The following is a 72,089-nucleotide window of genomic DNA, read 5'->3' on the forward strand; positions in this document are numbered from 1 at the left end:
CTGGCTGTGACGTCAGGAGCAGGAGGAGAGAGAGAGAGAGGAGTACGATGGAAACCCCCAGGACAGCAGGTAAAAGTATTGAATAAATGATATCAGTGTTATGGGCACAGAGGCAGCATTTGATGGGCACAGTGTTAGTATTTGATGGGCACAGTGTTAGTATTTGATGGGGCACAGTGGCTGCGTTTGATGGGGCACAGTGGCTGCGTTTGATGGGGCACAGTGGCTGCGTTTGATGGGGCACAGTGGCTGCGTTTGATGGGGCACAGTGGCTGCGTTTGATGGGGCACGGCTCACCCCTGCGTCCCTGTCCACGGCTCACCCCTGCGTCCCTGTCCACGGCTCACCCCTGCGTCCCTGTCCACGGCTCACCCCTGCGTCCCTGTCCACGGCTCACCCCTGCGTCCCTGTCCACGGCTCACCCCTGCGTCCCTGTCCACGGCTCACCCCTGCGTCCCTGTCCACGGCTCACCCCTGCGTCCCTGTCCACAGCTCTACTATGTGTCCCAGTCCACAGCTCAACTCTGCCTCCCTGTCCAGGACTGACTTCTGCATCCCTTTCTACAGGTCACCTTTTCATCCCCATTCACAGCTCACGTTCAACTCCCCTGTCCACAGCTCAGCTCTGGGTCCCTGTCCACAGATGACTTCTGCATCCCTTTCCACAAGTCATATTTGCATCCCCTGTCCACAGCTCATCTTGGCATTCCTGTCCATAGCTTACCTCTGTGTCCCTGTCCACAGCCCACATCTGCGTCCCAGTCTACAGTTCTACTCTGTGTCCCTGTCTGCAGCTCACCTCTGCCATCCTGTCCGCAGCTCACCTCTATGTCCCAGTACACAGTTCAACACTGCATCCCTGTCCACAGCTGACTTCTGCATCTCTTTCCATAGGTCACCTTTGCATCCCCTGTTCACAGCTCAACTTTCATCTTCCCTGTCCACAGCTCACTCTGCGTCCCTGTCCACAGCTCACCTCTGCATTCCTGTCCACAGCTTAACTCTGCATCCCAGTCCACAGCTCAACTCTGCATCCTAGTCAACAGCTCACCTCTACATCCCAGTCCACAATCTCTTTTTATCTCCCCCTCCTCCCATCTTTCTTTCTCCCTCTATCTCAACCCTCTTTCTATCTCTCATATTCTTTTTCTCTGTATCTCTCGCTCTCTCTCTCTCTATTTCTGCCTTCCTCTCTGTTTCAGTAGAAGAAGAGATGTAAATGAAGCCCTCAGTGACAGTAGTGGAGTTGTAGTGGCAAGGGAGATAAATGAGTAAACAGTAGTATCTGATCCTGGTGGGTGCTCATAGTAGTGGGGCACTTACTGTAGAGTGCAGCGCCCAGTCCGTGAGCTGTGCTGTGTGACCCCAGGGGTTAGGCTAGGCCTTGGGTTTGTCCCCCAGCTTAGGCACAACATCTTTCCCCTGCCACATAGCATAGTCCTGAGTTAGGCAGAGAAAGAAAAAGCAGGCAAGGGAGCAAAGTCCAGACTGGGCTGACAATCCCCAGACACAGCGGAGGACAGTGGGTGGGCTCCCTCCTCATCATTGTACCCCTCATCTGTGGAGGAGCTGTGCACCTTGTGTGTGTACACAGCTCTCCTTTCTGGCCCAGTCCACAGCTCAACTCTGCCGCCCAGTCCACAGCTCAACTCTGCCGCCCAGTCCACAGCTCAACTCTGCCGCCCAGTCCACAGCTCAACTCTGCCGCCCAGTCCACAGCTCAACTCTGCCGCCCAGTCCACAGCTCAACTCTGCCTCCCAGTCCACAGCTCAACTCTGCCTCCCAGTCCACAGCTCACCTCTGCCTCCCAGTCCACAGCTCACCTCTGCCTCCCAGTCCACAGCTCACCTCTGCCTCCCAGTCCACAGCTCACCTCTGCCTCCCAGTCCACAGCTCACCTCTGCCTCCCAGTCCACAGCTCACCTCTGCCTCCCAGTCCACAGCTCACCTCTGCCTCCCAGTCCACAGCTCACCTCTGCCTCCCAGTCCACAGCTCACCTCTGCCTCCCAGTCCACAGCTCACCTCTGCCTCCCAGTCCACAGCTCACCTCTGCCTCCCAGTCCACAGCTCACCTCTGCCTCCCAGTCCACAGCTCACCTCTGCCTCCCAGTCCACAGCTCACCTCTGCCTCCCAGTCCACAGCTCACCTCTGCCTCCCAGTCCACAGCTCACCTCTGCCTCCCAGTCCACAGCTCACCTCTGCCTCCCAGTCCACAGCTCACCTCTGCCTCCCAGTCCACAGCTCACCTCTGCCTCCCAGTCCACAGCTCACCTCTGCCTCCCTGTCCACAGCTCACCTCTGCCTCCCTGTCCACAGCTCACCTCTGCCTCCCTGTCCACAGCTCACCTCTGCCTCCCTGTCCACAGCTCACCTCTGCCTCCCTGTCCACAGCTCACCTCTGCCTCCCTGTCCACAGCTCACCTCTGCCTCCCTGTCCACAGCTCACCTCTGCCTCCCTGTCCACAGCTCACCTCTGCCTCCCTGTCCACAGCTCACCTCTGCCTCCCTGTCCACAGCTCACCTCTGCCTCCCTGTCCACAGCTCACCTCTGCCTCCCTGTCCACAGCTCACCTCTGCCTCCCTGTCCACAGCTCACCTCTGCCTCCCTGTCCACAGCTCACCTCTGCCTCCCTGTCCACAGCTCACCTCTGCCTCCCTGTCCACAGCTCACCTCTGCCTCCCTGTCCACAGCTCACCTCTGCCTCCCTGTCCACAGCTCACCTCTGCGTCCCTGTCCACAGCTCACCTCTGCGTCCCTGTCCACAGCTCACCTCTGCGTCCCTGTCCACAGCTCACCTCTGCGTCCCTGTCCACAGCTCACCTCTGCGTCCCTGTCCACAGCTCACCTCTGCGTCCCTGTCCACAGCTGAACTCTGCATCCCTGTCCACAGCTCAACTCTGCATCCCTGTCCACAGTTTTACTCTGCGTCCCAGTCCACAGCTCACTTTCACCGCCCCTGTCCATAGCTCACCTTTTCATCCCTGTCCACAGCTCACCTCTGTGTCCCATTCCATAGCTCAACTCTGCGTACTAGTACACAGCTCTCACTTTTGCACCTAGCAACCCCTCTTCCTTCACATCTATCATCTCTACACCTAGCTCTCACCCACCCATAACTGTCACCTCTGCACCTAGAATCATCCTAATACACAGCTGTCACATTTGCACCCAGCCCCCGACCGTCTACAGTTTAGAGGCAGCTGAGACACCAAATATCATAAAATCATAACATTTTATTAATACAACTTTGTTAAAACAACAGGCATATAACACATCTGCCAAAGGTTAAAAAACAATGCGCATAAACAGTCATACGATCATAGTAATGATGCAATAAAGCATGATGCTTCCAAGCAATGAGTGATTTAGCAAATCCCTTGTATTCTGTGTATCGACACACTTCACTTTCGCTTCCTCGGGGCACACAGCAAAGAGCACAAGGTTCACTATGTAAATACAAGAACATAAATTACGAACATATAAATACATCATGTACCTAATTTTTATATCAAATATATATCTAACAGAGCATTCACCTTGCCCAAAAATTCAGAACATAGGATAGGAACAACACCTCAGGTGTGGCACTGGGGCATCCAAAGGGGTCTTGCTCCTATCTTATGTTCTGCATTTGTTCTGCCTCTCTCACATAGCAGCAGTATGCAAGGTAACATGGCCAACAGGTGGCATTGGCTCACGGGGCACAAGTTTGGCACATGTTCTGGGTGCCGACACTTGCAGGTCCCCTACCCTGTATCTCAGCGGAGCTCTGCAGTGAGGTTCATTGGCAAGATGAAGGAGCGTTAAGAGCACTTAAAACCGCACAACATCTTTAGCAACCTAGGGGGCGCCACTGAGATCCGGTGCAGTAAACAACAGAAAAAAAATTGTCTGAAAATATTGCAAAAAATCATGCAGTAATCTGTTGAGTCCAATTTACAAATGATACAGGAACTAAAAAAAAGTTGTTATATTTAACACCATCCTTTTGGTGGCGGTAATCAGTGTGGTACCAGAAAGAGGGGCTGATTCAACCCACCGAGAGCCTAATTCAACCCACAGAAGACCCACAGAAAGGGGCCTGATTCCACCCACAGAAAGGGGTGCAATACTACCCGCAGAGAGGGTCTAATTCCACTCACAGAGGACCCACAGAAAGTTGACACTATTCCACCAGCAGTGGACACAAAAAATTGTGGCATTATGCATCCTGAGTATATATATATATATATATATATATATATATATATATATATATATATATATATATATATATATATATTAAATCAAAAAGGTATGATGTGCAGTGCAAATTGAATGCAAACATCGTCTGAAATTTAGCATCAAGAACTTAAAAAAAAAAAATTTATATATATATATATACACATACACACACACACACACATACACAGTGGGAACGGAAAGTATTCAGACCCCCTTAAATTTTTCACTCTTTGTTATATTGCAGCCATTTGCTAAAATCATTTAAGTTAATTTTTTTTCCTCATTAATGTACACACAGCGCCCCATATTGACAGAAAAACACAGAATTGTTGACAGTTTTGCAGATTTATTAAAAAAAAAAACTGAAATATCACATGGTCCTAAGTATTCAGACCCTTTGCTTTGACACTCATATTTAACTCAGGTGCTGTCCATTTCTTCTGATCATCTGTCATGAACAAGTGTGACCAGATTGTGTGGACTGCAAAGAGGAAACCAAAACGCATGTAAGGTGAATAAGAATAATGTTTTTATAAGATAAGTGATATAAATAAACACCCCAAATACAAATAGTGCTCAACTAACCAACAGAAGCCAACAGATAATATATACAGCTAAAGGGAAGTACCAAAATCAAACACGTTAGCCAGGCCAGGGTCATACACAGGGGATCAGAAACTGAAAAAGGGCAGGAAAGGAGAGGGAGATAATGGATGGGATCAGGCTTACAAGGGAACTGGAACACAGGAGGCACAGGATCAGGATGGGATCGGGTACAGGTTCAGGTGCAGGTTCAGATACAGGATACAGGTAGCAGGTACAGGTCAGGGCGCAAAGAAGAAAGATACCAAGGCAAACATGTGATGGCTTGCCGGGTATTTATGGGACTGGCAGTGATTGTCCTCATGTAACACCTGAGGGCAGGGAGTGTTGTCTGCTCCATACTGCCAGGATCCATCCACTGGTGGACGTCAGTACTGCGGCCCAATGATGACATAACACCAGCAGGGAAAGACTCTCCTGACAGTTCCAATCTGCCAGGAGACACCTGCTGGTGGACCTCAGTACTGCACGCCAAATGATAGATCTTACCAGCGGACGGACCCTTTCCTGACAGTACCCCCACCTTAAAGGAGCAGCCTCCGGATACTCCAACTAGTTTTAATTGTCCATAGTTTATGGCATCGAGCAGAACGGTGGAAGAGAGTACTTCAGGCTGGTCATCAGGCACATCTGGGCAGACAGTGGGCACCTCCGGGCAGACAGCAGAAGGCGGGCACGAGACATCAGGCTGGAAGGCGGTCACCGAGACATCAGGCTGGAAGGCAGGCACCGAGACATCAGGCTGGAAGGCAGGCACCGAGACATCAGGCTGAAAGGTAAGCTTCGACACATCAAACTGGAAAGCGGGCACATCAGACTGGAAGGCGGGCACATCAGACTGGAAGGCGGGCACATCAGACTGGAAGGCGGGCACATCAGACTGGAAGTCGGGCACATCAGACTGGAAGTCGGGCACATCAGACTGGAAGTCGGGCACATCAGTCTGGACAGCGGGCAACATATAGGGGAAATAGCAATACCAATTCTGTCGGCGGCAGAAATAGAGGAGATGGATAAAGAATTTTCTGTAGTTGAATTGCAAAATGCAATGGATTCACTAGTACCGGGCAAAAGCCCAGGTCCAGACAGTTTTACCCTGTGTTTCTATTGGACACTTAAGGAATTGTCGATTCCTGATATGAATAGGACCTCCAATTTGGTTTCTGCCTCACGACCCTTTGCCCCACAAGTTATAGAAGCATATATCTTGGTCATTCCAAAGACAGATGTAGCAATGACCCCCGAAGGAGATGCTGATATTTGATTGGGCCTGTACTCTGCTATTCCACCCCCAATAAATTGGCTCAACCCACTTGACACAGCTGTGGAACAGTTTTAATGTGAAACTGAATAATAAAGGACAATCCTACAATAACAATGTACCAATGGTGTACCTTTACCTGGGTATCCGTTTCTCCACCTGTAGGGTAGGGATGAGCCGAACACCCCCCGGTTCGGTTCGCACCAGAACCCGCGAACGGACCGAAAGTTCGCACGAACGTTAGAACCCCATTGACGTCTATGGGACTCGAACGTTTGAAATCAAAAGTGCTCATTTTAAAGGCTAATTTGCATGGTATTGTCCTAAAAAGGGTTTGGGGACCCGGGTCCTACCCCAGGGGACATGTATCAATGCAAAAAAAACTTTTAAAAACGGCCGTTTTTTCGGGAGCAGTGATTTTAATGATGCTTAAAGTAAAAAAAAAAAAGTGAAATATTCCTTTAAATATCGTACCTGGGGGGTGTCTATAGTATGCCTGTAAAGTGACGCGTGTTTCCCATGTTTAGAACAGTCCCTGCACCAAATGTCATTTTTAAAGGAAAAAATCTCATTTAAAACTGCTTGCGGGTTTAATGTCATGTCGGGTCATGGCAATATGGATGAAAATCAGTGAGACAAACGGCATGGGTACCCCCCAGTCCATTACCAGGCCCTTTGGGTCTTGTATGGATATTAAGGGGAACCCCGCACCCAAATTAAAATAAGGAAAGGAGTGGGGCCACCAGGCCCTATATACTCTGAACAGCAGTGCAAACAAGACAGGGACTGTAGGTTTGTTGTTAAGTAGAATCTGTTTGTAATTTTGAACATTTTTAACGTGTTTAGCTCCAGCCAAAATTTTTTCTAAGCTTTTTGGAAAACATAGGGAAGGGTTATCACCCCTGTGACATTTGTTTTGCTGTCTTTCCTCCTCTTCAGAAGATTTCACCTCACTTTTTTGTCCCAATGAAAAATGTTTTTTGAAAATTTGGGTTTTTTTGTGGAACAAGGATTGGAAAGCATCAGTGGAAAGGAGAAATTGTTTTCCCATATTAACTCTTACAGGAGAGAATTTCCCTTCCTAGGGGTAGATTTCATCTCACTTCCTGTTGTCTCCTTCCGTTTGCAAGTAGGAGTCGTTTGTAAGTTAGATGTTTGAAAGTAGGGTCCTGCCCTATATACTCAGCAGAAATTTGGGCCTTAGGTATTGCTGTGGCCACAACACTGTAAGCCCTCACAGGGCCCTGCTGTGAAATATTAGATCAAGAATTGTAATTACATGCCCCTGTTGAACAGGAGCTGAAAAATTAGGCCTTAGACACTGGTGCCACAACACTGCAACCCCTCACAGACACTCTAGTTGGAACGCAGGAACGAGCCCTGCTGCAAAGTATTGCATCAAAAATTGTAATTACACGCCCCCGTTAGACAGGGGCAGAAAAATTGGGCCTTAGGCACTGGTGCTGGTGCCACAACACTGCAACCCCTCACAGACACTCTAGTTGGAACGCAGGAACGAGCCCTGCTGCAAAGTATTGCATCAAAAATTGCAATTACACGCCCCTGTTAGACAGGGGCAGAAAAATTGGGCCTTAGGCACTGGTGCTGGTGCCACAACACTGCAACCCCTCACAGACACTCTAGTTGGAACGCAGGAACGAGCCCTGCTGCAAAGTATTGCATCAAAAATTGTAATTACACGCCCCTGTTAGACAGGGGCAGAAAAATTGGGCCTTAGGCACTGGTGCTGGTGCCACAACACTGCAACCCCTCACAGACACTCTAGTTGGAACGCAGGAACGAGCCCTGCTGCAAAGTATTGCATCAAAAATTGTAATTACACGCCCCTGTTAGACAGGGGCAGAAAAATTGGGCCTTAGGCACTGGTGCTGGTGCCACAACACTGCAACCCCTCACAGACACTCTAGTTGGAACGCAGGAACGAGCCCTGCTGCAAAGTATTACATGAAAAATTGTAATTACACGCCCCTGTTAAACAGGGGCTGAAAAATTGTGCCTTAGGCACTGGTGATGGCGCCCAGAACCAAAAATGTTCTTACAAGCTATCAGCGTGATGATTGAGGAGGAAGAGGATAATTACTCAGGGATAGTCACTCAGCATCAGCATAGGCAGTCTTTGAAGGGATCTGAGATTTCAAAAAAAATTCGGTTACATCAGCATCAGGTGCTTGGTAGCTGGTGGTGATCCAAGACTCATTCATTTTTATGAAGGTCAGCCGATCGACCGAGTCGGTGGACAGACGCACCCTGTGATCGGTTACCACGCCTCCAGCAGCACTGAATGTGCGTTCCGAAAGAACGCTGGATGCAGGACAGGCCAGTAGCTCAATTGCATACTGTGCAAGCTCTGGCCAGTGATCCATCCTCAAGACCCAGTAACCCAGAGGATTTTCGGTGGGAAAGGTGTCCAAGTCTGATCTTGCCCCTAGGTATTCCTGCACCATGTAAAACAGACGCTGGCGATGGTTGCTGGAACCGATCATACCTTGGGGCTGCGGACCAAAAAATTGTCTGAACGCATCGGTCAGACGGCCACCTTCTCCACCGCTCCTTCTTTGACTGACCGAAGCCTCAGCAACACGTTGTCCAGAAACAGGAGTTTGTAACCTCCCAGTCTCTGGGAACGCGTTGCACAGACCTTTCTGCAAGGCCTCCCGAAGATGTTTCATCCTCTGCTCCCTCTGCGATGGCAAGATAAGGTCCGCAACCTTACCCTTGTAACGTGGATCAAGGAGGGTTGCCAGCCAGTATTGGTCCTTCTCCTTGATACCACGAATACGAGGATCCTTACGCAGGCTTTGCAGGATCAGGGAGGCCATGCAGCGTAGGTTTGCTGAGGCATTCGGTCCGGAGTCCTCTGGGTCACTAAGAACGACATGGTCCGCAGCCACCTCCTCCCAGCCACGTACAAGTCCATGTGTTTCTTGGGACTGATCCCTTAAAGACTGCTGCTGATGCTGAGTGCCAGGCTCCACCTCCATACTGACACAATCTTCCTCCTCCTCCTCTTCCTCCTCGTCCTCTTCCTGTGTGATCGGCGGGCACGCAGGAACACTGTCTGGATAAAGGGGGCCTTGAGAGCTAAGGAAGTCCTCCTCTTCCTGCCTCTGTTCTGCCTCAAGTGCCCTGTCCATTATTCCACGCAGCGTGTGCTCCAACAGGTGGACAAGGGGGACAGTGTCACTGATGCATGCACTGTCACTGCTCACCATCCTCGTGGCCTCCTCGAATGGTGACAGGACAGTGCATGCATCCCTGATCATGGTCCACTGGCGTGGGGAAAAAAAACCAAGCTCCCCTGACCCTGTCCTGGTGCCATAGTCGCACAGGTACTCATTGATGGCCCTCTGCTGCGTGTGCAGCCGCTGCAGCATGGCCAACGTTGAGTTCCACCTGGTGGGCATGTCACAGATTAGGCGGTTCTTGGGCAGGTTAAACTCCTTTTGGAGGTCCGTCAGCCGAGCACTGGCATTATATGACCGGCGGAAATGCACACAGACTTTCCTGGCCTGCCTCAGGACATCCTGTAAGCCCGGGTACCTGCCCAAGAACCGCTGCACCACCAAGTTAAGGACGTGAGCCAAACAGGGCACATGGGTCATTTGTCCCTGTCGGAGGGCAGAGAGGAGGTTGGTGCCATTGTCGCAAACCACCATTCCTGCCTTAAGTTGGCGTGGCGTCAACCACCTCTGAACCTGCCCCTGCAGAGCTGACAAAACCTCTGGCCCAGTGTGGCTCCTGTCCCCCAAGCACACCAGCTCAAGCACCGCATGGCATCTTTTGGCCTGCGTACTTGCGTAGCCCCTTGAACGACTACGGAGCACCGCTGGTTCCGAGGAAGAGGCCATGGAGGAAGAAGAAGAGGAGGGGGTGGAGGAGAGAGGTGTGTCACAATCAGCATTTTGGAGGCGTGGTGGCGGAACAACCTCCAACACTACTGCACCTTGTCCTGCATCCTTCCCAGCTGCCAGCAGAGTCACCCAATGCGCCGTGAAACTTAGGTAACGTCCCTGTCCATGCCTGCTGGACCATGAGTCAGCGGTAATATGCACCTTACCGCTGACCGCCCTGTCCAGCGAGGCATGGACATTGCCTTCCACATGCCGGTAGAGAGCCGGAATCGCCTTCCGTGAGAAAAAGTGGCGTTTGGGTACCTGCCACTGAGGAACCGCACATTCCACAAACTCACGGAAGGGGGCAGAGTCTACCAACTGAAAAGGCAGCAGTTGAAGTGCTAGCAATTTTGCCAAGCTAGCATTCAACCGCTGGGCATGTGGATGGCTGGGAGCAAACTTCTTTCGGCGGTGCAGCAGCTGGGGCAGGGAAATTTGCCTGGTACAATCTGACGTCGGTGTACCAAAAGCAGATTGCCCACAAGTACTTGGCTGTGACACACCTAATTCTACACCTTCATTCCTCTCACTGCAGGTCTCAGAGAGGACTGAAGGTCTAGTGGGGTTGGAAATCTCAGCTGATGAGGAGCAAGGAGAGATCCTCTTTGTTCTTTGGTGTGGGTCTTTTAGATACGCTTGCCAACGAACTGCATGGCAGGTCAACATATGTCTGGTCAAGCATGTGGTACCCAAGCGGGAGATGTTTTGGCCACGCGAGATACGCTTGAGACATATGTTGCAAATAGCAGCGGTGCGATCTGATGCACTCGTCTCAAAAAAGGCCCACACCAAAGAACTTTTTGAATAACGCGCAGCGACTGCAGCGCCCTGCACATGTGGAGCTTTGGGGTGAGATGCAGTCAATGTGCTGCCCTTAGCCTGGCCCCTGGAGGGCATCCTGCCTCGTTGGTGATGTGCCGCCGCCTCCTCCTCCTCCTCCTCCTCCTCCTCTCTCCTATCAGGCACCCACGTTGAGTCAGTGACCTCATCATCCCCTCCCTCCTCATCACTGGAGCAAACCTGGCAGTATGCTGCAGCAGGGGGAGCATGACTGCCAGATTGCTGTCCTTCTTGGGCACCCCCTCTGTCCGTGCTCATGTTACTGCCTTCATCGAGCTCAGTATCGTCATCAGAGCCTTCCAAACGCTGGGCATCCTCCTGGAGCATGTACCCAACACTGTGGTCAAACAGTTCGAGGGAATCCTCAGGAGGACATGGTGGAGCTAGGGAAGGAGTCACTGATGACATTGAGCTGAGGGAAGAGGCCGCTGCTTTGCCAGACAAAGCACCCTGGGCATGGGTGAGAGAGGATGAGGAGGATGAGGACGGCTTGGTCATCCACTCGACCAAGTCTTCCGCATGTTGCGGCTCAACACGGCCAGCTGCCGAAAAAAAGGCCAAGCGTGTCCCATGGCCACGTGCTGATGAGGATGCACCGTCTCCACGACCAGCACTAGACACAGAGCCTGCTTGCCCTCTCTTATTGGCTTGTGACTGTCTGCCTCTCCTTCTTGGCCTTCCAGACATACTAATGGCCTGTAGCTGCACTAAGCTGGGATAGAACACCTGTAATTTTCTTCAAGTAGCTTTATATACTGTAACCAGACAAGCCTGCCTGTCAGTAGGAAGATAACAGGAACGGATCTAGCTGAACACTGTGAGCAGGACGCACTGTACTAAATGTAAATAGTCTAGCTGCCTGACCATGGTACTAATAGGATCAAATAGAACACCTGTAATTTTCTTCAGGTAGCTTTATATACTGTAACCAGACAAGCCTGCCTGTCAGTAGGAAGATAACAGGAACGGATCTAGCTGAACACTGTGAGCAGGACGCACTGTACTAAATGTAAATAGTCTAGCTGCCTGACCGTGGTACTAATAAGATCAAATAGAACACCTGTAATTTTCTTCAGGTAGCTTTATATACTGTAACCAGACAAGCCTACCTGTCAGTAGGAAGATAACAGGAACGGATCTAGCTGAACACTGTGAGCAGGACGCACTGTACTAAATGTAAATAGTCTAGCTGCCTGACCGTGGTACTAATAGGATCAAATAGAACACCTGTAATTTTCTTCAGGTAGCTTTATATACTGTAACCAGACAAGCCTGCCTGTCAGTAGGAAGATAACAGGAACAGATCTAGCTGAACACTGTGAGCAGGACGCACTGTACTAAATGTAAATAGTCTAGCTGCCTGACCGTGGTACTAATAGGATCAAATAGAACACCTGTAATTTTCTTCAGGTAGCTTTATATACTGTAACCAGACAAGCCTGCCTGTCAGTAGGAAGATAACAGGAACGGATCTAGCTGTACACTGTGAGCAGGACGCACTGTACTAAATGTAAATAGTCTAGCTGCCTGACCGTGGTACTAATAGGATCAAATAGAACACCTGTAATTTTCTTCAGGTAGCTTTATATACTGTAACCAGACAAGCCTGCCTGTCAGTAGGAAGATAACAGGAACGGATCTAGCTGAACACTGTGAGCAGGACGCACTGTACTAAATGTAAATAGTCTAGCTGCCTGACCGTGGTACTAATAGGATCAAATAGAACACCTGTAATTTTCTTCAGGTAGCTTTATATACTGTAACCAGACAAGCCTGCCTGTCAGTAGGAAGATAACAGGAACGGATCTAGCTGTACACTGTGAGCAGGACGCACTGTACTAAATGTAAATAGTCTAGCTGCCTGACCGTGGTACTAATAGGATCAAATAGAACACCTGTAATTTTCTTCAGGTAGCTTTATATACTGTAACCAGACAAGCCTGCCTGTCAGTAGGAAGATAACAGGAACGGATCTAGCTGAACACTGTGAGCAGGACGCACTGTACTAAATGTAAATAGTCTAGCTGCCTGACCGTGGTACTAATAGGATCAAATAGAACACCTGTAATTTTCTTCAGGTAGCTTTATATACTGTAACCAGACAAGCCTGCCTGTCAGTAGGAATTTAACAGGAACGGATCTAGCTGAACACTGTGAGCAGGACGCACTGCACTAAATGTAAATAGTCTAGAAGATAACAGGAACGGATCTAGCTGAACACTGTGAGCAGGACGCATTGCACTAAATGTAAATAGCAGGAACGGATCTAGCTGAACACTGTGAGCAGGACGCACTGCACTAAATGTAAATAGCAGGAACGGATCTAGCTGAACACTGTGAGCAGGACGCACTGCACTAAATGTAAATAGCAGGAACGGATCTAACTGAACACTGTGAGCAGGACGCACTGCACTAAATGTAAATAACAGGAACGGATCTAGCTGAACACTGTGAGCAGGACGCACTGCACTAAATGTAAATAGCAGGAACGGATCTAGCTGAACACTGTGAGCAGGACGCACTGCACTAAATGTAAATTGCAGGAACGGATCTAGCTGAACAATGTGAGCAGGACGCACTGCCTTAAATGTAAATAGTCTAGATAGAAGATAACAGGAACGGATCTAGCTAAACTGAATACAGTGTATATATATATATGCAACACCTGGGATGCATATATATACACAATACACTGTAAGTGCAGCTAACTGACTGACTGTTCTGCCTAATCTATCTAACTCAAATCAAATGACACTGTCTCTCTCTATCTCTATCTCTCAGCACACCGGAACACACACTACACAGGGCCGCCGTGCAGGCGGCCTTATATAGTGTGGGGTGTGTACTAAATCCCCTGAGCCATAATTGGCCAAAGCCACCCTGGCTTTGGCCAATTACAGCTCTCTCTACTGACGGCGCTGTGATTGGCCAAGCATGCGGGTCATAGTGCATGCTTGGCCAATCATCAGCCAGCAATGCACTGCGATGCCGCAGTGAATTATGGGCCGTGACGCGCCACACGAATTTAGCGCGAACGGCCCATAACGTTCGCAATTCGGCGAACGATCGAACAGCCGATGTTCGAGTCGAACATGGGTTCGACTCGAACACGCAGCTCATCCCTAGTGATCACCAGCAAAGTTTCAGTGTTGGTGTGTCCGTATCTGGCAGGCCCCCTTTTGTGCCCTCACTCACCAGAAAGCCCTACCCCTGCAGGGGTAAAGGGCATGAATCAATCCTGTGGCCGGAATGCTGGAGTCCAGGGATCCCCCTCTCAGGTACAACAAGCCCCTTCCCACCTCAATTCCTGTTCCAGTAAAACCTCAAAATTTCAGATTCACCTTTAATTCCAGCTCTTGAGACAATGGTCACCAGGTCAAATATTGGGGTGAATCTTGCAAACGGGGAATAGACATCAAAGAAACAACCCGGGATTGTTCATAACTCTTCCTTATTCTTATTGAGCAGTAGCTGTGAGTATCTGTTGGAGATGACACTCTGCAGGGTTTTATTTCTTCTTTTACTATCTCAGACGCTTTCCTTCGGAAGTGGCTCCATAGTAAAACTTACCAATGGAGGAAAGGAAAGGAAAGCGTCTGAGATAGTAAAAGAAGAAATAAAACCCTGCAGAGTGTCATCTCCAACAGATACTCACAGCTACTACTCAATAAGAATAAGGAAGAGTTATGAACAATCCCGGGTTGTTTCTTTGATGTCTATTCCCCGTTTGAAAGATTCACCCCAATATTTGACCTGGTGACCATTGTCTCAAGAGCTGGAATTAAAGGTGAATCTGAAATTTTGAGGTTTTACTGGAACAGGAATTGAGGTGGGAAGGGGCTTGTTGTACCTGAGAGGGGGATCCCTGGACTCCAGCATTCCGGCCACAGGATTGATTCATGCCCTTTACCCCTGCAGGGGTAAGGCTTTCTGGTGAGTGAGGGCACAAAAGGGGGCCTGCCAGATACGGACACACTAACACTGAAACTTTGCTGGTGATCACACACCTGTCGGATATATTTTCATTGGACAATTCATATTGGACATTTTTGAGTGTATTATTTACTCATTTACACATCTGTTTGATGGCACATATTTATTAATTAATATACTCATTTTTTCCATTCACCTTCCACATACATTTCCACAAATTTTGGATGATCACAGATGTTTATTTGAATCACTTATATGTTATTTTATGTATTGTGGAAGATATTTGGCACATGAGTGGGAATTTCAATGTTGTTATCACTTTTTATGTCAATTTTTTTTTTTGTCATTTTTTCTACTTTGTACTAGGTACGGTTTTGGTTTTTTACTTGTTAGTGATTTGCTATTTACACTTTCTGTCATTTTACCCAAGGGATTAACTCATAGCATTTTAGTTAGAATTTTCACACACTTTGGTGTACCCCGTACATCCATTGCTTACCACTTTCATATTCATATTTTTATTTTTTATTCATACATATATTCATTAATTTTTTACTTAAATTTCAATTTTTTTCCCATTTTCTGGTGGGTTGGGGTTGTGTCTTTCTGTTTTTTCCACTATCTGTGAACAGCGCCATTCCCCTATTAGAACACTATGGGGATACCACATGTGTGGGACTTTTTGGGAGCCTAGCCGCGCACGGGACCCCGAAAACCAAGCACCGCCTTCAGCCTTTCTAAGGGCGTAAATTTTTGATTTCACTCTTCACTGCCTATCACAGTTTCGGAGGCCATGGAATGCCCAGGTGGCAAACCCCCCCCCCCCCAAATGACCCCATTTTGGAAAGTAGACACCCCAAGCTATTTGCTGAGAGGTATGGTGAGTATTTTGCAGACCTCACTTTTTGTCACAAAGTTTTGAAAATTGAAAAAAAAGAAAAAAAAAAAAAAACATTTTCTTGTCTTTCTTCATTTTCAAAAACAAATGAGAGCTGCAAAATACTCACCATGCCTCTCAGCAAATAGCTTGGGGTGTCTACTTTCCAAAATGGGGTCATTTGGGGGGGGTTTGTGCCACCTGGGCATTCCATGGCCTCCGAAACTGTGATAGGCAGTGAAGAGTGTAATCAAAAATTTACACCCTTAGAAATCCTGAAGGCGGTGATTGGTTTTCAGGGCCCCGTACGCAGCTAGGCTCCTAAAAAGTCCCACACATGTGGTATCCCCATACTCAGGAGAAGCAGCTAAATGTATTTTGGGGTGCAATTCCACATATGCCCATGGCCTGTGTGAGCAATATATCATTTAGTGACAACTTTTTGTAATTTTTTTTTTTTTTTGTCATTATTCACTTGGGACAAAAAAAATGAATATTCAATGGGCTCAACATGCCTCTCAGCAATTTCCTTGGGGTGTCTACTTTCCAAAATGGGGTCATTTGTGGGGGTTTTGTACTGCCCTGCCATTTTATCACCTCAAGAAACGACATTCATAAATTAAAGGCTGTGTAAATTCCAGAAAATGTACCCTAGTTTGTAGGCGCTATAACTTTTGCGCAAACCAATAAATATACACTTATTGACATTTTTTTTTTACCAAAGACATGTGGCCAAATACATTTTGGCCTAAATGTATGACTAAAATTGAGTTGATTAGATTTTTTTTAGAACAAAAAGTAGAAAATATCTTTTTTTTTCTAAATTTTCGGTCTTTTTCCGTGTATAGCGCAAAAAATAAAAAACGGCAGAGGTGATCAAATACCATCAAAAGAAAGCTCTATTTGTGGGAAGAAAAGGACACAAATTTCTTTTTCGTACAGCATTGCATGACCGCTCAATTAGCAGTTAAAGCGACGCAGTGCCAAAATTGTAAAAAGTGCTCTGGTCAGGAAGGGGGTAAATCCTTCCGGGGCTGAAGTGGTTAAATGGCAAAAGGTAGCCAATAAATATCTAGGAACACACATTTCTAGAGACTTAACTAAACTTCAAGAACTTAAATATCTTCCAATAATACAAAATATAATAAAGATGCTTCAAAAGTATGACAGAACATTTTTTTTCCTGGATGGGAAGGATTAATATTGTAAAAATGGACATATTGCCAAAGGTGTTATATATATTTCAGACAATTCCAATATTCTTTTCAACAAATCTATTAGATCAATTGCGTAAAGCTGTAGGGAGATTCATATGGTCACATAAATCACCTTGAATTAGAAGAGATATACTTATTAGAGCAAAGAAAAATGGAGGCTTGGCTTTCCCAAGTTTTTTAATATATCTACGTTCTGTATTTATGTCCAGGATACTGGATTAGTTCCATAACGCAAAATGTAAGCTACGGGTGAAATTGGAGGAAGATGCCAGAGCCATGAAATTGAAATCATTATCATGGATAACCAGGGATTTCCGATCTCCTAAGAGAGAAATGCAATCTTTGGTATCCTCAACACTGAAAGTGTGGGATGCACTATCGAAGAGAGAGACCTGGTCTACCCAGATGGGGCGAATGACACCTTTATTTTGCAACCCTGAATTTCCACCAGCAATGGAAGCTTTGACCTTCTTAAAATGGCACACACACGAGGATGTGAGGGTGGTCCAGACCTTGGGGGAGAACAGATTCCCTCCCTTGGATTCTTTAGGCCCAGAATGTAGGACCAAGTGGATGCAATATCAACAACTTCAAACATATATTCAATCTTTGACAAAAAAAAACTTAAATAGATAGACCATTAACAGAATTTGAGCAACTACTACTACAAGAGCAAAGACCAACTCACGTCTTATCCATAATATATAAATATTCGCTCCCAAAAAATAAAGAGCAAGAGTCAACATATTTAAAGAGGAGTTCCACCCAGGGGGTCCATTAAAAAAAAAAATAAATAAAAGTCAGCAGCTACAAATACTGCAGCTGCTGACTTTTAATTGGACACTTACCTGTCCCTGGGTCCAGCGATGCGGGGGATTGAAGCCCCGCTCGTCCCCCCCCCCGCTCGTCGGTGCCGGCATTTCAACTGTGAGCGCCGGGCTGTGGCTTCACAACCTGGCACCCACTGTGCATGCGCGATGATTTTTTTTTTTAGAATTTTTCAGGTATTTTTGTTTTTTTGGGTGGAACCCCACTTTAACTAGGTGGTTAGAAGAGCTGGAGATGACCATCCCTAGACTAAAATGGGAAAGATTGTTTCTAATAACACATAAATTATCTTTATCAAGTAGACATTAGGAAAGGAATTATAAAATCTTAGCAAGATGGTATAGATGCCCAGTAGATATGCATAAAATTAATAAGGAAAACAAAGAGATATGTTGGAGATGTCAAAATGCAAGAGGTACAATGTCACACATATGGTACTACTGCCCGAGGGTTCTGTTATTTTGGTCAAAGATTTACAATATATATCAGAAAATTACAGGACTAAATGCACAACCAGATGTGTTAGTCTCTGTATTGTCAGTAATTCCAGGCTCCATAAAAAAATTATATTTTAAGACACATGCTAACAGCAGAACGCACAGTTATAGCTCGAAATTGGAGGAAGGCGGTAGATCCCACAATCGGGGAATGGGTGTGTGAGATGAGCTAGATGCAGTCCCTGGTGCTGATGATAATGACAGAAGAAGGTCTAAGGGAACAAACCTTAAAGATATGGCAACAATGGGAGGAGTTCAGAACCTCTGCAACTCTATCAAATTATATTTAGAGCAACAATACAGGGCCTTCCTGTTTCCCTTCCCCTCCCTGTTCTCTTTCCATTCTATTCCCCCCTCCCTTTTTCTTTGGGTTTTCTACCTTTTTTTGGGGGGGTAGTAGCGGGTAAGGTTTGTTTGAGTTAATGCTCGTCATTTATGAACAAGTTTGGATAAAAATAATTGTAGGACTTTGGATTGCTATATTGATTGGGAAAACAAAAGATGCAAGCATGGACCTATATAATGGATAGAGAATTACGAATCAATTGTATGGTTGTACTTATAATATATCCAAGTAATTATTTTTTTATTTGTGTATATGTTGTGTAAAATGAAAAATTTATAAAAAAAGATTGTATATATAAAATCCTCTCTCACCCATGCTCAGGGTACTTTGTCTGGCAAAGCAGCTGCCAACGCGGCCTCTTCCCTCAGCTCAATGGAATCAGTCACTCTTTCCCTAGCCCCACCATGTCCTCCTGGGGAGTCCCCGAACTGTTTGACCACAGTGTTGGATACATGCTCCAGGAAGATGCCCAGCGTTTTGAGGGCTCCGATGATGGTATTCAGCTAGAGGAAGGCACTAACGTGAGCCCAGACAGAGGGGGTGCCCAAGAAGGACAGCAATCTGGCAGTCATGTTGCCCCTGCTGCAGCATACTGCCAGGTTTGCTCCAGTGATGAGGAGGGAGGGGATGATGAGGTCACTGACTCCACATGGGTGCCTGATAGGAGAGAGGAGGAGGAGGCACATCACCAACGAGGCAGGATGCCCTCCAGGGGCCAGCTTGAGGGCAGCATGTGCAGGACAACATTGAACAAAGATCAGCCTTGGAAAAAATCCAAACATTAAAACAAAAAAAAGGCTGAAAATCCAAAAAAAAAAAAAAAAATAAAAAAAATATAAAACTGTCAGATGTGACAACTAATAACAAAATATTCAGGGAATCCCACTAAAAAAAAAACACAAATAAAACTTTGTGAGAAGTGTGTGTGTGAATATGAGCATCAAAACTACTTAACCACTTGCCGACCGCCTCACGCCTATATACGTGAGCAGAGCGGCACGGGCAGGCAAAATCACGTACCTGGTACGTGATTGCCTTCCCGCGGGCGGGGGGTCCGATCGGACCCCCCCCAGCGCCATCGGCGGTCGGCATTTGGTTGGAAGTGATGAGAGACGAGGGGGAGACCATCCGATCGTGGCCCCCCCTCGCGATCGCTCCCAGCCAATGAGAAACATCCCCTGCCTCTGTATAGTACACAGAGGCAGAGGATGTAATGTCATCTCTCCTCGGCTGGGCAGTTTCCGTTCCAGCGCCGAGGAGAGAAGACATGTAAGTGCACCAACACTCACACACAACACAGTAGAACATGCCAGGCACACTAAACACCCCGATCCCCCCCAATCACCTCCCCCCCAGTCACAAACTGACACCAAGCAGGTTTTTTTTTTTTTCCTGATTACTGCATAGTGTCAGTTTGTGACAGTTAGAAGTGTTAGGGCAGTTAGTATTAGCCCCCTGTAGGTCTAGGGTACCCCCCTAACCAAGTTTTAACCCCTTGATCACCCCCTGTCGCCAGTGTCGCTAAGCGATCATTTTTCTGATCGCTGTATTAGTGTCACTGGTGACGCTAGTTAGGAACGTAAATATTTAGGTTCGCTGTCAGCGTTTTATAGCGACAGGGACCCCCATATACTATCTAATAAATGTTTTAACCCCTTGATTGCCCCCTAGTTAACCCTTTCACCACTGATCACCGTATAACCGTTACGGGTGACGCTGGTTAGTTCGTTTATTTTTTATAGTGTCAGGGCACCCGCTGTTTATTACCGAATAAAGGTTTAGCCCCCTGATCGCCCGGCGGTGATATGCGTCGCCCCAGGCAGCATCAGATTAGCGCCAGTACCGCGAACACCCACGCACGCACCGTACACGCACCGTACACCTCCCTTAGTGGTATAGTATCTGAACGCATCAATATCTGATCCGATCAGATCTATACTAGCGTCCCCAGCAGTTCAGGGTTCCCAAAAACGCAGTGTTAGCGGGTTCAGCCCAGATACCTGCTAGCACCTGCGTTTTTCCCCTCCGCCCGGCCCAGCCCACCCAAGTGCAGTATCGATCGATCACTGTCACTTACAAAACACTAAACGCATAACTGCAGCGTTCGCAGAGTCAGGCCTGATCCCTGCGATCGCTAACGGTTTTTTTGGTAGCATTTTTGGTGAACTGGCAAGCACCAGCCCCAGGCAGCGTCAGGTTAGCGCCAGTACCGCTAACACCCACGCACGCACTGTACACCTCCCTTAGTGGTATAGTATCTGATCGGATCAATATCTGATCCGATCAGATCTATACTAGCGTCCCCAGCAGTTTAGGGTTCCCAAAAACGCAGTGTTAGTGGGATCAGCCCAGATACCTGCTAGCACCTACGTTTCTGACCACACCAAGATCGGTGTGATAAAATGCTTCCCCAATTTCCCAATGGCGCTGTTTACATCCGGCAAAATCTAAGTCATAAAACACGGAAGACGGTGGGGGGGGGGCATTCCCTCCCACTGCTTGTAAAAGCAGTCTAGAGGCTAATTAGCAATAAAGCACAGTAAACGGTAAAGTATAAAAAATTGCATACCAGAAAAGCAAACATGATAAAACATAATAACAATAAAACATTGCAGAATATAATATAGTAAAAAAGAGCAGAACAATAGAGAGAGAGAGAGAGAGAACAATGAAACAACAACTATTTTTTTTTAGTTTTGTTTGTGTGTTTTTTTTTGTTTTTTTTTTTTTACACTTTTTTTTGTAACTGTAACTTTTATAACTGTAACCGGTTCCAGGTTCGGGTCTCTCAAAATGCGATGGCATCTTGGGAGACCCTGTGAAAGTGTGCCTAATCTGTGCAATGCTGTACCCTACGCTAATACTCAACTAGTGAATGGTAGCGTTCAAAACATTCACCAATGCAAAGACCAGGATTATCAGGACAGGAGGGACAATAATAGCGGGTGTCACGCCTATATCCGCGCTTGCTGCAGACACAACATCTTTTTTGGGGGGGTTCGTTGGGTAGGGGTACTCGGGAGGACATATAAATGCCTCTCATGCAGCCGACTGCATTTGGTTGGGGATGTGAATGGGGGAAGTACGGGCGCTGCAGAAGCGGTGGGTTCCCAATTAGGATTGGCGAATGCAGCAGGAAGGGCATTATGGGCACGACAGGCCTATGTTTGTCTTTTTGGTGGCAGCGGGACACTACTTGTGCTTGCCACCTCACCAGCTTGAACTGCACTTATGGGACTCGCCACGTCACCAAGTGTTACTGCAGTGCTGGTATGACTACGACCGGGGTGTACTAGGCCGCTGGTGCTTGCCAGTTCACCAAAACGCTACAAAAAAAAGTAACAGTGATCGATCGATACTGCACTTGGGTGGGCTGGGCTGGGCCGGGCGGAGAGGCAAAACGCAGGTGCTAGCAGGTATCTGGGCTGATCCCGCTAACACTGCGTTTTTGGGAACCCTAAACTGCTGGGGACGCTAGTATAGATCTGATTGGATCAGATATCGATCTGTTCAGATACTATACCACTAAGGGAGGTGTATGGTGTGTGTGTGGGTGTTAGCGGTACTGGCGCTAACCTGGCGCGACACAGACCCTATCTGACCCTAAAACCAAGTTATATCAATCAGGGGGTTAAACCTTTATTAGGTAATAAACGGCAGGTGCCCTGACACTATAAAAAATAAACTAACTAACCAGCGTCACCCGTAACAGTTATACGGTGATCACTGGTGAAGGGGTTAACTAGGGGGCAATCAGGGGGTTAAAACATTTATTAGATAGTATATGGGGGTCCCCGACGCTATAAAACACTGACGGCGAACCTAAATATTTATTTCCCTAACTAGCGTCACCAGTGACACTAATACAGCGATCAGAAAAACGATCGCTTAGTGACACTGGCGATGTGGGGTGATCACGGGGTTAAAACTTTATTAGGGGGGGTTAGGGGGGTACCCTAGACCTAAAGTGGGCCTAACACTAACTGCCACAAACTGACACCAATGCAGTAATCAGAAAAAACAAAACAAAAACTGCTTGGTGTCAGTGTGACGGAGGGGGGTGATCAGGGGGGGATCGGGGGGTGATGGGGGGTGTACAGTATGCCTGGCGTGTTCTACTGTGTGTGTAGTGTTTGTGCACTCACTCGGATGTCTTCTCTTCTCGGTGCCGGAATGGAAAATACAGAGCCGAGGAGCGATGACATCACTTCCTCTGCTTCTGTTTACTATACAGAAGCCGGGGAAGCATTTCATTCGCCAGGAGCGATCGCGAGGGGGGAGCCACGAATGAGTGGCCTCCCCCTCACTTTTGATCGCCCCTGACAAATCCGACCGCCGGAGGCACCAGGTGGGTCCTATCGGACCCCCCACCCGCGGGCAGGCAAGGATGTACAGGTAAGTCCTTATGCCTGCCCGTGCCATTCTGCCGATGTACATCGTCGTGTGGCGGTTGGCAACTGGTTAAAAATTTAATTTTGTGCAGGGACTGTTCTAAGCACGGGAAACATGCGCTACTTTACAGGCATACTATAGACACCCCCCAGGTATGATATTTAAAAGGAATATTTCACTTTTTTTTTTTCACTTTAACCACTTGACGACCGCCGCACGATGATGTACGTCGGCAGAGTGGCACGGGCAGGCAAAAGGACTTACAGGTACGTCCTTGCCTGCCCACGGGTGGGGGGTCTGATCGGGCCCCCCACCCCCCCGGTGCCTGCGGCGCTCGGCAAATCCTCCCCGGCGATCGGTGGTGAGGGGGAGGCCATCCATTCGTGGCCCCCCCTCGCAATCGCTCCTGGCCAATGGGATAATTTCCCTGCCTCTGTATTGTACACAGAGGCAGAGGAAATGATTTTCCGTTCCGGCGCCAAGGAGAGAAGACTGGAATGTGAGTTACACAAACACACACATACAGTAGAACATGCCAGGCATACATTACACCCCCGATTTCCCCCCCCCCCTCGATTACCCCCCGATCCCCCCCCCCGATCACCCCTCCCACTGACACCAAGCAGTTTTTTTTTTTTTCTGATTACTGCATGGTGTCAGTTTGTGACAGTTAGTGTGGTGGGACAGTTACTGTTAGCCCCCTTTAGGTCTAGGATACACCTTAACCCCCCAATAAAGTTTTAACCCCTTGATCACCCCCCCCGTCGCCAGTGTCGCTAAGCGATCATTTTTCTGATCGCTGTATTAGTGTCGCTGGTGATGCTAGTTAGGGAGGCAAATATTTAGGTTCGCCGTCAGCGTTTTATAGCGACAGGGACCCCCATATACTTCCTAATAAAGGTTTTAACCCCTTGATTTCCCCCTAGTTAACCCTTTCACCACTAATCACCGTATAACTGTTACGGGTGACGCTGGTTAGTTTGTTTATTTTTTATAGTGTCAGGGCATCCGCCATTTATTACCGAATAAAGGTTTAGCCCCCTGATCGCCCGGCGGCGATATGCGTCGCCCAGGCAGCGTCAGATTATCGCCAGTACCGCTAACACCCACGCACGCAGCATACGCCTCCCTTAGTGGTATAGTATCTGAACGGATCAATATCTGATCAGATCTGTACTAGCGTCCCCAGTGGAATGCCCAGGTGGCACAAACCCCCCCAAATGACCCTATTTTGGAAAGTAGACACCCCAAGCTATTTGCTGAGAGGTATAGTGAGTATTTTGCCAACCTCACTTTTTGTCAAAAAGTTTTGAAAATTTTAAAATTGAAAAAAAGAAAAAAAAAAATGTTTTTTCTTGTCTTTCTTCATTTTCAAAAACAAATGAGAGCTGCAAAATACTCACCATGCCTCTCAGCAAATAGCTTGGGGTGTCTACTTTCCAAAATGGGGTCATTTGGGGGGGGGGGGGTTGTGCCACCTGGGCATTCCATGGCCTCCGAATCTGTGATAGGCAGTGAAGAGTGAAATCAAAAATTTACACCCTTAGAAATCCTGAAGGCAGAGATTTGTTTTCGGGGCCCCGTACACGGCTAGGCTCCCAAAAAGTCCCACACATGTGGTATCCCCGTACTCAGGAGAAGCAGCTAAATGTATTTTGGGGTGTAATTCCACATATGCCCATGGCCTGTGTGAGCAATATATCATTTAGTGACAACTTTTTGTAATTTTTTTTTTGTCATTATTCAATCACTTGGGACAAAAAAAATTTATATTCAATGAGCTCAACATGCCTCTCAGCAATTTCCTTGGGGTGCCTACTTTCCAAAATGGGGTCATTTGGGGGGGTTTGTACTGCTCTGCCATTTTAGCACCTCAAGAAATGACAGTCATAAACTAAAAGCTGTGTAAATTCCAGAAAATGTACCCTAGCTTGTAGACGCTATAACTTTTGCGCAAACCAATAAATATACACTTATTGACATTTTTTTTACTAAAGACATGTGGCGGAATACATTTTGGCCTAAATGTATGACTAAAATTGAGTTTATTGGATTTTTTTTTTATAACAAAAAGTAGAAAATATCATTCTTTCAAAAATTTTCGGTCTTTTACCGTTTATAGCGCAAAAAATAAAAAACTGCAGAGGTGATCAAATACCATCAAAAGAAAGCTCTATTTGTGGGAAGAAAAGGACGCAAATTTTGTTTGGGTACAGCATTGCATGACCGCGCAATTAGCAGTTAAAGCGACGCAGTGCCAAATTGGAAAAAGTCCTCTGGTCCTTAGGCAGCATAATGGTCCGGGGCTGAAGTGGTTAAGCATCATTAAAATCACTGCTCCTGAAAAAACGGACGTTTTTAAAACTTTTTTTTGCATTGATACATGTTCCCTGGGGCAGGACCCGGGTCCCCAAACCCTTTTTAGGACAATGCCATGCAAATTAGCCTTTAAAATAAGCACTTTTGATTTTGAACGTTCAAGTCCCATAGACTTCAATGGGGTTCTAACGTTCGTGCGAATTTTCAGTCCATTCGTGGGTTCTGGTGTGAACCGAACTGGGGGGTGTTCGGCTCATCCCTAGTTATCAATGGCTAAGACTGAGAAGGGTTTGTGTACCTTAGTCACTTGAATCTGTAGACGGTGTGCTAGGTCCCTATCAATGAAATTGCTAGCAGCACCAGAATCTATGAAAGCTGAGAGGTGATGAGAAAACTTGTCAAAACTAAGTTGTGCAGGAACAAATAATTTATCTCTGAGGGAAACAGACACAGTATGATCTATAGAAGCAGACCCCACCTGCACTAGACTCTTGGCATTTCTCGGATTATTAGGACAGCCAGCGACAAAGTGGCCGTGGCTGCCACAATATAAGCAGAGTCCCTGAGATCTCCTTCTAGCCTTTTCCCCAGGGGTTAAATGAGTAGCACCAATTTGCAATGGCTCATCCTCCCGGGGAGGTTGAGAGGGCTCAGGAACTGAAGAAGAGGTGGGCAGTGTACTGGGGGCAAAGAAACAAACCTCTCTGTATGCCTTTCCCGTAAACGCCTGTCTATACGGATGGCTACTTGTATGGCTTCATTCAATGACTTTGGTTCAGGGTAGTGTACTAAGGAGTCTTTGATGGAGTCTGATGAGCCTAACCTCAACTGACTTCTTAGAGCTGGGTCATTCCACCCAGAGTCAGGTGCCCAGCGGCGGAAATCAGAACAGTATTGTTCAGCAGTGCGTTTATCCTGACGTAATCACCTAAGGTTGACTTCAGCTGAATGGGCACGGTCAGGATCATCATATAGTAAACCTAATGCCGCGTACACATGACCGGAATTTCCAGCAAAATAGGTCTGACGGAATCAGTCTGTCGGACAATCCGATCGTGTGTGGGCTAATCCGATCATTTTTCATTTAAAAAAAATCAGATGGACCTAGAAATAGAACATGTTTCAAATCTGTCCGACGGACTCAATTCCTAACGGGAAAACCGTATGCTGGTCCGACGGACCAAATACAACGCAAGGACAGCTATTGGCTATTGAACTTCCTTTTTTAGTCCAGTCGTACGTCATCACGTTCAAAACAAATGGGAAGACCATCGGACCTAGTCTGCCGGAAAGTCTGGTCATGTGTACGCAGCATTAGGCTTTGAAAAAGGCTTCAACTGACCCTCTGACTGGGTCAGCTGTGGGGAGACTAAATGCCCAAGTCTGGGGATCCCCTGCAACCATGTAATAATCAGGCTGACCTGCTGTGCTTCAGAACCAGAGGAGTGTGGCTTAAGCTTAAAGTAAAGCATACAACTATTTTTAAAGTTGGAAAACATATGGGGGTCACCAAAAAAACGATCAGGAGGGTTAACTTTGGGCTCCTGTGTTATTGATGAGGGTACGTTTACACGCACAGACAGTTCCTGGACTTGGCGTGTCAGTTTTCAAATTTCCTCAGCAAATAAGCGAGCCTATGTAGAGTCCATCTTGACAGAAATTTGTGTTAAAGGCTTGTGATAATGTCAGGAATGTCACGTCTATCTCAATGCAGGTGGTCAGACACTATAGCTAGCTACCAGGGATGAGCTACGAGTTCGAGTCGAACTCATGTTCGACTCGAACATCGGCTGTCCGCCAGTTTGCCGAACAGCGAACAATTTGGAGTGTTCATGGCAAATTCGAAAGCCGCGGAACACCCTTTAAAAGTCTATGGGAGAAATCAAAAGTGCTCATTTTAAAGGCTTATATGCATGGTATTGTCATAAAAAGTGTTTGGAGACCTGTGTCCTGCCCCAGGGGACATGGATCAATGCGTCAAAGGCATTTTTTCAGGAGCATTGATTTTAATAATGCTTAAAGTGAAACAATAAAAGTGTAATAATCCTTTAAATTTCGTACCTGGGGGGGTGTCTATAGTATGCCTGTAAAGGGGCGCATGTTTCCTGTGTTTAGAACAGTCTGACAGCAAAATGACATTTCAAAGGAAAAAAAGTCATTTAAAACTACTCGTGGCTATTAATGAATTGCCGGTCCGACAATACAAATAAAAGTTCATTGATAAAAGCGGCATGGGAATTCCCCACAGGGGAACTCCGAACCAAAATAATAAAAAAAAAAAAATGATGTGGGGTCCCCCTAAATTCCATACCAGGCCCTTCAGGTCTGGTATGGATTTTAGGGGGAACCCTGCGCCAAAATTTAAAAAAAAAAATGGCGTGGGGTCCCCCCAAAAATCCATACCAGACCCTTATCTGAGCACGCAACCTGGCAGGCCACAGGAAAAGAGGGGGGGACGAGAGAACACCCCCCCTCCTGAACTGTACCAGGCCACATGCCCTCAACATTGGGAGGGTGCTTTGGGGTAGCAGAAAAAAACTGTCAAAAATGACAAGAGATAATTCCTTTATTTAAATGCTTCTTCTTTCTTCTATCTTCTATCTTCCTTCGGTTTCTTCCTCCATCTTCTTCTGGTTCTTCTGGTTCTTCCTCCGGTGTTCTCGTCCGGCATTCTTCCCTTCTCCTCGGGCCGCTCCGCATACATGATGGGAGGCTCCCGCTGTGTAACGTTTCTCCTCTTCTGACGGTTCTTAAATAATGGGGGCGGGGCCACCTGGTGACCCCGCCCCCTCTGACACACGGGGACTTGACAGGGGCTTCCCTGTGGCATTCCCCGTGATGTCAGAAGGGGCGGGGTTACGTAACAGGTGACCCTGCCCCCTCTGACATTAAGGGGAATGCCACAGGGAAGTCCCCGTCAAGTCCCTGTACATCAGAGGGGGGCGGGGTCACCGGGTGGCCCCGCCATCCCTTTATTTAAGAACAGCCAGAAGAGGAGAAGCGTCACACAGCGGGAGCCTCCCATCATGCCATCATGTATGCGGAGCGGCCCGAAGAGAAGAAGGGAAGGAGTCATGACACCAAAACTGCAGTGTTTATCCTCATGACATAACACAGGAAGCACCTCCATGGTTAACATGGGACAGAATTAAAATTAGACTTGAGAAATTTAACATTAATAAATCACTGGGACCAGATGGCTTGCATCCGAGGGTACTTAGGGAACTCAGTCAAGTGATTGCCAGACCGTTGTTCCTAATTTTTACAGACAGTCTATTGACTGGAATGGTACCAGCTGATTGGAGAAAAGCCAATGTAGCACCAATATTTAAAAGGGGCCCAAAATACATCCCTGGGAATTACAGACCAGTTAGCCTAACATCAATAGTATGTAAACTCTTGGAGGGGATGATAAGGGACTATATACAAGATTTTAGTAATAAGAACGATATTATTAGCAGTAATCAGCATGGATTCATGAAGAATCGTTCTTGCCAAACCAATCTATTAACCTTCTATGAGGTGGTGAGTTGCCATCTAGATAAAAGGAAGGCAAAAGCATTTGACACAGTTCCCCATAAACGTTTACTTAACAAAATAAGGTCCGTTGGCATGGACCATAGGGTGAGTACATGGATTGAAAACTGGCTACAAGGGCGAGTTCAGAGGGTGGGGATAAATGGGGAGTACTCAGAATGGTCAGGGGTGGGTAGTGGGGTTCCCCAGGGTTCTGTGCTGGAACCAATCCTATTTAATTTGTTTATAAACGACCTGGAGGATGGGATAAACAGTTCAATCTCTGTATTTGCAGACGATACTAAGCTAAGCAGGGCAATAACTTCTCCACAGGATGTGGAAACCTTGCAAAAAGACCTGAACAAATTAATGGGGTGGGCGACTACATGGCAAATGGGGTTCAATGTAGAAAAATGTAAAATAATGCATTTGGGTGGCAAAAATATGAATGCAATTTTTACACTGGGGGGGAGAACCTCTGGGGAATCTAGGATGGAAAAGGACCTGGGGGTCCTAGTAGATGATAGGCTCAGCAATGGCATGCAATGCCAAGCTGCTGCTAATAAAGCAAACAGAATATTGGCATGCATTAAAAGGGGGATCAACGCAAAGGATAAAACGATAATTCTCCCACTCTACAAGGCTCTGGTTCGGCCGCACCTAGAGTATGCTGTCCAGTTCTGGGCACCAGTCCTTAGGAAGGATGTACTGGAAATGGAGCGAGTACAAAGAAGGGCAACAAAGCTAATAAAGGGTCTTGAGGATCTGAGTTATGAGGAAAGGTTGCAAGCACTGAACTTATTCTTTCTGGAGAAGAGACGCTTGAGAGGGGATATGATTTCAATTTACAAATACTGTACTGGTGACCCCACAATAGGGATAAAACTTTTTCGCAGAAGAGAGTTTAATAAGACTCGTGGCCACTCATTACAATTAGAAGAAAAGAGGTTTAGCCTTAAACTACGTAGAGGGTTCTTTACTGTAAGAGCGGCAAGGATGTGGAATTCCCTTCCACAGGCAGTGGTCTCAGCGGGGAGCATTGATAGCTTCAAGAAACTATTAGATAATCACCTGAATAACCGCAACATACAGGGATATATAATGTAATACTGACACATAATCACACACATAGATTGGACTTGATGGACTTGTGTCTTTTTTCAACCTCACCTACTAAGTAACTATGTAACTATGAGACGCCGCAAGGAAGATACCGGACGAGGACACCGGAGGTAGAACCAGAAGAACCAGAAGAAGAAGATGGAGGAAGAAACTGAAGGAAGATAGAAGATAGAAGATAGAAGATAGAAGAAGCATTTAAATAAAGGAATTGTCAAAAACTGTCTCTTGTCATTTTTAACATTTTTGACAGTTTTTTTGTGAAATGGTAGGCCCTTACCATTTCACACAGGGGGGAGGGCTGGGATCTGGGGTCCCCTTGTTAAAGGGGGCTTCCAGATTCTGATAAGCCCCCCACCCGTAGACCCCCACAACCACTGGGCAAGGGTTGTGCGGATGAGGCCCTTGTCCCCATCAACATGGGGACAAGGTATTTTGGGGGGCTACCCCAAAGCACCCTCCCAATGTTGAGGGCATGTGGCCTGGTATGGTTCAGGAGGGGGGGTGCTCTCTCTTGTCCCCCCTCTTTTCCTGCGGCCTGCCAGGTTGCGTGCTCGGATAAGGGTCTGGTATGGATTTTTAGGGGGACCCCACGTCATTTTTTTGTTAATTTTTGGCTGGGGTTCCCCCTAAATATCCATACCAGACTTGGAGGGTCTGGTATAGATTTGGAGGGGGACCCCACGCCATTTTTTTTTAAAATTTTGTCTGGGGTTCCCCTTAATATCCATACCAGACCTGAAGGGTCTGGTATGGAATTTAGGGGGACCCCCCACATCATTTTTTTTTTTTAATTTTGGTTCGGGGTTCCCCTGTGGGGAATTCCCATGCCATTTTTATCAATGAACTTTTATGTGTATTGTCGGACCGGCAATTCATTAATAGTAGTTTTAAATGACTTTTTTTCCTTTGAAATGTAATTTTGCTGTCAGACTGTTCTAAACACGGGAAACATGCGCCCCTTTAAAGGCACACTATAGACACCCCCCAGGCATGAAATTTAAAAGGAATATTACACTTTTATTGTTTCACTTTAAGCATTATTAAAATCACTGCTCCCAAAAAAACGTCAGTTTTTAAAACTTTTTTTTTGCATTAAACCATGTCCCCTGGGGCAGGACCCAGATCCCCAAACACTTTTTATGACAATAACTTGCATATAAGCCTTTAAAATTAGCACTTTTGATTATTCATGTTCGTGTCCCATAGACGTTAACAGTGTTTTTTGCCTGTTTGCAAGTTCTGGTGCGAACCGAACAGGGGGGGTATTCGGCTCATCCCTACTAGCTATTGTGTGCTTAACCTACAGAAGCTCACTTTCCCTTAAGACAAGTAGGCCTACTGGTACTTGGTTGCCCCCATGACTTATACACAATGCTATAGTGCCTGGCCACCATGCCAAGGCAGATGCGAACTGAGTAAAGCAAACAGATACTTGCAGTTTAGCAGACAGATAGCGTGGCACTATGACAGTCCAGGTAAAAAGCAGGCTGAGTTCAGGGAATAGTCCAATATCTGATCCAATAACAGTCCAGGTAAAAGGCAGGTGGAGTTCAGGAAAAAGTCCAATATCCGATCAGGGTCATACACAGGGAAATCCAGACTAGCAAAGCAGGGGAGACAAATGGGAGGCTTGAACAGGAACAATGCAGGTATACTGTCTCTATCAAAAGCAAGGGATAGAGTGTTCTGTTTGCTTATAACAGGTGACTGACCATATCAATCAACTTGCAGGTGGACACAAACAGGGAGAATGCAACAGCCAACACTCGGATGCTGGAATGGGGGAGAAGGAGCACAAAAGAGATCCTGACACAGAATTTATCCAAAAAATCTCAAATTTTGTTCACAGTGCTCTACATTGTGGCCTCATCATACAGACTGGCTCCCCAAGCCGTTGCTTACAAAATAAAGAAAGCTTGCAGGGAAAAATGTTTTTTCTTGGCTTTATAAATGCAATTATTGCTGCAGCAGATTCTATACACTGTACAGATGTGCCACTTTACAGGTAGACTAAGGGGGGCCCCAGGCATTACATTGAAATTCATTTTTTCATTTTTATGCTTTTACTGCAAGCATCAATAAATCACTGCTCATTTAAAAATGATGTCTTTTACAAACTTTTTTCTTTAATACAGTGTCTTTAAAAAGTATTCCCTTGAAATTTTCCACATTTTGTTATGTTACAATCAAAAACGTAAATGTATTTTATTGGGATTGTATGTGATAGATCAACACAAAGTGGCACACATGTTTAAAGTGGAAGGAAAATGATAAATGGTTTTCAAAATATGTTAAAAGCGTGGTGTGCATTTATATTTAGCCTCCCTGAGACAATACTTTGTAGAACCACCTTTCGCTGCAATTACAGCTGCAAGTCTTTTTGGGGATGTCTACCAGCTTTGCACATCTAGAGAGAGACATTTTTGCCCATTCTTCTTTGAAAATTAGCTCAAGCTCTGTCAGATTTGATGGAGAGCATCTGTGAACAGCAATTTTCAAGTCTTGCCACAGATTCTCAATTGGATTTAGGTCTGGACTTTGACTGGGCCATTCTAACACATGAATATGCATTGATCGAAACCATTCCATTGTAGCTCTGGTTGTATGTTTAGGGTCCTTGTCCTGCTGGAAGGCGAACCTCCGACTCAGTCTCAAGTCTTTTGCAGACTCTAACAAGTTTTCTTCTAAGATTGCCCTGTATTTGATTCCATACATCTTCCCATCAACTCTGATCAGCTTCCCTGTCCCTGCTAAAGAAAAGCATCCCCACAACATGATGCTGCCACCACCATGTTTCACGGTGGGGATGGTGTGTTCAGGGTGATGTACAGTGTTAGTTGCCACACATAGTGTTTTGCTTTTAGGCCAAATAGTTAACTTTTGGTCTCATCTGACCAGAGCACCTTCTTCCACATGTTTTCTGTGTCCCCCACATGGCTTCTCGCTAACTGCAAATGGGACTTCTTTCCATAAAGGTCAGATTTGTGGAGTGCACGACTAATAGTTGTCCTGTGGACAGATTCTCCCACCTGAGCTCCAGAGTTGCCATGGGCCTCTTGGCTGCTTCTTATTGTGAATTTGCCCAAAATGCCATGACTGTGTGGAATTTGCTGAAAATTCATAGAAAATTCATCATCAGGCAAATTCTAATTCCATGTCTACCATGGGGTTTTTAAATCCAATATATGTAAATGATAGAAATAAATAAAGTTTTTAACCAGTTCACTACCACCCTATAACAGATTTTCTGCTACAGGGAGGCTGTTATGTTCAGAATCACATTCAGTATCTCAAAAAGTGAGTAGATCCCTCACATTTTTGTAAATATTTTATTCTATGTTTTCATGTGACAACACTGAAGAAATGACACTTTGCTACAATGTAAAGTAGTGATTGTACAGCTTTTATAACAGTTATAACAGTGTAAATTTGCTGTCCCCTCAAAATCAGGGCAGTTTTTTCCACTGGGCATGCTGGGCAGTTGCCCGGGGGCCCCACTTGCCTGGAGGGCCCCATCCAGGGCCGATCCTCAGTGCTGCAATCTGCTGCTTAAGTTGACTAACTGCACTGGTTGCTCACTTGCTAGAATCGCCGGCCGCCCGGCATCTAGCTAGCAACCAGTGACGTCAGTCAGAGGCCGCGGCCCCCCCAGCTTTCATAGTGCACCGTGGCTGCCCCTAGCGGCTAGTGAACAAGCTCCGCCAAACTCTGCCATGTTTTTCAGACAGAGTGGAGAGGGAGCAGAGTGGAAAGATGGCCCTGATTGATAGCTGGCGCTGCCTTGCTGCTGTGAGTGACACACTGTAATGCACCAGGCCGGCGGCCTCAAGTAAGTCTAACACTGTCTACTTAAGTAAGTTCAAGTTGTGCATCAAACACAGCCACTGTCTGTGCCCCTCAAAAGCTGCCACTGTGCCCATCAAACACAGCCACTGTGCCCATCAAAGCTGCCACTGTGCACAAACACAGCCACTGTGCCCATAAAAGCTGCCACTGTGCCCATCAAACACAGCCACTGTGCCCAAACACAGCCACTGTGCCCATCAAAGCTGCCACTGTGCCCATCAAACGCAGCCACTGTGCCCATCAAACCTTGCCACTGTGCCCATCAAAAGTTATATTGTCCAAACATTGTTTTAATGTTTAAACACTGATTTTGTTGGAAGTACCAATAAATATAGCCTTATTGATAATTTGCATTTTTATTCTCGTGTGTGATTGTGTAGACAGGGCCCCAGTGCACTGTATTGCCCGGGGGCCTATAATGCTCTTAAGATGGCCCTGCTCAAAATAACTCAACACGCAGCCATTAATGTCTAAGATGCTGGCAATGAAAGTGAATACACCCATAAGTTAAAATGTCCAAATTGGGCCCATTTAGCCATTTTCCCTCCCCGGTGTCATGTGACTCGTTATTGTTACAAGGTCTCAGGTGTGAATGGGGAGCAGGTGTGTTAAATTTGTTGTTATCGTTCTTAGTCTCCCATACTGGTCACTGGAAGTTCAACATGGCACCTCATGGCAAAAAATTTTTGCTCTACATAAAGATGGCCTAGGCTATAAGTAGATTGCCAAGACCCTGAAACTGAGCTTCAGCACAGTGGCCAAGACCATACAGTGGTTTAACAGGACAGGTTCCAGTCAGAACAGGCCTCGCCATAGTCAACCAAAAAGTTGAGTGCACATGCTCAGCGTCATATCCAGAGGTTGTCTTTAGGAAATAGAGTATGAGTGCTTCCAGCATTGCTGCAGAGGTTTAAGGGGTGGGGGGTCAGCCTGTCAGTGCTCAGACCATTCCCCGCATACTGCATCAAATTGGTCTGCATGGCTGTCATCCCAGAAGGAAGCCTCTTCTAAAGATGATGCACAAGAAAGCCCACAAACAGTTTGCTGAAGACAAGCAGACAAAGGACGTGGCTTACTGGAACCATGTCCTGTGGTCTGATGAGACCAAGATAAACGTATTTGATTCAGATGGAGTCAAGCGTGTGTGGCGGCAACCAGGTGAGGAGTACAAAGACAAGTGTGTCTTGCCTACAGTCAAGCATGGTGGTGGGAGTGTCATGGTCTAGGGCTGAATGAGTGTTGCCGACACTGGGGAGCTACAGTTCATTGAGGGAACCATGAATGCCAACATGTACTGTGTTATACTGAAGAAGAGCACGATCCCCTCCCTTCATAGACTGGACCGCAGGGCAGTAATCCATGATACATGATAACAACCCCAAACACTCCTCCAGGACGACCACTGCCTTGCTAAAGAAGATGAGGGTAAAGGTGATGAACTGGCCAACCATGTCTCCAGACCTAAACCCTATTGAGCATTTGTGGGGTATCCTCAAACGGAAGGTGAAGGAGTGCAAGGTCTCTAACATCTACCAGCTCTGTGGTGTCATCATGGAGGAGTGGAAGAGGATTCCAGTTGCAACCTGTGAAGCTCTGGTGAACTCCATGCCCAAGAGGGTTAAGGCAGTGCTGGAAACCCACCCAAAATATTGACACTTTGGGCCCAATTTGGACATTTTCACTTAGGGGTGTAGTCACTTTTGTTGCCAGCAGTTTAGACATTAATGGCTGTGTATTGAGTTATTTTGAGGGGGCAACAAATTTACACTGTTATACAAGCTGTACACTCACTACTTTACATTGTAGCAAAGTGTAATTTCTTCATTGTTGTCACATGAAAAGATATAATAAAATTTTTACAAAAATGTACTCACTGTATTTATGTGATCTGCACTTCCACATAGGGAGCACTTGCACATGCTGCTGGCGCACTGCTTCTGCTGTGATTAGTCACAGCAGATCCCAATCAGTGGGTGCCAGCCAATGGATGTCCGCCAACATCCTCTGATCAGTGAGGAGAGACACAGGACGGAGCTCTACATATGTAAACAATGCAGAGCTCTGTTCTGTCTGCAGGGATGTGGTGGATTTTGTTTCCCTGCAAAGCAGAGGAAAAAATCCAGCACATCCCTTAATAAAAACACCACACTGTGTACACATACACGCTGGCTAGATACACATTTAACCCTTTAATCGCCCTAGATATTTAACCCCTTCCCAGCCATTGTCGTTAGTACAGTGACAGTGTATATTTTTATCACTGCATTAGTGTCACTGGTTCCCACAAAGTGTCAAAAATGTCATATTGTCCATCACAATATTTCAGTCCTGCTATAAGGCACTGATCACCACCAATACAAGTATAAAAAAAGGTATTAATTTGAATTCCAGTATATACAACAGTTTGTAGAAGCTATAACTTTTGCCCAAACCAATCAATATACGCTTACTGGGATTTATTTTTACCAAAAATATGTTGCAGAAAACATATTGGCCTAAATTCATGAAGAAAATTGATTTTTTTTTTTTTTATTGGATATGTTTTATAAGAGAAAGTAAAAAATATTGGGGGTTTTTTTGCAAAATTTTTGGCCTTTTTTGTTTATAGTGCAAAAAATAAAAAACCTAGTGGTGATCAAATATCACCAAAAGAAAGCTCTATTTGTGAAGAAAAAATGACAAATTTCATTTATGGACAGCATTGTATGACCACGCAATTAAAGTAACACAGTGCTGTATAGCAAAAAATGGTCTGGTCATGAAGGGTGGTAAATCTTCCGGAGGTCAAATGGTTAATATAACTAATAAATATTAAATAAGTATAAACAATTATATGTCTAGACTTTAGTCAGATTTGTCAATTCATCTTACCTTTTAGAAATATTTCCGAATATTGTCCACAAACATTGAAAATAATGACTGTTTTTCTGTTTTGAAGATCAGTTATGGAGCTACGGACTATTCTCTAACAAATAGGCTTCTCTATCCTCATGTATTCCGGACAATTCAGAATGACCATGTTCATTATATGGCTGTTATTAAGTTGTTGAAACATTTTAGCTGGACGTGGGTTGGAATATTTGCATCACAAGATGATGCCGGAGAAAAAGATAAGGAGATATTAATAAAGTACATGAAAAGTAATGGTATTTGTGTTGAATATTCAGTTTCATTTTCGTCTAGTTTGAATGCTAACATTATTGTAGAACAAATTTTAAATAATGTAAATTTTGTTCTTAAAAACTCCAGTGCTAAAGTAATTGTATTATGTGGATCTTTTATCAGTTACAATGTATTTCTTGATTTTTTCTATGATAATAATGCCATTTATGATAAAACATTTATTGTTCCTCCTCTGAGATCTCTCAGCTCTACAAGATATAATCCATATGAATTATTTAATGGTAGCTTGGTTCTGGATTTATACCCTTTATTCATTCCAAATAAAGAACACTTTTTTAATAGAATTGACAAGACTTATACCTTAAATAATGCATCAGGTTCCATCTATTTTTTATCAATTGCAAAGTGTATGTCTGAAAACAAAGAAAATAGAAACAATACCATATTATGTCTACTTAACTATTTTGGGTCTCTGAAAGAAGATAAGTATCCAAATTTATTTAATATTCTGGATCAAGGACACTCTCCACGAATTTATTATGCGGTAGAAGCTATGGCCAAAGCACTGCATGATATCAATCTGTTCTATAAAGGAAAATTGTATAATAAGCATCCTCATTATTACAGACATAAGGTACAGTATACAACCTTTTCAAGGACTTTCAGTAAATTAAAAAAATATACTTTTCTGGTATTGGTGATCATTTGAAATGTAGCCTAAAAATTGATACAGTAAAATACTAAATCTCCAAAACCCCGCCCTTCTCTAAAAAAATATAGTTTGGCCTGATGGACAAACACAACCAATTGACCCTTTAATCAGGGGTGGTGTCAGGTTGGTGCACCTCCAAAATTTCCCCTATCACCCCCATAGCACCCCATTAGCAGCCATCTTGGGTGCCTTGGGAAGAGATTCACAGTTTAGAGTCCGGGGGTCTCCTTCTTGTCATGATGACTGCAGGGAGACCCGGCTGCTGATACTATCAGCACTGTCAGCCCCCCTATGTACACACAGCAGGGTTTCTCCTATCTTTCAGAACATTAGTCAGATGCAAGACAATGTAATTCTAGTGCCTCGGCCAGCATAGGGAGGAATCTATGGAATCATTTACTAAGTCATAACCAATCATCATCCATCCATGTTGCAACCTCTCCCTCTTCCCCGCCACCAGATTTTGACTTCAGGCAGTTCCAGAGCGAAAGGAAGAAGCTACAGAGCAGCTACAAAGCCACACCCATTTACTTGACTGGGTTGTGTTTGGAGGGCGCTAGCACCTGACAAAAGCATTGGGGTGTATAATTCCTGCTGTGAAGCAAAGCATCATGACTGCAGCCACCCCCCCCCCCCCGCCCCAGCCACTGCCTATACAAAGGGGTAGCAGGTGGGGTTGTTAAAAACCCTGCTTAACTGCATGGTTTTACCACCCTCTAACCAGTAGTGTGAATGAGCCCTAACATTGTGGGTGTTTCACAATAAATCTCACTAAAGCAAAAAATGAGCTTTCCTTCTAACCACGCCCTCCCTCTTGTTACTGTGAAGTTTATTTTTCTAACCTGATAAAAATATATGCCACCAATCAATGTAAGGGCTCATTTACATTTGCAATAAGGGAGCTACACTAACAGGGATTTTACTGCCACCCTCCAACCAACACCACCCTGCAACCATGTGTAATGCATACAGTGCAGTGCTGAAGGCTTTAAAGGGTTAAAAGAGAAATGTGGTTAAAAAAAAACATTTATACTTACCTATGTGGTGATGTGGTGGTCATATCCTGCAGCTGTCTTCCACCACCTCTCACATGACTGCTGAGCACTCAGTTCTTGGTCTTCAGTGAGCAGAGTGATGACTGTCAGTCACCAGCTCTCTGCTATTCCCTCCAGTGCTCACTGGAGTGTTGGGCTGTGGAGGGGGTGGGAGTGGCTGGCTCAGTCTGTCAGTGGCACAATGAAAGTCTGAACCAGCTGCTGATTAGGCATCTAGGCAGATCCTAACCATATTGTTGGGATCTGTCCAGAGCATGGACGGGCTATGTGGTGTCAGCTGACATCAGCCTTTAGCCCGCTGTCTGCTGAATCTGACTCACGGGAGTGCAGAACAAAGTGCAGTCCTGTGACCCACATGAGAAATATGGCCGACATAACTTTGGCCATACTTCTCCTTTAACCTCCCTAGCAGTAATCCTGAGTGTGGCTCGGGGGGGGGGGGATTTTCATTAACAAAAGCGGTAACCCCGAGCCACACTCAGGATTCCATCGCAGGATCCAGGCAAAGTTACTTACCTTGTCCCCAGGATCCTGCAACGTCTCCCCCCCCCCACTGTGTGTGTGGGCTGTGTCCTCCGCTCAATCTATCACTGTGCCAGGCTCCGTTCCCTGCGAGTGTCGTAACGCATTGGGCGGAGCCCAGCGCCAGATTCAGAAAGTGAAAAAAGCATAATACATACACTACACTGTAATCTTACAGATTACATTACTGTAATAAATCATTTCACATCCCTTTTGTCCGTAATGCTTTGTCCAGTGCCCTGCATGCAATTTTATATTATATATATATATATATATATATATATACACTCCATGGCATCCAAAAAGTGTCCCTTTACATCACAAGCGGTTTTAGACCAGCTGGAAAATAGTGATGGTAAATTAGAATCACTTGCAGAATTGAGCGATAGTGATTTGTGGGGAAATTCATCGACACTAAAAGTAACAACAGTGACAATTCTGCAACTGAGCAAATTTCTGTGTTTTTGATTTGATTACATTATTGAATACATTTTATTATTATTATATTATTATTTGTTATAATTACCGTATTTATCGGCGTATAACATGCACCGGCGTATAACACGCACCCCAATTTAGGAGGGAATTTTAAGGGAAAAAAAACTTTTAGGAGGGAAGTTGAAGGGAAAAAAAACCTTACATTTAAATGCCCATCATTGCAGCCTTCTCAGTGCAGCCTTGCCCCAGTGCAGCCATGTCAGTGCAGCCTTGTCAGTGCAGCCATGTCAGTGCAGCCTTCCCCAGTGCAGCCTTCCCCAGTGCAGCCTTCCCCAGTGCAGCCTTCCCCAGTGCAGCCTTGTCAGTGCAGCCTTCCCCAGTGTAGCCTTGTTAGTGCAGCCTTCCCCAGTGCAGCCTTGTCAGTGCAGCCTTCCCCAGTGGAGCCTTGTCAGTGCAGCCTTCCCCAGTGGAGCCTTGTCAGTGCAGCCTTCCCCAGTGGAGCCTTGTCAGTGCAGCCTTCCCCAGTGGAGCCTTGTCAGTGCAGCCTTGCCCCAGTGCAGCCTTCGATCCTCTATCCCTGCCATCCTGGGCTTCAAAATCGCAGACCGCGATTTGAAAATGGCGCCACCGGCGCCGAAATACACAGAGCCGGTCCTCGGCTCTTCCCGGCGGCTCTCGTTCACTTTCGGCTCCACTCGTAGTCCCGAGCGGAGCTATCCGAACCTAGCCGAGTAGGGGATCAGCGTATAAAATGCACCTGCGATTTTCCCCTGATTTTAAGGGGAAAAAAGTGCGTGTTATACGCCAATAAATACGGTATTTATAGTTATTTATTATAATATAATTTATGATTTTGTGTTTCAAACGTTATCATACCCGGGATGTCTACTAGACTTTTGTTTGGACAGATTTAAGTATAAAATGCTAAATTTACATGCAAAACAATGTACCGCTTTGAGACGCAAAAATCTGACAATCATACTGCCAGGGACGTTAAAACAGGCAGTGAGGAGGCAGCATATCGCCTCTCAGTCACCTTTCAAGTGTCTATGAAAAGCAATCCTCCGAGAATAGTATTTCCCAGGAATGACATTGGCAGCTAAAAATGTAAACAAGTCCCAACAGAGCAATTTTCACTGACCGCCAATATAACTGGGCATTACACTAGCCAAAATGTCACTGGGGGCATTGTTGCTCAATGACATTACCTAGATCAGTGTTTCTTAACACCAGCCCTCAAGGCGCCCCAACAGGTCATGTTTTCAGGCTTTCCATTTTTTTGCACAGATGATTTTATTAGTTTCACTGCCTTAGTAATTACCACAGCTGTTTCATCCGATTAGAATCCTGAAAACATGACCTGTTGGTGCACCTTGAGGACTGGAGTTGAGAAACAATGATCTAGATGATCAGTGGAAATTAGACACATGCTATTCGTTCTGGTCCGAATACAAATTCTGACAAATTTTGGGTTATTCAGAGATTGGGATGTATCCCAATCTCTGAATGAAATAGTAACAAATAGTAACAAATTTAATTTAAATAAGTTAAAATTTGTTCTGCTTATTCTTTTTCGAAATAATTGCACATTTTCAGAATAATTAGAATTCGGATTGGTTGAAAAATGATCGACCGATTAGAATTCTGTGTGAAGAATAGCTGGTTGTTATGCAGCGGGCCGGGAAGCCGGGCGTCACGTCCTTAACAACCATTGACTCATCAGCTGCATAGATGTGAACCTAGGGTAAAGATTAGATTCACTGGTCAGAAAAGTGCATCTTGCAAGATGAGCAATTAATGACTGGATCCTCTGATCTAAAGGCCGATATCAGATTGGACGCAAACCACAAAATTCCATACCTCAAAAAAAAGCAGCTCCAGATGATATCCTTCCTGTCCTGCAAAGACTCACCTGGTCACCTAGAAATTATATTTTTCTTCTGGCTTTAATGACTGGAAGCATCATTTATCTCATTTACCGTGAGCCCAGGGTGGCAAGGCATCCCTGCCCTTGACTGAAAGGAGAATGCAGATGAGTTCAGCACCAAGTCTTTACATGACACTCCTCTCTGCGGAATTAAGGTTCAACCCAAGTGGAGGATGGGACCAGAGGGGGGATATCAGGAGTGAGTTGGACTTTAAATATACATTTTTATTTGACAAATTTCTTTTCCTTATTTAACATACTTTTCTCTTTCTATTTTCATGTTGAAGTTGTATCACTATTTAAAAGAAATTAAATATGCGTTTGGCTTAAATGAGCCAGCACCTTTTTTTAATGAATACGGAGAATTTGTTTATCACTACAAAATAACAAATTTGATATATAAGGATAATATCCCTGCGATTTATAATGATGTGGGGAATTTTACATCCTGGGCTCCAGAAGATCAACAATTTCAAATTAATACTGAAGCCATAACATGGAGGCTCGGCAGTGAGGTAGGCTGTATTTGGTCAATGATGTCACCACTATCGCTGCCTCTTCCCTTATATAACTGATGGCAGCTCAGCCCGGTCATCGCATATCATTTGGTGGTGGGCATTGTGACTGATTTACAACAAGGGACATTTTTGGGGAGTTTTTTATTTTGTTTTTATTAAAGCGGAGCTCCGCCAAAATGTTTTTTTTTAAAAGTCAGCAGCTACAAATACTGCAGCTGCTGACTTTTAAAACATGGACACTTACCTGTCCAGGGCGCCCGCCATGTCGGCACCCGAGGCCGAACCGTCTCTCGGTCCTCGGGTGCTGCCGCCTCCATCTTCGGTAAGGGAATCAGGAAGTGAAGCCGTGCGGCTTCACTTCCCGGTTCCCTACTGCGCATGCGCGAGTCGCGCAGCGCAATACGGATGGTCCCTGCTGTCTCTGGGACCCGTGTGTTTCCCAGCAGACAGCGGGGAAGGAGCAGGAAGTGGCGTAAATAACCGCAGATTCTGCGGCTATCTATGCCAGAAGTGGGTACAGATACCTGTAATATACAGGTATCTGCACCCCCTCCACTCTGAAAGGTGTCAACTGTGACACCGGAGGGGGGAGGAATCCGATGAGTGGAAGTTCCACTTTTGGGTGGAACTCCACTTTAAGAACTTGTCAAATGTCTGGGTGTCTATTTCTAAGTTACATTTTTTTTTTGTAAATGAGTAGGGGTACTATGTACCCCATACTCATTCACATGGGGGCAGTATCTGGACGCCCCCTAAATTTTAAATGGGGCTTCCAGATTCTGATAAACCTCCTACCTGCAGACTCCCACAAACCACTAGGCAAGGGTTTAAGTGAAGAGGCCCTTGTCTTTATCAACATGGAGACAAGGTTCTTTGTCTAAGGGGTTCCCTCTAGAAAGGCATTTTCCTCATGTCCCCCCCCCCACCTTTTTCCTAGCCAGCCAGGCTAAATGCTCAGGTTAAGGGTGTGGAATGAATTTTTAGTGGGACCTCACATGATATTTTTAAAACCTGTACCAGACTCAAAGGGTTTGATATTTATGGGGGGAGGGCAGGGTACTACACTTTTTTCATTCTTGCTGTAGAAAAAAAAACTGTGTAAATTGGCAGCTAATTACATTCAGTGCAACCTCATGTTTTGTTTTTGTTTTTTTACACCCCCCCTTTTATCTACTAGACAAGAAAATGGGTATTTTTAATTTGACAGATCTGTTTCTATTGATTTTTATGGGGTTTGGGTTTGGGTTTGGCATCCAAACTCTTTTCGGCTGGGTTCACACTATTGCTGCATGCGGCTCACAGCAGGGGTCCGATGTGTCCCCGTTCACCGTTTCAGGTCCAATTTCAGCCTGAATTTTTGGGCTGAATTCAAACCTGAAATGGACCAAAAGACACACAGGACCCCTGTGCAAATTTGCACAGCGAAGATATGTAAACCAGCTCCATAGAGAGCCGGTCACAATTTCCTACCAGGCAAATTAGATGCAGGGAAACCGCATGCAATTCCCATAGGTGTGAACCCAGCCTTAAGGATCACAGAACCCCTGCCTAACAGAACCCAGAGCAGTTCAGCTCATCACTACTTCTTATGAACCAAAGCAATGTCACTATTTCTTCTGTGGGCCTGTTTATTCAGTGATAACTTTGCATTATTTCAGAGAACAAAATAATACATGAATTGGGATGATTTACTAAAACTGGAGAATGCAAAATCTAGTGCAGCTGTACATGGTAGCCAATCAGCTTCTAACTTCAACTTGTTCAATTAGGCGTTGACAAAAAAACAAAAACAAACTGGAAGCTGATTGGTTTCTATGCACAGTTGCACTAGATTTTGCACTCTCCAGTTTTAACCCCTTGCCAACCACTGCACAATGGCAATGCTGGGCAAATGGGCGTACCCGTACGTCCCTCCGTTGAAGTCAGGCAGCGGGTCAGCACATGCCAGCGGCGGAGGGTGCGCGTGCCTCAGGAGAGCACCCGTGGGTCTCACTGACTCAATGTCTGCCGGTGGCCTGCGATCACGGTGAGGAGAGGCAGAACAGGAAAATGTAAACAAGGCATTTCCCTGTTCACCTAGTGACATGACAGAGATCTTCTGTTCCCAGTCATCGGGAACAGTGATCTCTGTCATGTTCTACTGAGCACACCCCCCTTACAGTTAGAACACACCTAGGAAACACACAGTTAACCCCTAGTGTTAACCCCTTCCCTGCCAGTGACATTTATACAGGAATCAGTGGCTATTTTTAGCTCTGATCGCTGTAAAAAAGTCAATGGTCCCAAAATTGTGTCAAAAGTGTCTGATCTGTCCGCCGCAATGTTTCAGTCCCGATAAAAATCGCATATCACTGGCATTAGTAGTAAATAAAAAATTAATAACAAAAATGGCATAAATCTATCCCCTATTTTGGAGATGCTATAATTTTTGTGCCTATTGTGATTTTTTTTACCAAAAATATGTAAAAGAATATATATATCGGCCTAAACTGAGGAAGAATTTTTTTTTTATATATTTTTTGGGGATATTTATTATAGCAAAAAGTAAAAAATATAGTTTTTTCCAAAATTGTCGTTCTTTTTTTGTTTAAAGCGCAAAAAATAAAAACCGCAGAGGTGATAAAATACCACCAAAAGTAAGCTCTATTTGTGGGAGAAAAAGGACATAAATTTTGTTTGGGTACAACGTCGCATGACTGATTCATGTTTTATCTGAAAGGCCCGTACACATGATCAGGCTTTTTGACAACAAACATGCAAATTAGCTGTTTTAAGGCAACATCAAACCGTGTGTATGCTCCATCGGACAAACTTTTTCGGTTTTCATCTGACTTTTGTTGGCTGTGCGAACAGACAAACTTTCCAGCAACAAAAGTCCGATGGAGCAAAGTCCGATCGTGTGTACACAAAACCATCAGACTTTTGTACAAACTACAAACATGCATGCTCAGAACTAGGCATGAGCTTCGTGTTCGAGTCGAACCCAGGTTCGACTCGAACATCGTCTGTTCGCCGAATTGCGAACGATATGGGCCGTTCGTGCCAAATTCGCGTGGCGCGTCTCGGCCCATAATTCACTGCGGCATCGCAGTGCATTGCTGGCTGATGATTGGCCAAGCATGCACTATGACCCGCATGCTTGGCCAATCACAGTGCCGTCTGAACAGAGAGCCGTAATTGGCCAAAGCCAAGGAGGCTTTGGCCAATTATGGCTCAGGGGATTTAGTAAACGCCTCACACTATATAAGGCTGCCTGCACGGCGGCCCTGTGTAGTGCGTGTTCCGGCGTTGAAAGCGATAGACAGAGAGACAGTGTCATTTGATTTAAGTTAGATAGATTAGGCAGGACAGTCAGTGAGTTAGCTGCACTTACAGTGTATTGTGTATATATATGCATTCCAAGTGTTGTATATATATATATATATATATATATATATATATATATACACACATATACACACTGTATTCAGTTTAGCTAGATCCGTTCCTGTTATCTTGCTGCTGACAGGCAGGCTTGTCTTGTTACAGTACTTACAGCTACCTGAAGAAAATTCCTGGTGTTCTTTTGATCCTATTAGTACCACAGTCAGGCAGCTAAACTATTTACAGTTAGTGTAGTGCGCCCTCCTCACAGTGTTCAGTTAAAGCTACAAGTTAGTTTAGTGTGACCTCTGCACAGTGTTCATCTAAAACTACAAGTTAGTGTAGTGCGACCTCTGCACAGTGTTCAGTTAAAGCTACAAGTTAGTGTAATGCGTCCTCCTCACGGTGTTCAGCTAAAACTACAAGTTAGTGTAGTGTGACCTCTGCACAGTGTTCAGCTAAAGCTACAAGTTAGTGTAGTGCGTCCTCCTCACAGTGTTCAGCTAAAACTACAAGTTAGTGTAGTGCGTCCTCCTCACAGTGTTCAGCTAAAACTACAAGTTAGTGTAGTGCGACCTCTGCACAGTGTTCAGTTAAAGCTACAAGTTAGTGTAATGCGTCCTCCTCACGGTGTTCAGCTAAAACTACAAGTTAGTGTAGTGCGACCTCTGCACAGTGTTCAGCTAAAGCTACAAGTTAGTGTAGTGCGTCCTCCTCACAGTGTTCAGCTAAAACTACAAGTTAGTGTAGTGTGACCTCTGCACAGTGTTCAGCTAAAGCTACAAGTTAGTGTAGTGCGTCCTCCTCACAGTGTTCAGCTAAAACTACAAGTTAGTGTAGTGTGAGCTCTGCACAGTGTTCAGCTAAAGCTACCTGTAGAAGGTTGATGGTGTTTTCCTGATCCTATCACTACCGCAGGCAGCTAAATAAGCTACAAGTTAGTTTTTTGCGAGCTCTGCACAGTGTTCACCTAAAGCTACCTGTAGAAGGTTGGTGGTGTTTTCCTGATCCTATCACTACCGCAGACAGCTGAATAAGCTACAAGTTTTTTTTTTGCAAGCTCTGCACAGTGCTCACCTAAAGCTACCTGTAGAAGGTTGGTGGTGTTTTCCTGATCCTATCACTACCGCAGGCAGCTAAATAAGCTACAAGTTAGTGTAATGCGTCCTCCTCACAGTGTTCAGCTAAAGCTACAAGTTAGTGTAGTGCTTCCTCCTCACAGTGTTCAGCTAAAACTACAAGTTAGTGTAGTGCGTCCTCTGAACAGTGTTCAGCTAAAACTACAAGTTAGTGTAGTGCGACCTCTGCGCAGTGTTCAGCTAAAACTACAAGTTAGTGTAGTGCGTCCTCTGAACAGTGTTCAGCTAAAACTACAAGTTAGTGTAGTGCGTCCTCCTCATATTGTTCAGTTAAAACTACAAGTTTGTGTAATGCGACCTCTGCACTGTCACGTACCTGGTAGGTTGTGAGCCTGAAGTGCAGGAAAAGACCTCCCTTACAGCTCCCACTCCCATTCCCCTGGAATGGAGACAGAGGGCCAGGAGTGAAGAGTGGTATGGGTGCCTGGCAGGATCAACAGTTGCTGAAAGTCCAGTAGTGGTGACATCCTCTGGAATCAGGAACCTGAAGAGTAGGCTGAGGACAGAGACTGGAATGCAGGACTGGAGCCAGGAACAACAGCAGGTAATAGCCGACTGGAAGCTGGACTGGAACCAGGAACAACAGCAGGTAATAGCCTGAAACGCTGGACTGGAACAGCAGCAGAAGATAGCCTGGAACGCTGGACTGGAACCAGGAACAACAGCAGGTAATAGCAGACTGGAAGTTGGACTGGAACCGGGAACAACATCAGGTAATAGCAGACTGGAAGCTGGACTGGAACCAGGAACAACAGCAGGTAATAGCAGACTGGAAGCTGGACTGGAACACAGCAGAAGATAGCCTGGAACGCTGGACTGGAACACAGCAGAAGATAGCCTGGAACGCTGGACTGGAACACAGCAGAAGATAGCCTGGAACGCTGGGCTGGAACCAGGAACAACAGCAGGTAATAGCAGACTGGAAGCTGGTGTACACAGCGGAGGGTCAACAAGCCGGTGGTCAGTAACGGTCAGACAGCAGAGGTACCAGGGGTAATGCAGAGGGATGGTCAGGCAAGCCAAGAGGGTCTGGTGCAGGCAGATAGCAGGATCGTCAAACAGGAAGCCGGGTCAGATAACAGGATACAGAGGTCAGATCAGGTAACACTCACAGAACGATGTAGAGCAGACAGCGGGTATGGAGTGTGACAGGCAGGTTTAAATAACCCGCCTGACACCAGCGGGAGTGCGCGCGCACGTGCCCGTGCGTGACCGCACTAGTGAACGCGCGCGCATGCGCAATGGGACCCGTGGCCGTGCGCCTGGGACGCCGGTTACTGGCAGGATCTTCATGACATTGCCCCCCCCAAGGGGCAGCCTCAGGATGCCCCTTTGAAAAAATTTCTCTGGATGAGCTGTTTTAAAGGCTTGTAACAGGTCTTTAGCATGAATATTATCCTCTGGTTCCCAAGAATTCTCCTCTGGGCCAAACCCCTTCCACTTTATTAAGAATTGATTTTGGTTACCTCTTTTCCTGTGGTCCATGATAGCCTCCACCTCGAATTCCTCCTCCCCATCTACCATGATTCGATCAGGATGACCCGTACTTCGACCTGGAAATGGGTTGGTAATAGATGGTTTAAGCAAGGACACATGAAAAACTGGATGTACCTTTAGTGAATCCGGGAGTTCAAGTTCATATGCAACTTCATTAATTCTCCGTTTAACAGGGAACGGTCCAAGAAATTTGGGGCCCAATTTCTTGGAAGGGCAGGCCAACCTGAGGTTTATGGTGGACAACCATACCTGATCCCCAGGTGCAAGTAAGAGCTCACCTCGCCTTTTTTATCGAAGGTTGCTTTGTTGTACTCCTGGGTTCTGGTCATGGTGTCCTGTAAAACTTGGTTGTTAGAGGTAAAGAAATCCAATTTCTCCTGGACTGCGGGTACTGTGCATTCTGGAAGAGAATTAGGTAAAAATGAGGGGTGGAAACCATAATTCGCGAAAAACGGAGTCTGCTTGATAGCAGAATGAATAGAATTGTTATAAGCGAATTCGGCCAATAGTAAAACAGAGATCCAATTATCTTGGGCGAAGGAAGAAAAACAGCGCAAATATAGTTCAAGGGTCTGGTTTGTTCTTTCTGTTTGCCCATTAGTCTGTGGGTGATAAGCCGATGAAAATGAGAGTTCAATGTCCAAGGTTTTACACAAAGCCCTCCAGAATCGAGAGGTAAATTGTACCCCTCGATCTGAAACGATATTAACTGGTACCCCATGGAGCCTGATGACCTCTTTAATGAATGCTTGGGCTGTTTCTGTAGCTGAAGGGGTGCCCTTCATTGGGACAAAGTGCGCCATCTTCGACAACCGGTCCACTATGACAAAGATTGAAGTGAAGCCCCCGGCCGGGGGTAGTTCTACAATAAAATCTATAGAGAGCATTTTCCAGGGTCTATCTGGGACAGGCAAGGGTTTTAGTAGACCCCATGCCTTTGTTTTGTGCCCTTTGTTCCTAAGGCAGGTGGTACAGGATTCTACAAACTCTTTACAATCTTTGCGCAGCTGAGGCCACCAGAAGGTGCGCTGAACCAAATCAGTGGTCTTGGCCACACCGAAATGCCCAGCCAGCGCATGATCGTGACAAAGCTCTAGTACTGGAACTCGTAGTGTTTCAGGTATAAAGATCCTACTCTCATGCCACAATAACGCATCTTTAACCTGGAGCTCTGCTTTAATGGAAGATTCCATTCCTGCGGAGGCCTGTTTAATCTGGGAAAGCAGGTTTCCCTGAAGTAGAAGAAAATTCCCCGGAGACAAAATGGTGTCTGGAGGGGAAATCTCTTGAGATTTGTGAAACATCCTAGACAAGGCGTCAGGTTTGGTATTCTTGGAACCAGGACGGTAAGTGACATGAAAGGAGAACCTGGAGAAAAAGAGAGCCCACCTGGCCTGACGTGGTTTCAACCTTTTTGCAGACCTCAAATACTCCAGGTTCTTATGATCTGTAAAGATTAAGACTGGATGAGCGGCACCCTCCAACAGATAGCGCCACTCCTCCAATGCTGACTTGATTGCCAACTACTCTCTGTCACCTACATCATAATTTCTCTCTGCCGTGGATAATTTACAAGAAAAGAAGGCCACAGGATGCAGCAGGGCCTTGGTTCCCTGTCTTTGGGATAATACTGCTCCTACAGCAATTTCTTTTTTTTAACAAAAACAGTAGTGCTTTATTGTTGTAATAGATAATCACTTACAGAATACCATTCAACAGAGTACAATACATTACATACGTAGATTACATATTTGAGGATAGGGAAATTAATATGCAAAACCCGCAAACAATACGTAAGGTTAATAGTACCATTCTCAACAAGTACTGTCCACCCTCCAAAGCCCTTCCCTATTGGGGCAAATAAACGTAGTGAACTGAATGTTTCTCTACGAGGCCATCCACGGAGCCCAAACTTTTTCGAATTTCCACGGACAGCCACGGTTTATATATGTCATTTTATACATGGGGATTACTGCCTCAATCTGTGCCTCCCAGGCTGAAAAGGATGGAGGGGAAGAATCTATCCACTTCATGAGTATTTCTTTTTTGGCATAGAAAAGAAGGAAGGAAATCAGTAATTTAAGATGATATGGCCTTTGCTCATCATCATGTATCCCCAGCAACGCCATGGCCGGCAAGAGCGGAATAGAGGTCTGCAATCTGGAGTTGATTTCACCTATAATCTTAGTCCAAAACAGTGCAACAACTGGGCACTCCCAGAACATATGTATAAATGTGCCTATATGGACTTTGCATTTAGGACACATGGGGTCTCTCTCAGGAAATATGCGATGGAGTCTCTGCGGGGTATAGTAGACCCTGTGTATAAATTTAACTTGAATCAGTTTGTCCTTGGATGCTATCACTAATTTCGGGCCATACTCTAGACAGTCCTCCCATCCCTCCCTATCCAGCGACGGGATATCAGCCCGCCATCTTTCCCATAATTCATTAATCTTAGGGGAATCTCTTCCCAGCAACGCATTATATAGAGAGGATAGGGGTTTAGACAGGTCTCCAGGAGATAGGAGATCTTCGATGGGGTCCGTCTGTAACAGGGGAGTTTGCGGGAATTGAGCCCTGGCCGCATGTCTCAGCTGTAGGTACCTGAACCCCATCCAACGGGGCAGTCCAAATTTAGCCATAAGCTCATGCAAGGAGAGCAGTTGACCCCCAGACATTACGTGTTCCAACAAGGTTACACCATATCTGGCCCACACCTGTGGGTCCGGTATCATACGGAAGTGTTTAAGTCATGGGTTCCCCCATAGGGGATGAGCTGGAGACAATTGGCCAGGTCTCAAGTATCTGCGCCTAGCCGCTTCCCATACTCTCCAAGTTGCTCTAGTAGGCCCAGGGGTCTCACAATATGCCTTGGGTCCTCTATAGGGAAAATTCCGAAGGTCCATCAGGGAACCCAAAATATTCGCCTCGAGACAGGTTGCCACATTGGATCTAGAACCCTGGAACCACCAGTGTACCATCACCAACATGGCTGCCCAAAAATATAACTGGAAATTTGGGAGGGCAAGTCCACCCAAGTCCGCAGGCAAACATAGCGTAGTACGTGCCAACCTAGGGTTTCTCCCCGACCAAATAAAGGATCCCACTATACTGTCAATCTCCCTAAAAAACGAGGCGGGGACCCAGAGCAGGCAGTTCCTAAACAGACAGTTGAATTTGGGCAGGATCATCATCTTAAGGAGACTAATGCGACCCAGAAGATTCAGAGGAAGATTCTCCCAGGCAGCACATTTCGAACGTAAGGTATTCAGGACAGGGGTCAGGTTTTTTACGATAAAATCAGAGAGATTCCTAGTGATCACAACTCCAAGATATTTAAATTCCCTAACCCTTTGTAGTGGGGAGGAGAGGGGTCCAGAGTTAACCTCATCATCTATAAAAAATAGGACTGATTTGGTCCAATTTATCTTAACTCCCGAGAGTCCACCAAAACTGTCAAAAATACGCAGGGCAGCTTGAAGAGAGGGTCCAGCATCATTAAGGTACAATAATGCGTCGTCGGCATAGAGGGAGAGGCGCTCCTCCATCATACCCACCCGCAGGCCCAGAACATCCGATGCACTTCTAATGGCAATTGCCAGAGGCTCCAGCGCCAGGGCGAACAGGCTGGGGGAGAGCGGGCATCCCTGCCTCGTACCACGAAACAGAGCAAAGGATTCTGAGACCCAATTGTTGGTGCGAACCCGTGCCCGGGGGGATCGGTACAACAACCGTACGCCGTGAATAAATTTAGGACCGAATCCAAATCTACGCAAAGTTTCCAATAAGAACTTCCACTCAGAGTCGAAAGCCTTTTCGGCATCTAAAGAGGCAATAACCCTGGACCCTGTGTTGTCATGCGATGTTGCTAAGTTAAGGAATAGGCGCCTAATATTAATATCCGTGCCCTTGCCTGGCATAAATCCCGTCTGGTCTATACCCACTAGGTCTTCTATTACATGGGATAGTCGGGTGGCCAAGACCTTAGCAAAGATCTTGGCATCGACATTAAGCAACGAGATGGGCCTATATGATGCGCAGTCAAGAGGGTCCTTTCCTGGTTTAGGAACCAGTACAATAACCGCCTCATTCATTGAGTCAGGTAGGGCTGGCAGATTTGCAAATTTAGAAAGCAGTGAAGTCAACTTAGGGGCCAGTAGTTCAGAAAAATTGGAGTAAAATTCAGATGGTAACCCATCTGCACCCGGGGCCTTCCCTCCCTTGAGATGTCCCATGGCAACCTGTATCTCTTCAAGTGTGATGTCAGCCTCCAGCCCCTCCCTTGCTTCCTCAGACAACACAGGGATAGACAGGGAGTCAAAAAAGGAGGACATGGATGAATCCGATGCAACATCTCTAGAGGAGTAAACCTCCTGAAAGTATTCTCGGAAACGGTCGTTGATATTAGCAGGGGCAGTAAGGATCTGGTCAGTATTGTCTCTAATGGAACCTATGGGGGTTGAAGGTATGTTTCCCTTAGCCAGCCACGCAAGAAGCTTCCCATTTTTACCACCATGCTCGAACACGCGTTGAGCGGAGTATAACAAAGCCTTGTCTGTCTGGGCCATCCTAGTGGTGGATAGGTCACGCAGTGCCTTTTTCCACGCCTTATACCGGTCCTCCCCAGGAGCAGAAACATATTCAGCCTCCAACCTGCCTGCCAGCGCCTCCAGCTCACTCATGGAGCGAGTAGATTCACGTTTGAGCCGAGTGATACTATGCCCATACTCCCCTTGTATCCAAGCTTTAAATGAGTCCCATACAACAGGAGGGGCAGCTGATTCAGCATTGTCCGTCCAGAAGTTGCAGATAGAGGCCATTAGGGGTTCCAACAGTCTCTCATCATTAGCCCAAAATCTGGATAAGCGACACAGGCGAGTCCCCGGTGGAACAGACAGCGTCAGTGTCAAGCACAATGGTGCGTGATCTGAAATTCCCCTGGGAAGCCAGATAGGTCATGTACATATTGCAATGCAGGGCCTGAAGCATAGACAAGATCAATTCTAGATAGCGTTTTGTGTGAGGCTGAATGGCAAGTGAAAACTTTCAATGTCGGGTACAAGTGCCTCCAGACGTCAGTGAGGGCAAAAGTTTCAGCCCACTGCCTGAGGTCCGGGGTGTCCCGAGCCGAGGATTGCAGCCAATCAAGTTCCACCAGTGGAACCATGTTAAAGTCCCCCATGAGGTATACCAATGCGGTATCAAATTGCACCGCTATTTGCATGATCTCGTGAAGGACCCTGCCAGATGCTGGCGGAGGAACATAAAGCCCAACTAGTACCACATTCTTATCAAATATATTAGCATGTATAACAACAAATCTCCCTTCTTTATCTGTTTTAACCTCAATCAGCCTAAACGGTAGTGTCTTGTGAACCAGGATGCTAACCCCTCGGGCATAGGTGGAAAAGGTGGAATGATAATTAAGGCCCACCCAGGCTTTCCTAGGGCAAACCGTTTTTTTTTGCGGCAGATGTGTCTCCTGGAGAATACAGATTTGCGGATTGTGGGAGCGAAGGAAACGAAACACCAGGGAACGCTTAACAGCAGTATTAAGCCCCCGAACGTTCCATGAAATTACCTTTATCTCAGCCATGGAGTGTGAGGTATAGTGGATATGCAGTTATGTAACGTACCAGACAGGCAGCATCCCAGTCCAGCCACACATGTATTGTTCTACATAGTACTGTGTAAATGGTTCTGTTCAAACATACGTCATATCTAAAGCACCCGAAACAACAAAATAGTGTTAACAAAAACAAACCCAGCATTGAACCCCGCCCCCCACCCCACATCCCCCACCCCAACCTAGGAATGCCTTGTTCCCCAAACATCAAAAAAGAAAAATAAAACCCCAAGTTCAGGGAGCGTGAACCAGTGGGTATAGACCCTTAGTGGAGAGGATTGTTCACGTAAGGTAACGAGAAACTCCGCCGCCAGTAAGAATTAGGAGAGAAATAGCATTCCAACCGACAAAGGTTATTTCAGACCGTCTCATTTCGGACCAATGTGGGTGAGTAGATACGTGGATTAAACTAGCAGCACATGAAGAGTAGAAAAAATGAATATAAAATAAAATATGTTCTCTGTTTAGGATAGATGAGGAGGGTCATCCTGCAGCTCAGGAATACAGGGTATGCCATACTCTAGGCAGACAATCTGGCAAAGTGCTTTCTCCTTCTAATGCAGTTATCAATTGATTGTCTCCCAGATTGGAATTCCAGCATTAGGCAGTCATAATGAAAGGTATATCTCACGTGCAAGTGAAAAGAGAGGGAGAAGTGAACCTGCAATATGTGTAATGGTCACTAGAGTCTGCCAGTGACCCTCCTTCAGGAATTACTGAAATCTGAGCTTCCAAGAGAGCCAAACAAGTCATTGCTGCAGTAAGTCAGTAAACATAGGTAATCTTCATCTCTAAAAGGTCCCAACATCTCAGGAACATCTTGTAAGGGGCAAAAATGGTTATCCCACAGTAGATTCAAACAGTGGCAAGCTTGAGAGTAGATATCACCTGGCATAGCCAGGGGCACAACACTTATATTGTATACTGACAGGGAGTACAAAAGGCACAACGGGTGCAAGATTAAGTCCCCTGTCAAAGTTTGAACAATCAGCGGCCAATATTCAGAGCAGAAGAACATGTTGCAGCGTTTAATGGTTGGGGGGCAATGATTCCAGCCATGCGTTAGCATCCCTGGGGGAGGTAAAAAATCTGGTAGTTTCCCCGTCTTGAACCCTCAATCGTGCTGGGAACAGAACACTGTATCGAATGCCCTTAAGACGCATGGCTGCCTTCACCTGGTCAAAGGAGCGTCTGAGCTTTTGAGTTTCTACAGAGTAGTCAGGGAAGATAAGCAGCTTGTTATTTTGATGGCGTATTTCTCCCTGCACTCTAGCAGCCCGGAGCACTTCATCCCTGTCACGGAAGTTCAGAAACTTTAGGATAAATGTGCGTGGCGGTGCTCCAGGGGGGCCCGGCTTGGGAGGGATCCGGTGAGCCCGCTTCACCGCATAGAAAGGTGAAAATTGAGCCCCTGGTAGGAGGGAACGTAGTAGGCCTTCAATAAACTCCGTCGGACATTTCCCCTCAGCTCCCTCCGCCAGACCCACAATACGGAGGTTGTTCCTCCTATTACGGTTTTCCGCATCTTCGGATTTATATTCCAGTGCTCTGATTTTGGTTTGCAGGGCCCTTAAGTCTGTTCCATGAGACTCTACAGTGTTCTCCACTTGCCCCAGACGCTGTTCGGCATCAGAAAGTCTGCCCCTTATTTTATCCATGTCCAGCCTTAGACCGACATCTAATTGCACGGCATCTACCTTGGAGGTAACGGTAGTAAGGGAGGCTTGGCAATTTCCTATAGCAGCCAAGACATCAGCCAGGCCTGGCTGTGTAGAGGGGGACTGCTCTGGCTGCTCTGTCTGGGACGCCATGTTGCCACTGGCTCGTCTCCCGGGCCCCACGCGGCCTACACAGGCCGCCTCCGTCTCCACCGGTTCGGGGGGAAATTTCAACTTCTTACCCCTTCCTCTGGCTGGCCGGGATGATTGGCGGTGCATGTGAAGAAGTCCGTCGGCTTAAAGATCCGCTGCTGATGCTGCTTTAAGAATCTTCCACAAGTAAGTTGCAGGGGCAGAGGTGTTCCTGGGTGCAGCAAGATGGCCGCTGCTCCAGAGACCAGGTCGGGGCCCCAGACCCTTCAGCCAGCCGCCACAGGGTGTAGGAAAGCCTTGGCAGTGCCCACAGGCAATCCGGTGTCCAGGACAGGCAGCCCGGGGTCTCCGGGGAGCAAGCTGTGGCAGGGAAATGTGCAGGAGCTGCCGCCGGGTGTAGCAAGATGGCCGCCGCTCCAGGCAGCAGGTCGGGCCTCAGACCCTCCAGCCAGCCTCTACAGGGCACAAGGTTGCTGTGGTAATGTCCTTAGGTGGTCCGGCGGCCAGGGCAGCTACTCAGGGGTCTTTGGGGAGCAGGATGCGACCAGGAATTGTGATGGAGCCGCCGCCGGGTGCAGCAAGATGGCCAACGCTCCACAGACTAGGCCGAAGCCGCGGTCTGTCCTAAAGGCCGTCCCCTGGCGGGGAGATCCGGCGATCGCGGCCGTGGATGGCGCTCCAAACGGCCGGATTAGTCCGATGGCCAGGTCGGGAACAAAGCGGGCCTGTTGATGACTGCAGAGAGGTTAGGATCGCCCGGATTATAGCAGGATTGTATGGGCAGCGGAGCTCTCACCAAACCCGTCCTACCCCATCACTCTCCAGGCCACGCCCCCCTCCTACAGCAATTTCAGATGCATCCACTTCTAGAATAAATGGCAGAGAGGAATCTGGATGCTTTAGTACAGAGGCAGAGGTAAAAAGGTCCTTGAGAGTCTCAAACGCCTTTTGAGCCTCGGCCGACCAATGGAAGCGTGTACCCTGTGTGGTTAGCTGTGTGATGGGTGCAATGATGGCTGAGAACCCCTTAATAAATTTGCGGTAAAAATTAGCGAATCCAATGAATCGCTGGATTCCTTTCTTGTCTGTCGGGACTGGCCAATCTAGAACAGCCGTGACCTTCTGGGGGTCCATTTTAATGCCCTTACTTGAAATGACTAACCCTAAGAATGGAATACTTTCCTGTTCGAATTCACATTTTTCAGCCTTTGCATATAGACCGTGTTGTCGAAGTCGGCCCAATACACTTCTGACGTGCCTGCGATGGGATTCAAGGGAACAAGAGAAAATCAATATGTCGTCTAAATAGACGATGACAAACAGGTCTAGAAAGTCACGTAACACATCATTAATAAAGTATTGAAATGTGGCAGGGGCATTGCACACGCCGAAAGGCATCACAAGGTACTCGAAATGTCCATAACGGGTACGAAAAGCGGTCTTCCATTCGTCTCCATCCCTAATACGAACTAAATTGTAGGCCCCACGGAGATCAAGTTTGGTGAATATGGTAGCCGTCCCCAGTCTCTGAAACAGCTCTGGTACTAAGGGGAGAGGGTACCGATTCTTCACGGTAATTTTGTTTAGTTCGCGGTAATCCACACACGGCCTGAGGGTTTTATCTTTTTTCTGCACAAAGAAGATGCCGGCACCTGCGGGGGACGTGGATGGACGAATGAAGCCTCTTTTGAGGTTTTCGTCAATGTATTCCTTCAATGCCCCTTGCTCCACCTCGGTTAGGGGAAATATTCTTCCAAAAGGAATCTCAGCACCAGGAAGTAACTCAATGGGACAGTCATAGGCCCGGTGAGGGGGTAACACCTCTGCCCTCTGCTTACTAAATACGTCCAGGAAATCATGATAGGCGGAAGGAATGGATTGAAGTAGACTAGGGTCGGTATCTAGGCATAACAGAGTAGGGTTCTCCTGGGTGTTCTGGGTTCTGCAGAACTGTTGGCAGTAAGGAGAGGAAAAGGTCACCTCACCCGTGATCCAAATTATGTCCGGATTATGGGCCTGTAACCATGGCATGCCGAGAATTATGGGGAACAGGGGTGAAGCGATAATGTCCAGGCGTAGCTGTTCCTGATGGACGTTGGAAACGAAAACGGGTATTGACATAGTCTCTTGGGTGACAGGTCCAGACTTGATAGCAGTCCCATCAGCTAGATGGATAGAAAGTCCATGGGCTTTAGGTGACAAAGGTATTTGGTGTTGGGTGGCAAAACGAGAATCCATAAAACAGCTGCAAGCTCCTGAGTTAATAATGGCGGTGATTTGTAGATCCTTCCCTGGCAGCTGTAGCAGAAGAGGAAGAGCAAGGTGAGTGGTATTTTTAACCAGAGATGTCACATAGTCAGTAGATAGGGATAAACACTTACGGAGTTTAAGGGGACAGTTCCTGACATAGTGCCTGGGTTCCCCACAATACAGGCACAAGTTATTTGCTCGACGACGTTGTCGTTCCTCTGGGGTGAGCGAAGGCCGCAGGACTCCTAATTGCATCGGCTCAGGTAAGTTAAGCTTGGAGGTAGGTGGCGTTGATGATGGGTGATGAGGAACTTTAGGGGTAACCCAAGTTGGACGAGAAGACCCCATAGCTCTCTCAGACCTGCGCTCCCGTAGGCGTCGATCGATCTGGATGGCTAGTTTAATTAAAGCATTTAAAGTCTGTGGTGTACCCACCCTGGCCAGTTCATCCTTCAGAGAAACAGAAAGTCCCAACCGAAATTGATAACGGAGAGCCGCATCGCTCCAATTAGTATCCGCACTCCACTTCCTGAATTCAGCCACATAGTCCTCTGCTGCTCTGCGACCTTGTTGAAGGGTGTGCAGAGCCGCCTCTGCAGTTACAGATAGTTGGGGGTCATCATATAACTGACCTAGTGCGTCAAAGAAAGTGGAGAGGTTGGTCAGAGAGATGTCCTTTTGCTCTAAGAGGCGATGGGCCCAGGTTTGGGGGTCACCAGAGAGTAGAGAAATTACGTAGCCCACCTTTGTAGCCTCCAGGGAAAAGGTACGTGGCTGAAGAGCAAAATATAGTTCGCAGGAGTTGCGGAAGGCTCTGAACTTATGGCGATTTCCGAAGAAGCGTTCAGGTGTGGGAACCTTAGGTTCCGGAGGGAGCATCACCACCGTTGAGGAAGGCCCAACTGAAGGAGCAGGAGCAGAGGAAGCTCCCTGGGCCCCAATGGGGTTAGACAGGGTTAACACTCGTTCCTCCAGCCTGGTGTATCCTTGCTGTAGATTTTTGACTGCTTCAGTCAATCCTGCCAGGTGTGCACAGAGTTCCTCCATGGGAGACGTTCCCTGCTCAGGCTCAGACATGGCTGTCTGCTACTGTCACGTACCTGGTAGGTTGTGAGCCTGAAGTGCAGGAAAAGACCTCCCTTACAGCTCCCACTCCCGTTCCCCTGGAATGGAGACAGAGGGCCAGGAGTGAAGAGTGGTATGGGTGCCTGGCAGGATCAACAGTTGATGAAAGTCCAGTAGTGGTGGCACCCTCTGGAATCAGGAACCTGAAGAGTAGGCTGAGGACAGAGACTGGAATGCAGGACTGGAGCCAGGAACAACAGCAGGTAATAGCCGACTGGAAGCTGGACTGGAACCAGGAACAGCAGGTAATAGCCTGAAACGCTGGACTGGAACAGCAGCAGAAGATAGCCTGGAACGCTGGACTGGAACCAGGAACAACAGCAGGTAATAGCAGACTGGAAGCTGGACTGGAACACAGCAGAAGATAGCCTGGAACGCTGGACTGGAACACAGCAGAAGATAGCCTGGAACGCTGGACTGGAACACAGCAGAAGATAGCCTGGAACGCTGGACTGGAACACAGCAGAAGATAGCCTGGAACGCTGGACTGGAACACAGCAGAAGATAGCCTGGAACGCTGGACTGGAACACAGCAGAAGATAGCCTGGAACGCTGGACTGGAACACAGCAGAAGATAGCCTGGAACGCTGGGCTGGAACCAGGAACAACAGCAGGTAATAGCAGACTGGAAGCTGGTGTACACAGCGGAGGGTCAACAAGCCGGTGGTCAGTAACGGTCAGACAGTAGAGGTACCAGGGGTAATGCAGAGGGATGGTCAGGCAAGCCAAGAGGGTCTGGTGCAGGCAGATAGCAGGATCGTCAAACAGGAAGCCGGGTCAGATAACAGGATACAGAGGTCAGATCAGGTAACACTCACAGAACGCTGTAGAGCAGACAGCGGGGATGGAGTGTGACAGACAGGTTTAAATAACCCGCCTGACACCAGCGGGAGTGCGCGCGCGCGTGCCCGTGCGTGACCGCACCCGTGAACGCGCGCGCATGCGCAATGGGACCCGTGGCCGAGTTCCCGTGCGCCTGGGACGCCGGTTACTGGCAGGATCTTCATGACATGCACAGTGTTCAGCTAAAGCTACAAGTTAGTGTAGTGCGTCCTCTGAACAGTGTTCAGCTAAAGCTACAAGTTAGTGTAGTGCGTCCTCCTCACAGTGTTCAGCTAAAACTACAAGTTAGTGTAGTGCGAGCTCTGCACAGTGTTCAGCTAAAGCTACCTGTAGAAGGTTGGTGGTGTTTTCCTGATCCTATTACTACCGTAGGCAGCTAAATAAGCTACAAGTTAGTTTTTTGCGAGCTCTGCACAGTGTTCAGCTAAAGCTACCTGTAGAAGGTTGGTGGTGTTCTCATACTACAGGCAGGCTGTTGATTTTGCTAGCTGCAGTATCAGTTCAGTATATATATATATATATATATATATATATATATATATATATATATATATATATATATATATATATATATATATATATATATATATCCCAGCTTAGTGCAGCTACAGGCCATTAGTATGTCTGGAAAGTCAACAAGGAGAGGCAGACAGTCACAAGCCAATAAAAGAGGGCAAGCAGGCTTTGTGTCTAGAGGCAACAGTGCTGGTCGTGGAGACGGTGCATCCTCATCAGCACGTGGCCGTGGGACACGCTTGGCCTTTTTTTCGACAGCTGGCCGTGTTGGGCTGCAAAATGCGCCCAAGAAGGACAGCAATCTGGCAGTCATGCTCCCCCTGCTGCAGCATACTGCCAGGTTTGCTCCAGTGATGAGGAGGGAGGGGATGATGAGGTCACTGACTCAACGTGTGGGCCTGATAGGAGAGGGGAGGAGGAGGAGGTGGAGGCACATCACCAACGAGGCAGGATGCCCTCCAGGGGCCAGCCTAAGGGCAGCACACTGACTGCATCACACCCCAATGCTCCGCATGTGCAGGGCGCTGCTGTCTCTGCGCGTTATTCCAAAAGTTCTTTGGTGTGGGCCTTTTTTGAGATGAGTGCATCAGATCGCACCACTGCTATTTGCAACATATGTCTCAAGCATATCACGCGTGGACAAAACATCTCCCGCTTGGGCACCACATGCTTGACCAGACATATGTTGACCTGCCATGCAGTTCGTTGGCAAGCGTATCTAAAAGACCCACACCCACAAAGAACAAAGAGGACCTCTCCTTGCTCCTCATCAGCTGAGATCTCCAACCCCACTAGACCTTCAGTCCTCTCTGAGACCTGCACTGAGAGGAATGAAGGTGTAGAATTAGGTGTGTCACATCCAAGTACTTGTGGGCAATCTGCTTTCGGTACACCGACGTCAGATTGTACCAGGCAAATTTCCCTGCCCCAGCTGCTGCACTGCCGAAAGAAATTTGCTCCCAGCCATCCACATGCCCAGCGGTTGAATTCTAGCTTGGCAAAATTGTTAGCACTTCAACTGCTGCCTTTTCAGTTGGTAGACTCTGCCCCCTTCCGTGAGTTTGTGGAATGTGCGGTTCCCCAGTGGCAGGTACCCAAACGCCACTTTTTCTCATGGAAGGCGATTCCGGCTCTCTATCGGCATGTGGAAGGCAATGTCCATGCCTCGCTGGACAGGGTGGTCAGTGGTAAGGTGCATATTACCGCTGACTCATGGTCCAGCAGGCATGGACAGGGACGTTACCTAAGTTTCACGTCGCATTGGGTGACTCTGCTGGCAGCTGGGAAGGATGCAGGACAAGGTGCAGTAGTGTTGGAGGTTGTTCCGCCACCATGCCTCCAAAATGCCACTACTAATGATTGTGACACACCTCTCTCCTCCACCACCTCCTCTTCTTCTTCCTCCGTGGCCTCTTCCTGTGCTTTGTCCTTGGAACCAGCGGTGCTCCGTAGCCATTCAAGGGGCTACGCAAGTACGCAGGCCAAAAGATGCCATGCGGTGCTTGAGCTGGTGTGCTTGGGGGACAGGAACCACACTGGGGCAGAGGTTCTGTCAGCTCTGCAGGGGCAGGTTCAGAGGTGGTTGACGCCACGCCAACTTAAGGCAGGAATGGTGGTTTGCGACAATGGCACCAACCTCCTCTCTGCCCTTTGACAGGGACAAATGACCCATGTGCCCTGTTTGGCTCACGTCCTTAACTTGGTGGTGCAGTGGTTCTTGGGCAGGTACCCAGGCTTACAGGATGTCCTGAGGCAGGCCAGGAAAGTATAATGGTCATATAATGCCAGTGCTCAGCTGGCGGACCTCCAAAAGGAGTTTAACCTGCCCAAGAACCGCCTAATATGTGACATGCCCACCAGGTGGAACTCAACATTGGCCATGCTGCAGCGACTGCACACGCAGCAGAGGGCCATCAATGAGTACCTGTGCGACTATGGCACCAGGACAGGGTCAGAGGAGCTTGTTTTTTTTTCCCCACGCCAGTGGGCCATGATCAGGGATGCATGCACTGTCCTGTCACCATTTGAGGAGGCCATGAGGATGGTGAGCAGTGACAGTGCATGCATCAGTGACACTGTCCCCCTTGTCCACCTGTTGGAGCACACGCTGCGTGGAATAATGGACAGGGCACTTGAGGCAGAACAGAGGCAGGAAGAGGAGGACTTCCTTAGCTCTCAAGGCCCCCTTTATCCAGACAGTGTTCCTGCGTGCCTGCCGATCACACAGGAAGAGGACGAGGAGGAGGATTGTGTCAGTATGTAGGTGGAGCCTGGCACTCAGCATCAGCAGCAATCTTTAAGGGATCAGTCCCAAGAAACACATGGACTTGTACGTGGCAGGGAGGAGGTGGTTGCGGACCATGTCGTCCTTAGTGACCCAGAGGACTCCGGACCGAATGCCTCAGCAAACCCACGCTGCATGGCCTCCCTGATCCTGCAAAGCCTGCGGAAGGATCCTCGTATTCGTGGTATCAAGGAGAAGGACCAATACTGGCTGGCAACCCTCCTTGATCCACATTACAAGGGTAAGGTTGTAGACCTTATCTTGCTGTCGCAGAGGGAGCAGAGGATGAACCATCTTCGGGAGGCCTTGCAGAAAGGTCTGTGCAACGCGTTCCCAGAGACTGGGAGGTTACAAACTCCTGTTTCTGGACAACGTGTTGCTGAGGCTTCGGTCAGTCAAAGAAGGAGCGGTGGAGAAGGTGGCCATCTGACCGATGCGTTCAGACAATTTTTTAGTCCGCAGCCCCAAGGTATGATCAGTTCCAGCAACCATCGCCAGCGTCTGTTTTACATGGTGCAGGAATACCTAGTGGCAAGATCTGACTTGGACACCTTTCCCACCGATAATTCCTCTGGGTTACTGGGTCTTGAGGATGGATCACTGGCCAGAGCTTGCACAGTATGCAATTGAGCTACTGGCCTGTCCTGCATCCAGCGTTCTTTCGGAACGCACATTCAGTGCTGCTGGAGGCTTTGTAACCGATCACAGGGTGCGTCTGTCCACCGACTCAGTCGATCGACTGACCTTCATAAAAATTAATCAGTCTTGGAGCACCACCAGCTACCAAGCACCTGATGCTGATGTAACCGAATAATTTTTTTTGAAATCTCAGATCCATTCAAAGACTGCCTATGCTGATGCTGAGTGACTATCCTGAGTAATTATCCTCTTCCTCGTCAATGATCACGCTGATAGCTTGTAAGAACATTTTTGGTTCTGGGCGCCGCCACAAGTGCCTAAGTCCCAATTTTTCAGCCCCTGTTTAACAGGGGCGTGTAATTACAATTTTTGATGCAATACTTTGCAGCAGGGCTCGTTCCTGCATTCCAACTAGAGTATCTGTGAGGGGTTGCAGTGTTGTGGCACCAGCACCAGTGCCTAGGCCCAATTTTTTAGCCCCTGTTCAACAGGGGCATGTAATTACAATTCTTGATCTAATATTTCACAGCAGGGCCCTGTGAGGGCTTACAGTGTTGTGGCCACAACAACACCTAAGCCCCAAATTTCTGCTGAGTATATAGGGCAGGCCCCTACTTTCCTATATCCAACTTACAAACGACTCCTACTTGCAAACGGAAGGAGACAACAGGAAGTGAGATGAAATCTACCCCTAGGAAGGGAAATTCTCTCCTGTAAGAGTTAATATGGGAAAAAACATTTCTCCTTTCCACTGATTCTTTATCACCAATCCTCGTTTCACAAAAAAACCCAAATTTTCAAAAAACATTTGTCATTGAGACAAAAAGTGAGGTGAAATCTTCTGAAGAGGAGCACAGACAGCAAAACAAATGTCACAGGGGTGATAACCCTTCCCTATGTTTTCCAAAAAGCTTAAAAATAGATTTTTTAGCTGGAGCTAAACACGTTAAAAATGTACCAGTTCAAAATTACAAACAGATTCTACTTAACAACAAACCTACAGTCCCTGTCTTCTTTGCACCGCCTGTATACTGCTGTTCAGAGTACAGAGCCTGTATACTGCTGTTTCCTTTTTTAATTTGGGTGCGGGGTTCCCCTTAATAACCATACAAGACCCAAAGGGCCTGGTAATGGACTGGGGGGTACCCATGCCATTTGTCTCACTGATTTTCATCCATATTGCCAGGACCGACATTACATTAAAGCCGCAAGCAGTTTTAAAATGACTTTTAAATGACTTTTTTTCCTTTAAAAATGACATTTTGTGCAAGGACTGTTCTAAGCACGGAAAACATGCGCCACTTTACAGGCATACTATAGACACCCCCCAGGTACGATATTTAAAGGAATATTTCACTTTTTTTTTTTTTTACTTTAAGCATCATTAAAATCACTGCTCCCGAAGTTTTTTTTGCATTGATACATGTCCCCTGGGGCAGGACCCGGGTCCCCAAACCCTTTTTAGGACAATACCATGCAAATTAGCATTTAAAATGAGCACTTTTGATTTTGAACGTTTGAGTCCCATAGACGTCATTGGGGTTCTAACGTTCAAGCAAATTTTCGGTCCGTTCGCAGGTTCTGGTGCGAACCAAACCGGCGGGTGTTCGGCTCACCTACTCAGAACCAATGCAAAAGATCAGACAACAATACAGAAGTTGGCCAAAGGGTGGCCCCGGAGAATTGAACTTCCTCTTTTTGAAGTGTCGTCAGTACATTGAAACGTCACTACGTTCGTATTTGTTGCCGAAAAAGTCCTGCCGTGTGTATGCTTAATTTGGTTACGGCCAAAGCCCTTTGTACAAAAATCCACGGGAAAGTTTGTACAAAGTCTGATCGTGTGTATGAGGCTTAACTTATTTCTTTTGTTAAGATACTAAAATTACCGTTCTGGTACAAATGAAATGTAGGATTTTTTTTTTATTTGACAAATTTTTAATGTAACATAAAAAAAGCTTAACACAAAAAAAAAAAACAAGTAGACATTGAAAAAGTTTATTAGTGAATTAAAAAGTAGAAATTAAAATACCATCAGAAAATAATAGAAGGGTAATAGGGAATGAATGGTATGTATTTTATGGCTGGTAAGGGTTAACTAGGGGTTAAAAAGTGTTAAAAAGGAACACTTTTTTATTGGAAAAAAGAAAAAAAACACATCAAAATTAAACAAATTTAATACAAAGAAACAATAATATTGCATTGTATTTCTGAATTACACTTCTCCATTTTTGACAACAGATACTGCAGCAGCTGTTGTGTTACTAAGCAAGTCTGGGCTGTCATTGTAATTGCTGGTTAGAGCAGCAGAAAGCTACTTAAGTGAAGTTATTTATTTCATGTATCATGCCAGATGGTTAATGCATACAGTGCACTCCTGGTTAGAGATCTAAAAAAAGTATGAATGATACTACTTTTATGTTTCCTGTTCCAACATGATGTAATTCACCACTATATATGTAACCGAGAATGCACTTTATGGCTTTTGAACTGTGGCCAGGCGGCAAAGAATTCTTGGGGGATGTCATAACACTCTATGTGGTGTTACAGAACAGTACCATTTTCACAGGCAAACTTAGCGACAGCATACACTGGCAGCGCTGACAAGCCTACTTAGTTAAATTAAGTTTAAAAAAAAGGAAATCTATGGTAGTTTAGCAGCAAGACATGGTTTTTCATAAAGCTGTAATAGGCCCTGCTATAACTGGCAGATAGAAATTGGCCAGTAGTTCACTGAGGTTGTCCTTGTTCCTAATGATTAGGTTGTTGCCCTCTCTGTGACTCTGCTACTCTGCTTGCTTGGCTTTCCCAGTGGCATGCTGCTCACTCACCAGAGAAGGTCCAGATTTCACAGGTAGCGCTGTGTGTGGTGGCAGTGACAGCACAGTCTCTGCTCCTCGTCTTCCTGCAGTCTCTTTGGTCTGTTTACTGGACGTAGAGAAGGGGCAGGCTCTCTGTCATAGTTCCTCTGGGGGCAATCAAGTGGAGCATTCTCAGAGACTCCTCCACATGATTATCCCAACAGAGAGAGATTGCTCCATAATGATTGCCCCAATCAATATACGGGGGGGGGGGTCTTGACCGGCATGCGAAAAGGATTGCTGCTTAGAACAGGAGCTCTTCACACCAGCCACTAGTACAAGCATCAGCCAGCTTCCAGCTATCTCTCACTGCATCCCCCAGCCTGTGGATATCACCTACAGCACCCGGGAGGTCATGTCCCTAAAGAGTAAGGAGGATCAGCTCCCCCACAAACTGGCGGCCTACATGTAAAAGCCGACCACAAGGTGAAGCCAAGATGGCGCTGCGGCCGGTCCTCTGAATCATCCATGGCTCTCCTCCCCATGCAATCCATGCAGTCTGCACCCTCTGTTGTGAACCAGGAAGCCTCCCTAAGTACTGGAATGGAGCCTCCACCTTCTCCTCCAGGCACCCCAGTATCTAGCAGCCCTGCTAAGGTAAAAATGCGCCTGGATGTCACTGCAGCCAGCTATGAGGTAAGCCATATCACCTCATTAACTCCTACATTGCCAATGCAAAATTCTATGCCTGACTCCATAGCTGCCTTCCTTACTATTGGACATTCAGTGATGGACACTACATTAAAGGATATGCTAATGTCCTTAGGAAGCGCACTACAAGCTGATATGCTTTCTCTCATGCAAAGATTTGGCCACAGCATAGATGTACTGGAGACTAGGGTCACCCATATTGCAGCTAACATAGGAGACATTACTAACACTGTGAACGACATCATTGACACTCAAGAAGACCAGGCTCAGGACACTAAATGGTTAAAAGATAAAATTGCGGATATTGAGGATAGATCCAGATGCAATAACATCAAAATACGCAGCATACCGGAATTGGTGCAAAAGTCTGACCTATCCTCCTACGCACGTGGTCTAATCAAAACCATACTACCTGAAACAAAAAAAATTGAGCTGATCATCAACCGCATCCACAGGCTGCCAAAACCTACATTTGTCTCTGCCACAGTCCTTTGGATTCACTTCTTTCACGTCAAAGAGCAATGCAAAAAATGAGAGCACTAGGCACCCTACCTGACCAATATGGCCAACTGCAAATATTTGCGGACGTATGTATATGCCCTCCATGTGCTCCTTACTGTGAAGGCCAGTTATGGGTGTGGGCGGTGACCAGTGTCTTGTTACCGTTTGTATATTTGGGTCGGGGACACACTGGACGCCTTTGCTGCTCTTGCTGGGTGTCCAGTGTGTGTCCTGTCCCTTTAAGGGGGCTAGGGCGGCCTCCACGCTCACCTGTCTCACACCTATCCATTCAATGCATGTGCTTCCACTGTGGAGACACTTATAAATTTAGTGTTAGGACTGCAAGTAATACAGGGTGCCTTGACGAGGCCTTGCAGCTTTCACATGCGTTTGCAAATGTGTGCTAACTAAACCCCTGCTTTTAACATACGGTTAGACAGGTAAATTTGGTTGGTCAGCAGACTGGTTGGTGAGTTGAGCTATGGAATTGTCCTTTTCTTGTATGTATATGCCCTCCATGTGCTCCTTACTGTGAAGGCCAGTTATGGGTGTGGGCGGTGACCAGTGTCTTGTTACCGTTTGTATATTTGGGTCGGGGACACACTGGACGCCTTTGCTGCTCTTGCTGGGTGTCCAGTGTGTGTCCTGTCCCTTTAAGGGGGCTAGGGCGGCCTCCACGCTCACCTGTCTCACACCTATCCATTCAATGCATGTGCTTCCACTGTGGAGACACTTATAAATTTAGTGTTAGGACTGCAAGTAATACAGGGTGCCTTGACGAGGCCTTGCAGCTTTCACATGCGTTTGCAAATGTGTGCTAACTAAACCCCTGCTTTTAACATACGGTTAGACAGGTAAATTTGGTTGGTCAGCAGACTGGTTGGTGAGTTGAGCTATGGAATTGTCCTTTTCTTGTATGTATATGCCCTCCATGTGCTCCTTACTGTGAAGGCCAGTTATGGGTGTGGGCGGTGACCAGTGTCTTGTTACCGTTTGTATATTTGGGTCGGGGACACACTGGACGCCTTTGCTGCTCTTGCTGGGTGTCCAGTGTGTGTCCTGTCCCTTTAAGGGGGCTAGGGCGGCCTCCACGCTCACCTGTCTCACACCTATCCATTCAATGCATGTGCTTCCACTGTGGAGACACTTATAAATTTAGTGTTAGGACTGCAAGTAATACAGGGTGCCTTGACGAGGCCTTGCAGCTTTCACATGCGTTTGCAAATGTGTGCTAACTAAACCCCTGCTTTTAACATACGGTTAGACAGGTAAATTTGGTTGGTCAGCAGACTGGTTGGTGAGTTGAGCTATGGAATTGTCCTTTTCTTGTATGTATATGCCCTCCATGTGCTCCTTACTGTGAAGGCCAGTTATGGGTGTGGGCGGTGACCAGTGTCTTGTTACCGTTTGTATATTTGGGTCGGGGACACACTGGACGCCTTTGCTGCTCTTGCTGGGTGTCCAGTGTGTGTCCTGTCCCTTTAAGGGGGCTAGGGCGGCCTCCACGCTCACCTGTCTCACACCTATCCATTCAATGCATGTGCTTCCACTGTGGAGACACTTATAAATTTAGTGTTAGGACTGCAAGTAATACAGGGTGCCTTGACGAGGCCTTGCAGCTTTCACATGCGTTTGCAAATGTGTGCTAACTAAACCCCTGCTTTTAACATACGGTTAGACAGGTAAATTTGGTTGGTCAGCAGACTGGTTGGTGAGTTGAGCTATGGAATTGTCCTTTTCTTGTATGTATATGCCCTCCATGTGCTCCTTACTGTGAAGGCCAGTTATGGGTGTGGGCGGTGACCAGTGTCTTGTTACCGTTTGTATATTTGGGTCGGGGACACACTGGACGCCTTTGCTGCTCTTGCTGGGTGTCCAGTGTGTGTCCTGTCCCTTTAAGGGGGCTAGGGCGGCCTCCACGCTCACCTGTCTCACACCTATCCATTCAATGCATGTGCTTCCACTGTGGAGACACTTATAAATTTAGTGTTAGGACTGCAAGTAATACAGGGTGCCTTGACGAGGCCTTGCAGCTTTCACATGCGTTTGCAAATGTGTGCTAACTAAACCCCTGCTTTTAACATACGGTTAGACAGGTAAATTTGGTTGGTCAGCAGACTGGTTGGTGAGTTGAGCTATGGAATTGTCCTTTTCTTGTATGTATATGCCCTCCATGTGCTCCTTACTGTGAAGGCCAGTTATGGGTGTGGGCGGTGACCAGTGTCTTGTTACCGTTTGTATATTTGGGTCGGGGACACACTGGACGCCTTTGCTGCTCTTGCTGGGTGTCCAGTGTGTGTCCTGTCCCTTTAAGGGGGCTAGGGCGGCCTCCACGCTCACCTGTCTCACACCTATCCATTCAATGCATGTGCTTCCACTGTGGAGACACTTATAAATTTAGTGTTAGGACTGCAAGTAATACAGGGTGCCTTGACGAGGCCTTGCAGCTTTCACATGCGTTTGCAAATGTGTGCTAACTAAACCCCTGCTTTTAACATACGGTTAGACAGGTAAATTTGGTTGGTCAGCAGACTGGTTGGTGAGTTGAGCTATGGAATTGTCCTTTTCTTGTATGTATATGCCCTCCATGTGCTCCTTACTGTGAAGGCCAGTTATGGGTGTGGGCGGTGACCAGTGTCTTGTTACCGTTTGTATATTTGGGTCGGGGACACACTGGACGCCTTTGCTGCTCTTGCTGGGTGTCCAGTGTGTGTCCTGTCCCTTTAAGGGGGCTAGGGCGGCCTCCACGCTCACCTGTCTCACACCTATCCATTCAATGCATGTGCTTCCACTGTGGAGACACTTATAAATTTAGTGTTAGGACTGCAAGTAATACAGGGTGCCTTGACGAGGCCTTGCAGCTTTCACATGCGTTTGCAAATGTGTGCTAACTAAACCCCTGCTTTTAACATACGGTTAGACAGGTAAATTTGGTTGGTCAGCAGACTGGTTGGTGAGTTGAGCTATGGAATTGTCCTTTTCTTGTATGTATATGCCCTCCATGTGCTCCTTACTGTGAAGGCCAGTTATGGGTGTGGGCGGTGACCAGTGTCTTGTTACCGTTTGTATATTTGGGTCGGGGACACACTGGACGCCTTTGCTGCTCTTGCTGGGTGTCCAGTGTGTGTCCTGTCCCTTTAAGGGGGCTAGGGCGGCCTCCACGCTCACCTGTCTCACACCTATCCATTCAATGCATGTGCTTCCACTGTGGAGACACTTATAAATTTAGTGTTAGGACTGCAAGTAATACAGGGTGCCTTGACGAGGCCTTGCAGCTTTCACATGCGTTTGCAAATGTGTGCTAACTAAACCCCTGCTTTTAACATACGGTTAGACAGGTAAATTTGGTTGGTCAGCAGACTGGTTGGTGAGTTGAGCTATGGAATTGTCCTTTTCTTGTATGTATATGCCCTCCATGTGCTCCTTACTGTGAAGGCCAGTTATGGGTGTGGGCGGTGACCAGTGTCTTGTTACCGTTTGTATATTTGGGTCGGGGACACACTGGACGCCTTTGCTGCTCTTGCTGGGTGTCCAGTGTGTGTCCTGTCCCTTTAAGGGGGCTAGGGCGGCCTCCACGCTCACCTGTCTCACACCTATCCATTCAATGCATGTGCTTCCACTGTGGAGACACTTATAAATTTAGTGTTAGGACTGCAAGTAATACAGGGTGCCTTGACGAGGCCTTGCAGCTTTCACATGCGTTTGCAAATGTGTGCTAACTAAACCCCTGCTTTTAACATACGGTTAGACAGGTAAATTTGGTTGGTCAGCAGACTGGTTGGTGAGTTGAGCTATGGAATTGTCCTTTTCTTGTATGTATATGCCCTCCATGTGCTCCTTACTGTGAAGGCCAGTTATGGGTGTGGGCGGTGACCAGTGTCTTGTTACCGTTTGTATATTTGGGTCGGGGACACACTGGACGCCTTTGCTGCTCTTGCTGGGTGTCCAGTGTGTGTCCTGTCCCTTTAAGGGGGCTAGGGCGGCCTCCACGCTCACCTGTCTCACACCTATCCATTCAATGCATGTGCTTCCACTGTGGAGACACTTATAAATTTAGTGTTAGGACTGCAAGTAATACAGGGTGCCTTGACGAGGCCTTGCAGCTTTCACATGCGTTTGCAAATGTGTGCTAACTAAACCCCTGCTTTTAACATACGGTTAGACAGGTAAATTTGGTTGGTCAGCAGACTGGTTGGTGAGTTGAGCTATGGAATTGTCCTTTTCTTGTATGTATATGCCCTCCATGTGCTCCTTACTGTGAAGGCCAGTTATGGGTGTGGGCGGTGACCAGTGTCTTGTTACCGTTTGTATATTTGGGTCGGGGACACACTGGACGCCTTTGCTGCTCTTGCTGGGTGTCCAGTGTGTGTCCTGTCCCTTTAAGGGGGCTAGGGCGGCCTCCACGCTCACCTGTCTCACACCTATCCATTCAATGCATGTGCTTCCACTGTGGAGACACTTATAAATTTAGTGTTAGGACTGCAAGTAATACAGGGTGCCTTGACGAGGCCTTGCAGCTTTCACATGCGTTTGCAAATGTGTGCTAACTAAACCCCTGCTTTTAACATACGGTTAGACAGGTAAATTTGGTTGGTCAGCAGACTGGTTGGTGAGTTGAGCTATGGAATTGTCCTTTTCTTGTATGTATATGCCCTCCATGTGCTCCTTACTGTGAAGGCCAGTTATGGGTGTGGGCGGTGACCAGTGTCTTGTTACCGTTTGTATATTTGGGTCGGGGACACACTGGACGCCTTTGCTGCTCTTGCTGGGTGTCCAGTGTGTGTCCTGTCCCTTTAAGGGGGCTAGGGCGGCCTCCACGCTCACCTGTCTCACACCTATCCATTCAATGCATGTGCTTCCACTGTGGAGACACTTATAAATTTAGTGTTAGGACTGCAAGTAATACAGGGTGCCTTGACGAGGCCTTGCAGCTTTCACATGCGTTTGCA

This window comes from Aquarana catesbeiana, linkage group LG01, assembly GCF_042186555.1.
Source record: "Aquarana catesbeiana isolate 2022-GZ linkage group LG01, ASM4218655v1, whole genome shotgun sequence".
Classification (NCBI taxonomy): Eukaryota; Metazoa; Chordata; class Amphibia; order Anura; family Ranidae; genus Aquarana; species Aquarana catesbeiana.